The sequence below is a fragment of the Athene cunicularia genome (assembly GCF_003259725.1).
Source record: "Athene cunicularia isolate RWA chromosome Z unlocalized genomic scaffold, athCun1 chrZ_part1, whole genome shotgun sequence".
In the NCBI taxonomy this organism is placed as follows: domain Eukaryota; kingdom Metazoa; phylum Chordata; class Aves; order Strigiformes; family Strigidae; genus Athene; species Athene cunicularia.
In genome coordinates this window covers 28,479,070-28,551,158 of record NW_020799142.1, presented here as the reverse complement: position 1 = coordinate 28,551,158, position 72,089 = coordinate 28,479,070, and positions in this window count along the sequence as shown.

Genomic DNA, 72,089 nt, shown 5'->3' with positions numbered 1-72,089 from the left:
TCCAACGACAGTCAACCACTCCCATTCCTTGCATACATGCTCACCAGCATATAACCAAGGAGTATGGCTGAGTGGGTACCCTTCGAGATCTGAGAGACCCTGTGGCTGGGAAGATGATACAACAGCTGATGTCAGAGACCTGTATCTGCTTCCTCCCTGTGTGACAACCCAAAAAGGAATAAATCCACTCTGCTGAGCCACAACCTAACACTGATTGCAAATGAGCAGGCCCTGAAAAGTAAAGCTTAGGTATTTGGACTCTTTCACACGAAGTTTAAGTTACACAGCTTCCGAATACCAACTAATGGAAGTTTATTCTCTGAAGACAGGCTCTAAGTGCTGTATACAAAAGCAATGTTGCACTGGGAGTCGGTCAAGTGAGTTCTTCTTCCTGAGGCTGCTCTGTGTGTAACATTATGTCCTTATTTACTTTCTGTCTCCACTGTCTAAGGGGTCTCTAAACTCTTGAGGACACGTGCTGTCTGTGCCTCACAGCTGAGCTCGGTTGTCTTTAGATATTGATTTTCCTGTAGGCATTCCTTGATAACATCTCACAGAGAAATGGAGATACAGAAGCCCAAAACTGGTATATAAATCCCAGAAAAATGACAGTTCAGTGACACTAAAGTCATGCTTTCTTCAGCAGCTGCTAGGTGGCATAGGAAAGGCAGTGGCATCTCTCAGCAAAGAGGATTTTGGTTATGGATATTGTTACTTTGGAAAAGCTGGGACTTAGATTGATGTACTGTGATCACCACACCTGAGTGAAAAAGCCTTGCTAATAAAAGCACCAGGTTAACCAGGACGAATAGCGAGACAGTGGAATACAGGGATTTTTTTCATTTGTCTGTTTGGGTTTTGGTTGTTTGTTTATGTAATTTTTAATTATAGTGGAGGTTTCTGACAGCACTTGGAGGGATATCATATTTTATCATACTGGTAGGCAGCATAGCTGGTGTAGACCAAGTTGTCTCCTTCTCCAGAGCGAAAAGAAATCACAAAACAGGTTGAAGAAAGAGCAAGAAGCTGGTATTTCAGATGCTACCAGCCTATGAAAATATCAATCCCACAACATGGAAAGATGAAGGGGAAGTCTCTTGCATCCTCCCTCTAAGAGATGGCAGAAGGTTGTCTGCTTCTGAAAGGGCTTTTGATGAATGCAAAAAAAAAAAAAAAAAAAAAAAAAGATCATCTTGGCGATACATTAGAATAAGAGTGTCAGGCCCATGTGTTGAATATATTCTGGCACAACTATTATCCTCACTAATGATGTTTCCATGAAAACATAAAGATCAAGGAAAGGAAAAGGAATAACAACAACATCTTTCATTGTGTTGCTGTGTGTCTGATAAAGTCATTAGGGAAAACAAGAAAATGGCTTTTTGATGCTGATGCTGCATAAACATGTTTTCTGAAGGAAAATGTTTTCACATTATCCTAAGAGGTGAAAAAGAGGAGAGATTAAAGTCCCAGGCCTCCCACACTGAGGAGTGATTTTCCTTAGCCCTATTGACAGAGGGGAGAATGGCTTGGATAAATGACAATAGAGGTGGGTAAAGGGGTAAAATAACCCTCTCTGTGTACAGGATGTACGGTACAGGAAGGGAATGACTCATGAAGACCAGAGAAAAGCAGAGTTTGTGAGAGGATGTATAGAGAATCTAGACAGATTAACATTTCATCTGGAGTGATTACTTCAACAGGAAATATTGTCTTATGATCATGAGCCTGGTACCTCAGAAAATTCGCTTCAGTTCCTGAGACTCACACAAAAATACCTATAGTCCTGTGCTAGGACAGGCTGGGTTCTAACCCAGACTTTCCATTTTACATATGGACTCCATGCAGGCATAGACTGAGTTCAAGGTCTGCAGTTCCCAGGTTAGGAAACATCCAAGAGTATTTTGTTCTCTCGAACCAAGCTCTCAGAAGACACACTGGTGGAACAGAAAAGATGCAGTTAGGACCAAATGCCCCGTAACCCATCCTTTCCATGTATTTCCCGAGTTCAGACCTTTCTTGTCAGTTTATATGCTTCGAGTTCAAGTTGCAGACAAACTAGTAGCGGGAAGACCAATTGTCCCGGTGATTAGTGTGCTAAAGGACACTATTGAGATAGCAGTTCTACATGAGACCAATATTTGAGGTTATGTAGGCTCCTTCTAGCTTTATATATCTGATCTTTTGTTGTTCTGTGACAGACCGATACTGTGGCCTCTGGAATGTGCAATAAATTTGCTGAACATTTACTTCTACAGTTTTTCTGTGCAGACTACTGCCTGATACATGTACTGCAAAAAGGGTCTCTTCGCACAGCTCCATGCATTGCAGTCACCACTCCCCTACACGCATACCCTGCCTGTTTAATGCATTGTGGATGTAATAGTTGAGTCCTATAACACTGAAGCCGTGTCTCTTACATACGTAAATTAGATCACACCACATTATGATACACATGTACCACTTGTCATTCTGTGTATACTTTGCTTAGAGCTGCCTTGGAGAATCTTTGGACCTCACTAAGAATGATGGGACTTCACACAGAAAGCTGACAGGTTTAGAAGGTTTGCTATTTATGGAACTCTATCACCAAACCTGTATTTTCAATGGCACTTAAAATGCACATACCTCCCCCAAAGCAAAACAAACAAACAAAAAAGGATGAAAAATGACCTTCATGTTTCAACAAGATGGCCTAATTCTGCTACACTCAGTAACCCCAAGGGCAAGGAAAAAACCCCAGCTATCAAAGCATTGGTTGGCCAATTAAACTCAACCAGACACTTATTGTTTGGCTGCAAAAATGAGATGTGGATGGGGTGAGGTTGAAGGAACACTTTTAGGGGCTCCTAAAAGAGTTGATCTCATTAACTTTTCCATGGGGGACAGAAGTTTTCTGTGTTATGTTATCTGATGCCCACCGTCCATGCCAGAAGTAACCTCTTTGCCACCTGCAGCTAGCAGGCTCTTTAGATCTTTGAAGGAACAAATTAGCTCTGTCACATTATAGGGGGCTCTAGGAACAACTTTTCTTTAAAAGCATTTTACCTTTTACTTTTTTTTTTTTTTTGCCTTTTTTTTCCCCAAATCAAGCCTTACTTTCCTTTCTTTTCTTCCTTTTCTTCTTCATCTTTTTTTTTTTTTTTTTTTTTTTTTTTCTTCAACCTCATTTCGGAGGTCTGACAGCTCAGATCTGTAATGGGTTTTCCTGCTGGACAGCTTTATAATTGGGACTGCAGAGTTCTGAAAGCACGCCAGATGTGTCGTCATCAAACAGCAAAGCCCTCATTAGAGCCCGAGTTGTAAGTGCATGTGTATGTTTTCAGAGGAACTTTCCCATTAATGGCTAGTAGGTGTCCAAGAGCAAAGATCATTGTCTCTTTTGTACCTGGCCTTTAAATAAAGGATTTTACCTAGTGAAGTGAAATATTTTTCTTTGTCCCACTGTGTTTTCCATTATAATAGAGACTTGTCTATATCATTTAGCTTCTGAAGTGGCACTTGATATGACAAGAAACCACTCTCCAAATGCTAATTGTCCTTGGGTTGCATTATTTATGCAGAAGAAGCAAAAGTGGGTTGTTCCACTATTTTTTCCTCATAAGTGATTCTTTGATTCTTCATCATGATAGAGCAACCTCTCTCCCTTCATACTGCACATGACTGATCTGTAACATCAACACAAAATATGATTTTACTTTATTTTATTTTTAAAAAACAGATGTACCAGGCACCATTAGGTGCCTGCCTAATGGTGTCTAATGTGGCAATACCTCAGTCTGGATTTCTGCATCAAACTCAAGGTTCATTTTTGCAAATAGTTTAAAATATATCTTGACACTTGAATGGGAAAATAAGAACAACTGTATTAGACTACCCTTTGCAGATGTTTTGAGTATAAAAGTTTGTATGTAAGTTAAAGATCCTTGAATGAAAAAAATATTCTTTAAGTACGAAGTAATTAAATCTTTTTGTGGAAGAACCATCGTAGATAATTCTCGAAATAAAACCCAAGTGAACTGCTTAGCTATTTTTTTGGTGAGGTTGCTTTTTAATTTTTTCTTTTAATATAACACAGAGATTTTTTTAAAAAAAAAAGCTAGCAGGATGTCCTCTACCAACCTTTTTTTCTTTCTTTCAGAAAATGCTTGTCAAAACTGCATGCTTGTGTGAAAATCTATCAATTCTAATAAAATTTCATTATGAAGAAATCTGAGAAGATTGTTCTGATGAGCTTGTAATGGAACAGAATGTTCAGATATTTCCATTTCAGTACAACCTTTTTTGTATCATTTTAAAGCTGCTTATAGTGTATAAAATCAAACATGAGCATCGCAATGAATCATTTCACTTTCTTTGAAAAAGTAAGTTTCAAATAAAAATCATTATTACTTTATTTCAGTCTCACTTTCGTGAGAAATTTTCATATTTGTTCTACTATTATTATTGTCATCTGCTTTCCACACAGAAGATCATGTGTTCAAACCCCACTGGAACCACCAGTGGAGAATGTGCTGGATTTTGTGCTGGTTTTGTCTGGGATAGAGTTAGTTTTCTTCACAGTAGGTAGTATGGGGCTGTGTTTTGGCTTTGTACCTTAAATAGTGTTGATAATTCAAGGATGTTTTCCTTGTTGCTGAGCATCACTTACACAGTGTCAGGGCCTTTTTTGCTTGTCACCCCATCCCACCAGAGGGTAAGCTGAGGATGCACAAGATGATGGGAGGGAACACAGCCAGGACCGCTGACCCCAGTTGACTGAAGGGATATTCCGTACCATACGAAGTTGGGCTCAGTGTAGAAAGCTGGGGGAAGAAGAAGGAAGGGGGGGACATCCGGAGTGATGGCGTTTGTCTGCTGAAGTAACCATTACACGTGATGGATCCCTGCTTTCCTGGAGATGGCTGAATCCCTGCCTGCCAATGGGAAGTGGTGAATTAATTATTTGTTTTGCTCTGCTTGCATGCATGGCTTTTCCTTTCCCGATTAAACTGGTTTTATCTCAACCCACACATTTTCTCAATTTTACCCTTCCAATTCTCTCTCTCATCCCACTGGTGGGGAGTGAGTGAACGGCTGTGTGGGGTTTAGTTACCAGCTGCAGTTAAACCACAATTATCAAGAGTGAAAACTATGGAAATAATGTAATTCCCTGTGAAACAGAAAATACATCTGTAGCCAGGCTCTGCCTTTAAAAATAGATTGGTCAAAATGTGAGTGGACAATTTTGTAGATACATGGTGGCATTCATGTCAACTACAGTTAGACATGGATAGTTCTATGAAAGTGTCTGGACTATCTCTGAGAGAAATAGGGGCTACCAAAGGATTCATTTTATGAGACTCAGAATAGGATGAAGTTCTGGTGAGAGGAAGCTCCGTGTCCTTCTACCAGGTATATATTCTGTTTCTTCAGCATAGAAATGCAAAGAAAGGATAAAAGTGAGAAAGATTTTATTTTAATGAGAATATAGGACAGGAATGGTTCTGGATACATTATCTTGGTTCCTTTCTGTTTTAATTATTCTCAAAACTCCACAAGATTTTCATTACTTGTGTTCCTGAATACCCAGTGCTGTTGTTCTAGACCAGACCCCACACTTTGCTTGGTGCTGCATGACAGAAATCAGACTGCTGTTACCCTGTCACTAAATGCACACAATGCCAGATGACAACTGCATGAATTGCCAGGTAGCAGTGTCACTTTCAGAAACCTCAGCTAGATTTACTTTTACCATTTAGTACATATTAAATACAAATGAAAATGTCACTCCTATCCTCAGCCAACAAAGCAGGCTGAACAAGAGTCTCAGTGTACAAGAGGACATGTGTCATTCACTCCTCCTACATGATCCTGATTCCAACCTCAGTTGTAATCATACAAAAATGCTCTGTAATAAATTTGGATTCACGCAATAACAAATAGGACCAGAAATTAGTCTATTTTTTTAAATAAAATCATATGTGTGACTTGCAGCAGTGAAAGATACAGTCCAGTGCTTTTGGTGTTATTGTCCTTTCTTTCTTTTCTTCTTTTTTTCTGTCCTTTTTCTCTTTTTCTTCCTCAATCCAGTTGTGATTTACATTATTATAATTACATGTTGTCTCCTGGCTACTTAATAATTCCAATAACCTGTCCAGCAAAACAACAATTTTTTTTTTTTTTTTTTTTTTGAAGGCTTTCTTGTTAATGACACCTTTGCCTCATCCCCTGAGGAAACTTACAAAAAAAAAATGCCCACACAAAGGACAAATGAAAATACGAAGAGGAAATCCAATACTGTGTATTAACTCACAAAGAGAAACAGTGAGTAAAGTGCTGGGCTTATCATTGACTGGAATGAAAAAAAGATTACCCAACAAATCTATCCCTTCTCTTGATGCAGAGCTTTTCATAGACTTCCACCAGAAATTAATCTGGACCTACAAAATTACTTGTATAAAGGAAACACTAACAGGAAAAGCAGCAAGCCACTTCATGATGGGATTATTTCTTTATTTTATGTCTACATAAATGCCAAGATTAAACTTCTTGCATTATATTTACTCTTGTCACTTGTCGCAAAGAGTAGCACTTTTTACCTTTCCATCTTGTTGAGAAGTTCAATTTTTAATGATGTCAGATATGTCCAAAAAGCACACAGATTTCATTATTTTTAGAAAAGCAGGTCCTCTTAACAAGTATGAAGCACTTTGTTAATTTGATTCACAGTGACGTAATAGATTGATCCACAGGTCTTTGGTTTATAACATCAAAGTATGAGAGATTTCCTAAAATGACTTGTTGAGAGCTGAAGCCCAACTCCACTTAAAACAATGACAGATCTCCCAGTCATTTCAGGCATTTTTCCCCTGACAATTTAAGTGTTTACATCAGGACTCTGCATGATAATATTTTGGCATATGCTAATCGACTAAATTAAGTATCCTCTCTCTAATAGTGACAATTGTGGATGCCCAGGTAAGGTAAACATATAGTGGTATTTTGTCAGAATACTCCTTCAGTCTTCAATGCAAACTGCAATTTTCAATGCAGAGATTTCTAAGAAAAGGGGCGGCCTTTTTATGTGTTAGTCTTGATATTTTTTTTTTTTTTTCATGAAAGGCTTTTTATGAACCTATACAGATATTTAATCTCCAAATGTTCCTGCACCATTCAACAACTCATCAAGCTTTTAGTCTTTACAATCAGAATACCCTTCATTTGTTAGATTTGCATTTGTCTTTTACTGATTAAATTTTATATTCTCTATTTTTTGTACTGCAAAATTGTCATCAACTGTAATCCGTAGAGCATAAAGTATGAAAATTTTCTTGTTGACCTCCATGTCCTTTGGATCAGGCTCATATTAATTTCTGCTATAGTATTTCAGAGGAGGTCCATCGTTAATATACAAGAGAAAGCTCAGTACTTGTCATGCATTGTTTCTAAGACTGACTCTTCAGAGGGAGGTAGACACGCTGAGGAATATGTTCTATGCTTAAAAAAAGGAAGGCTGGGGCCAGACCAACTGCAGTGTCTATGAGATGGTGGAGTTCAGGACCATGAGAGGGCCTAACAAATCAAACAGCAGGATCACAAGACTTGACTTTATGTCAACAGAATTTCACCTGTTAAGGGATCTGCTTGGAAGAATCCCATGGGATACATCCCTGGAGAGAAGATGGGCCCAGAAGAGTTGGTTGATTTTCAAAGACTGTCTCCTCCAAGCACTAGGATAGTCCATCACAACTAGCAGGAAATCAAGCAAAGGCAGCAGGAGGCCTGCATGGATGGACAGGAAGTTTTTGACAAAACACAATTATGCAAACCAAGTATACAAGAGGTTGACACAAGGTCAGGTGACCTGGGAGGATTATAGAGAATGAGTGTGAAGGGATAGTGTTAAGAAAGGCCTCTTGGAGTTGACTGTGGTAAGAGACGTGAAGGGTAACAAGAAAGATTTTTTCATCAACAAAAGGAAAACTTACAGAAAATATAGTCCTGCTTATGAATTGGGGGAGGGGACTTGCAAAATGCTAAAGGCTGAGATGCTCAGTGCTTTATTTGCCTTGGTCTTTACCGATAAGATTTAACATCAGGAATTCCAAGACCTTTGAGAAATCCCCAGGAGCGGTGAGAAAGTCTGGTCAAGGAAGATTTACTTCTAGTAATGACATCATCTAATGACATCATCTGCCATTGACAAACTGATGAAATATGGGCTGGTTAAATAGACAGTGAAGTGGTCTGAAAAATTTCTAGTAGCTATTCTTAAAGGGTCTGTGATAAGCAAAGTCCATGGAGGCCAGTTACTAGTGCTTTATCCCAAGGATTTGTAATAGGGGACAATACTTTCAAAATCTGTATTTTAAACTGTATATTGATTGATGAGACAATTCACCCTCAGCAAGTTTGCACATGACAGACAATGGGCACAAAGAGAAATACAGGATCTTCCATTTAAACATAAGAATAAATTTTTTAGCTGTGAGGGTAATCAAACACTACAATAAGTTGCCCAGAGAATTTGCAGTCTCCATCCGTGGACATAATCAAAATCCCTCTTACCATGGTTCTAAGAAACTTGCTGTAGGTGACCCTTATTTGATCAGGGGGTTTAGACTGGGCAATCTCTTGAGATCCCTTCCAACCTCAGCTATTTTGTGATTCAATTAGGTTTCCAAGTGAATAGGGGCTTGTGCTACCAATTTTTTTTTCTACGTGAGACATAGGTTAAGGGGCTGGGCAGGGGATAAACAGACTACATAATATGCTCTGGAGTGTTATTAATCCCCAGTTCATAAATGTTAATGACTTTCCTGCTCATGGCTAATCCAGACAGAGAAAAGTGGTTCTGAGATTAGAAGATAAATCCTTACCTTCATGGCAAGCCCAAAGGACTCTGAAACATTTGGGAAAATGACATGTTAGCATCAACACCAATTCTGCATCAGGATGCACCAGCACAGATTTATGTTCCTGAGAGGCATCCCATTTATCACATGATCTATGCTGCAAGATCCCACTTTGCATAGGTTTTTCCACAAAAGTTCAAGCCACGTTAAGGTTGAGAATGTAAAGACGAAAAATATCAAGAGACACTCTGTAAGAGAAAATGACAGATACCTCCTGTACCTGTTTTCTCACTGCACATTTCATATCCTTTCACTTGTTACTTTGCCAATGTGGACCATGTACTTGCAGACCCTCAGACAGGCCTTCATATGGACCAGGACAGACAGTTTGGAAGACGCCTGGGTTTTACAGTCTTCCCTGAAAAATCTGAGAAGCACAAATGATAAAAGTTCATTCAGGAAAACATGTGTGTCTATGCCTATCAGAATATACATTTAAGCAATAAATAGCGGTAATTTTAACCAAGAAAAGTTAAAATTTCCCAATACTTTATGCAGAAAGTGGAAGCGAAGGAGAGGGTATCAGACTGATGCACATTCAGTATTTTTTATATGCATGTACATATTTCTGTATGTATATATACAAATACATGCAGATACATACAAATATTCACATGTATGCACAGAGGGAAAGAAGAAATATGCAAAGCAAACATTTAAAAGTTATAATTAATGCCTATTCAGATTACTACTTATGTATTTTTGTACATGTTTAAGCATTAAGGATAGAGATTTTTGCTACTTTCATATTTTACCTTCTTCCATCTCTAGCAAAAAAGACGAATGTTTTGTTGGGACAAATAAAGAAGTACAAAAAAATTACCACAGCAAAATAAAGGCATCCCAAACACGGGACAGGCTTTGGTTTACCACACTGAAATTTTAGAGATATTGTGTTAATAATAAGAAGAGGGGTTAAATACTTTTGTAAATGGTGACATCTTCAATATATTTATCAATAGAATGTTCATACAATGTTTAGAGCTGTTTCTGATTTTGGGGTGCCAGGTAGTCCAATATTTACTTTTTTATTATTTATATATGAGCCTCAAGAGAGGCAGGGATGATGAGGAGTAAGGATCATCTATGGATCTGGAGATGTTCCCTATTTAACCAAACTTACTGTCTGGGACAGAAACTGAGACTGCTTTCTGCAAAATGTCATGAGTAGGTCAACTATAGGTTTCCAGACAGCCTTACAAATGGCTGTTTCCAGCAACCCAGGATTACTGCACCTCAGGAGTAAATGGTAATCCACTAAATCCTTTGTTTTTGTTGTTTTAAGTAGGAAAAAAAATCCAGGTGTGTAAGACGAAAGTTTGGTCAAAAATACAAAGAGGATTGTTAATCATAAAACACGCATGCAATTTTAAAATTTTAGAACGTGTTTTGCACTATAGAAGCATCACAGTCAAAACTCCTACTCTTTTGCATGTTATAGTATTTATTCAAAGTGATATATCAGCAATTCAAAAGCTTGAAATCCCTGTATCTGGAATGGCTCAATCCTGGAGAGGTTCCCGGTGCTTATATGAAACTGAAGTTCACCTGAACTGGGTACAACACTAACAGTATGTTAACTGAATATCTCAATTATGAGTATTCTGGTTTGTCTGAAATAGAAGCTAAAATATAAAGAAAATTCAGAAAGGTCTCAAGGAAAAATTATGTTTCTTGCAGCACTCAGAACAATAAAAAAGATAATTTTTTAAGTGTAGTAGAAGTAAAAGAGATCCTATGAGTGGAATATTTCCATTACTAAATGGTAGTAGTCAAAATGATAATAAGGATGCACAAAAAAAAAGACATTTTCTATAAAAATTTAGCTTTCAGATTTGAAAGAGGCAGTATGAAGCGCTTGTATCAGATGAGGTCAATGAAGTACTTTTCAGTCCAGTACTAACTAATAAAAATAGATAAATACCTGTTCTAGGCATAGACATTTACAAATCAGGGGGGCTGAAATTCTCATCTTAAGAACCTGAGCATGGGCCTTCAGTGCCCATCTTCTTATTAATATGACCTTGTAATAGTTTTTTTTGGAAAAAAATAAAACACTCTAGCATTCTAAAAAGATAACATTAGTGTTCCATTAAAAAAAAAAAAAAAAAAAAAAAAAAAAAAGAAAGTCAGACATCAATTCTGGGTAAGACAATGAAAAATTTTACAAGACACTCAGCAAATAGAAAATCAAAGTGGGAGAATATAATCAAAACCATTAATAATAATAACAACAACAATAAGAATAATAATATGTTTATGGTTTATGTAAAACAGGTCTCATAAAGAAAACCTGGTTTTATGTTTGGAGGTGCTTACAAGTTGCTTGGTAATTCTACTACTATGATATATGCTAGAATATCCCTTATTTCAGCACACTGTTTTGATTAAAAATATGTACTTCAGAGTATCAATAAAACACACACAATTCTCTCTACTAGCCTGCGAGCTGGTTAACTGACAGCTCTGAAAAACATTGTTATCAACAGAGAATCACCAGTGAATACTAGAAGTTTAGAGAAAGGCTTAATGCTCATCAACATTTTAAACAGGGAGCTGGGAGGACATATAAAATCATTATTGATAAAATTTGCCGATGACACATTATTTATCCCTCCATTAGCTGGTAGAGGGATAAATATTAATGATTTCCAAGCAGCCTTACAAAGGGATCTGGGTTACTTGGTAAACTTGTCTCTGCGATGCATGATATTTAATTTTGCTGTGTTCCGTTCTCTAAATCCAGTCATATATATGGGAACAACATATGCACCGCATACACAGGATGAAGCTCAGGTTGCTGTAACCTGAAGACTTTGAAAAGGATAAGTGTAATGATAGTTTTAAGAGTGGCACTGATAGAAGAGAAGCTTGTGTGATCCTGGGCTGCATAAATAGGGAAGAAGGGGGAAGGAGTGCAGAAAATATTTTATTTCGGCATTCTGCATTCACAGGACTGATAGTAGAATATAATTGTGACATCTGCATGAATAAAAATAAGGTGTTTATTAAAAAAATTGAGCTGGGTGCAGAAAAGAGCCATGGAAATGATTTCAGGTCCAGAGAAAATGCTTTACAGAGAGAGACTTAAAGAGCTCAATCTGTTTAGCCTATTAAAATGAAGACTGAGAGGTGACTGCAGTACAGCGTATCAGTACCTTCACAGGGGAAGAACACTGGGTATTAATGGGCTCTTAATCTAGCGGGGAAAGGCACATCAGGAACTAATGGCTGGAGCGGAAGCCAGACAAATTCAAATTAGAAATTAGGCACAACAGAGGAGATGATTAACCAGCGGCACAAAGTACTGAGGGAAACAGTGTTTTCTCTATCACTTGATATCTTCAAAATCTGTAAAGGCTTTTTTTCAGATGTATTTTATCTGAAGTTTCATTTGTTAAGGAAAAGACATTGTTCAGCACAGGTTTGTGCATGATTGAGTCGGTTCAGGTGGGTGGGAGATGTCTCTTGGCAGGTATTGAGATGACCAAAACCACGTGAACATAGTTAGCACAGTGACAACTCTGAACTAATGAATCTGGTCATTTTATTAGTGCTTCAGTCTCTATAGCATAATTTTTGTGCTTTCCAGTTGGCTAAATGAAAGGCAGCTTGTCTTTTTTTTTTTTTTTTTTTTTTTTTTTTTTTTTTTTTCTGTGAAGAACCCTAGAAAAATACCCTTCCTTGTAAATGGGAATGTGTTTTATACACCCGGAGAGGAAAAATGTTAACATAACTTTGTCATGCTACAGCATCAGAAATTTTGTTTCAGGGTTTACAGTTCACAGAGCTCAGCCTGCCAATTATAAAAGCAAATATTCTACTTTATTTTTATATCTATATATCTATCTATCTATCTATCTATCTATCTATCTATGGCATTATATAATTGAATTCTAGAGCTCTTTTTTGAGGTTTTTTTTGTTTGTTTTGTTTTTAAATGAAATTCAGGGGGAAAATGGAGATAAAACACAAAGGAACTAGAAAATGAAAGTACTACAGGTGAGTGTTTCTTAAAATTCGTCAAATACTGTAAAAGACAGAGCTGCCTGCTTTGGGAAAAGCTTGACTAGATGAATAAAAAGTTAGCTGTGTTGCTAGAGTTTTGGATTTGTGAATGCCAGCATCCTGAATAAAAGGGCTATGGTCATTTTCTTGACCAATTATTCTATAGGAATCCTATATAGTCCCATGCATGAGTATGACATGAGTTTAATATGCTACTAGACATCTGCTACATTTCTCTTTACAAGCAGACACTTCACAGAAGCTAAAATATACTCGGCGTACCAGCCTGGAAGCTATCAGAGATAATGATTACCTATAGACTATGCCAGATGCAAGGTTAACCAGGAGTTGAGGAGAACTTCAATTCAACATAAATGACATAGTGGACTCATCAGTCACAGCTGTTCATTGTCAATAAATGAACCGCAGCTGCAGTCCCTTCATTTAAAGCTGCTGGTCTATGTGGACTGCATCTTGTGAGGTTTTCTAGTTGCTGTAGTTATTCTATGCAATGTCTCCTCCTTCTGTTATTCCTAGGTGGGTTTTTTGGTTTTGTTTTTTTTCATAAAACAGTGATGGCGATGAGAGTATTTACCATGACAAGTAAGAATCCTCATCCACATATATCAAGCACACATACCTATCCTTTGGAAAAAGTCACTTATTTCAGAAAACCTGCAACTGGTAGTGGGAAAACAACAGGTTATTACAACAAAGAAGTGGATGTGCAGAAGGAGCCAATGGCGTTATTCTGATGAATGTAATCAAAAGTGGGAAAGCATTGTCTGGCTTCTGTTTAGTCTGTTTTAAAATTTATTTAGTAGTAGTATATGTCGCGTGGTGGTTTTTGTTTTTTGTTTGTTTGTTTGTTTGTTTTCTTTAAGCACAGCCCTCTTCTTAGGGTCTGGATTTGATATTTTCAGAGTTGATCACTATACGGCATCTTCCAGAAGATTTTATTAATAAATAAATAAATAAATAAATAAAGGAGTAGAAATAAATATGTACTTCAAGCTTACATTAATTTCTTTGCACAAATTTAAAGAAGAAATGCACTCCCATTCAAAAATTGCTTAAAAATTAATTCATTGTATTTATGATTTAGTCTAGCTGTTTAATTAGTCTTTTAGAAGTATTCACTGATTTTAGTTACAATTTCAGTGAATTGTAGTATTTATTAATTTCACATTTGTGGACAAGCAAAGTGTAAATGAATCTGAACTCTTTTTTCTCCTTTCACTACATAAGAAGGGATTCTGCTGGTAGAATGGCCACTTCAGGTAAATAATGTGTTTTCCACATTTTTTTCCAGTATTCATGGTAAGCCATTTGAAACAAATGATGTCAAGATTATAAAGAAATGTTAAACACCATATCATGATGGGAATTTGATTACATCTGGAGTCCCAAGTTTGGTCTCGGTTTCCTCTGAACTATACCCAGACCAAACACATAATGAAATGGACACACCAAAGCGTTTACAGCTGAAGTAGAATTTACTATTGTTAGACCTTATCCAAAGGCCAGCAATTTCTACAGGAACAAATCCTTGATATAAAAGGTTTTGGATTAAGATTTTAATAAGAATTTACAATTACAAGCTTTACTTTTGTGAAAAGTCTTTGTGCCATGTGAAGCCCCAAAGGACTAAAGCTTGGACTGAAGAGGTGAACAAAATTTGAAGGGTGATAAATGTTATCAAGATTTTTTTTATTCAGTTTTGTTTAAATGTCTCAGTATTTTCAATAGCACTGAAAACCACTTGAATCAGTTTCTCCTTGCTTCTAGACCATTTCACTTTCTAAGCCCTCAGGGGGTAAATTTTCCAAGGACTAAGGTGCACTCGTGTTCCTGAAAAATGAACAACTGTCTTAAATCTGAGAATTTCTGCCTGAGATTACCTATGCTGTACAAACTTGATCTAAAACCCTTGGAATTGGCCCGAAGAGAACATGATTAAACCATATACACTTCAGTAAAACTTTGTCTAGAATGCTCAGCTTTACATGCTTCCCATCAAATAAGAGGTTTAGATACTATTTTCTTCATTAATTTTTTTAACATATGTAGACACTGTATAGAATGCAAAAACATCAAAGCACAGTCTTTATACGGGATTGTAGAACTAACTCTATTAAAGTTCATTTAAAAATATATTAGAAAATATTAACACAATAAATTAATTACGATAATTCGACAGAAATTCTTTTATAAAGATCAACTTTTATTGTCAATAGCAGACAATATAATAAGCAGAACAGCTGCAAGGTGCAGCTTGGGTAGCTCAGGCTGGAGAGTGAGAAAATATCCTCTACTGGGATTGTGCATCCCTGGAGCAAATCACCCAGGGGATTAAAGGAGTCTCCATCCATGGGTACTTTCAAGACCAGATAGATAAAGCTGTGCCTGGCATAATGTAATGATGGCAACTGTCCTACTTCAAATAAGCAACCTGACTAGAGACCTCAAAAGATGTCTCTCATCCAATATTTTTATGATTCTGTAAGTAACTTAATAACTGTAACATGTAATGTTACATGTAATGGATTACTTCTTTTTTCAAACCAAATCTGTTAATCAGCCCATCAAGTCATCAGATATTGCATAAGAACACCATAATTTGTATGTTAAAGTCTCTAGGACCATTAAGTTCAGTACTCCCTTATACTGCTTCATAGAAAACATTTTTTTTTCTTTTTTCTGAACAATTACTAAATATACATTCACAAGGAATTTTTAACACCAGTAAAAAAACTTTTAAAGAATATATAATCACTTAGGTTGGAAAAGACCTTTAAGTTCATCAGGTCCAACCACAAACCTAACAACGCCAAGTCCACCACTAAACCACCTTTTAAATACCTCCAGGTACTCAACAACTTCCCTGGGCAGCCTGCTTCAATGTTTGATAACCCTTTCAGTAGAGAAATTTTTCCTAATATCCAAACTAAACTTCCTCTGGTGCAACTTGAGGTCATTTCCTCTCATCCTGTCATTTGTTACTTTTATCTGTGTTTGTTTTATTTTATTTTGGGTTTATGAAAAAAAAAAAAAAATTGTCATCTGAATAAAAATAAAGTTTTAGTGTCAATTTTATTATGATACCATATTTTGACATATTTGAGAATGAAACATTATGGCTTTCCATTTCCAAAATATCATTTTCTGTAATTCCCTCCGAAGATTAATCCTCTCCTTCCTGCTGTGTCTTCAAATGAAAGAAAAAGTTTAACTTTTTTATTTGAATATTTTCTTCAATCTTCAGTTTGTGGTTCTTTTCATTTTGTGTATGTATATGTGAATGAAAATAAATGAAAATAATGAAAACAGTTTCACACTGATACTTTTTCTTCCTTTCCAACTCTGTAGTTTTCTATTTCAACCTTCAAATAAAAACCAAATAAAGAATAATGGGTATTCTTACTCTTTTACCAATCAGTTACTGACTGCATTAATCCAAAATATTACTTATAAACCTGAATTTCACAAAGACTGGTTTCCTTACCAGACTGATTTGAAAAAAAAAAAAAAAAAAAAAGATTATACTTTCCCAGCATGATCTTTCAAAATTTATACATATAGAATGCTTAATATTATATAGAGTTATTTCTAATATACAGCAGTAAGACTCTCCTAAATACAGTGCTTTTACTGTGATTTACACCACTGTTGCTGAGCTCTGAATCACAACCGTGTCTATATTTATGGTTTACACAGTCCCTGTGGTTGTATGTAATTTTTACAGTTGAATAAAAATAGCAGATCCCTACTTAAAGGACCTTATCATCATAGATCCTTAATTACAGCTATGTTAAAGTAACCTCCATGGTGGCCCATGAGCCAAAGTAACAATAAATAAGAGGGACTGTAAAGTGAGTAGCTTCTTCCAAAGGGAAATGTCAACCAGCACATGGAAATGTCACCAGTGCAATAACATTTCCTGCTGCAGCACAGGGCACTGAGTGGGAACCGAGCAGAAAGAAGAGCTGGTGTCTTTGTGAAGGGTGAGCATAGTGAGAGGCTGTGGGCAGAGCTGTCTGTCCTTTGGGCAACGGAGGAGAAGCTGCCAGGTATGTGATCAGGGATACCCATGGAGGACGTGGACTTTAAGAGCGGTCCGAACTGCAGCCCCTGGGCTTGATCACAGGAATAAGGCTGTTGTGCTGCTTTGACACTGATGGCCCTTTTAAGAAATACTTATTTTAATTTAGACCCTGCACACTCTTCTCCGGAAGCAGCTGAGCTTTTCTTTCCCCAGATAAGTTCCTGTTTCTTCAACAGTTGCCTCAATGCTGTTAATCAAACGAGAGTGGATTTACAACAGTTTCACATCCCCCTGTCTTCTGGTTTAGGTGGTCTCGAAGTTTTTGTCTGGTAGGATGAGAACACAGTAGCAGAAACCAGATATCCTGCAGCCCCGTACCATAAAAAGGAGCAGGAAGCCTCATTTCCCTTCAGATAGTGAGTGTATTATCTGCAATATTTTGTTTATTTCTAAAATCCTGCTTGAATCTCCTATAAATTCTAAACTGTGGTTTTGATTTTGCTTTGGATCCATCTAGATTCTGCGCAGCTTCCAGCCACATGGGCTGCACACATAACCCTTTGGTCCTAGGTTTCCAGAAGAGCACCCTGGGCCAGTCAGCTTCCCTGTTTTGCCTCTTGCACATCTGCCTCTTGGGACTTTAGATCTCTAATCCCTTGCTGTTTTTATTGCAGAAAGAGGTCTTCTTGCCTCATTTGTTGAATCTGAAAGACCATGCCTAACTCAGTGTCTGCCTTTAATGAACTCAGTGATTATCTCTGTTCTGAGAGCAGCTGTAAGAGCTGTTGTGTAGTAGTACCAGTGTACCGACCACTCAGACCTCAAAGGCAAAGGGAATCTGTTGATTCTAAGCCTTCATTAAACTTAGTAACTGTAAAAAGCACTAACTAACAAGGCAGGTGAAATCTAGGTAACCGTCTATGTGTCGACTGAAACATGCTCAGCTACTATCAGTTCAGCTAGTACTGGGGAGTGGGATTTACACAGTGATTTCCAGGCAGAAGATATGAATCTGCATAGTAAAACCTAAACTGCACTGCATTATACACTACATGTAAATGACAAATAGCACACCCCAACCCCTGATCAACTGCAGAAGACATATGATTCCCTCTGCAGATGGCTTCAGCAGCAAAGTGTGAAAAGGTTCACACTTTGGGCCTTTCTTTCCCTTCCCTCCACTAGCTGAACTGATTCAAAGCTGCAGTGAGAATCAGACCTTAGGCTTAGGGGGCAATCAAGGGGGAAATCAAACTCAGCAAATGTTTCTAGCCCTACCCCTCCAGTCTGTACCACATTATATTTCTAAAAGATCTCACATTATATCTGAGAAGAACTAACCTTTTCACGTTACTCACAGATGATATCTGCTACCAGTGTCCTTTACCAATTGTAACTGTCAGACTCCTAAACCAGAAAAAAAAAAAAAAAAAGGATTAATTTTCCCAGAAGAAGCAAAACTTTTTTTTTCTCTTTCTCCTCCTCCCTTCCACCCCCACCTCCTTTACATCTTTTCAATTTACAAAATGCTTTGGGATCATTCTGGGACAAAAGCTTCATACAGTATAACCACATTAGCTTCTAAACCAAACACAGAAAAAAAATGGCCTGTTGGTCATAAACAAGCTGTCTGCAAATTTGTCATATGCAATCTATGCACTGGATCTTATTCAGGACTGCAAGATTTGGTGGTTTGTTTTATACTGATGGGCCCTGTTGCCAGGGATTCCATCCCAATATAGATGTTTGTAATACACATTGTGTGTCAGTCTCTTCAGTCAGTTGTTGGTAATAGAGTTTGAAAGGCATATAGTGACAGTATAAATGCATATGGTATATTTGAGCATTTTGTTAGAAGGTTGATGGGTCCTGGCTGCTAAGGATGCTACATGGACTCCCATGCAACCTGCATTTTTACCAGTTCTGTCTTCCGAACTGGAAACAGACACGAGCCATACTGGGCTCCTTTTATTGTCAGCTGAGAAAAAACCTGGAGGGCAATTTATCTGTTCTGGCTTTGACATTTATCTTTGAATGAGATGAACTTATTTCTGTATTTCTCTCCACTGACTATGCAAACAAGCTTCAGGTGATTAGCTTAACACTTAGAGCTCAATTCCGTTGCTTAAACATAGACCCTGGGGTATTCTGGCCAAAATTTAACTTCTGGGTGCAACATCCTTTTGATTCTATGTGGTATTTGTCAGCCCTTTTAACTGTCTCAGATAGTCTAGAACATCTCAAATGGCACTAGATATTTGTGCTTGGGCATCTGAAAGTCCTGGGACTGATCTAGACTAAACTCAGTATCTGGGGGACTTTTTTAGTAGATCACAAACAGGCAGTTAGTGTCACCTGAGTTGTGGTAGGGCATGACATCTGGCCTCCAGCGGCTGATATGGAAAAGCAGGCATCTCCCTAAAGTCCTGTGTCACACAGTTCAGCTCTATGTGGATGTCTCCAGAATGCAAGGACACTTCAAGTGTTGTCAGACTTCTATTTTCAGGCGACTCACTCAAGCCACTACATGTCTAAATTTAGGTGTTTACATATGAGCTATGTGTCTAAGCTTGGAGAGCTATTGGTTGACCAGATATAGACATTTGTTTCATCTCTTTCTAAACCACTAATTGTATTGACTAGACCTTTACTCTCTATAATGGGAACTTGGGCATTTATCTTACATGCGGACATCTAAAATTAGATGCCAATCCCTGAGCCAGATCACACCACTAATTTTTAGATTCCTAATTGGGATAAATTAATTGAAAACTACAGGACCTTTCTACCACTTTGGAGGCTTCTTCTTCTTTCATTTGCCCTTAATTGGCAGGGGTAGATGACCGTACTGTTTTCTTCTGCCCAGAACATTGATGAATTGCAGGAATTTAAAAAAAAAAAATCAAGAACTGTTCCTAGGGCTCTTTGAAAAAACAGCAGTTTCATGTACATGGAGATTTGCTTTGTCATTTTGAATGGTTTTGAAATACCAAGCAAAATTTCAAAAGGTGGATTGTCCTGTTTCCTCCTGAATGCTGTCTAAGTAACAGAAGTATTAAGAGATAGCTATAGAATAAGTAGTAATGGTGGCTAATTTACTCTACCTGGCTAACAGTACTGGTGATTTGAATAACCTTACTACCAGACGTTCATGCCAACATTTAGAAATCTTACTAAGCTTAAGCAATAGAATCTGAATCAGATCTGCTTTGACTGACCTGTCAAAGAGGGTGAACAAATGTAATTCTTAGCTTTTTGCTGTTGCTTATTTAGCCTTTGTCTTGTTGAAAATGTTTGCTAATGCTTTTGTTTGGTTTTTATTCTTTTAAGAAATACCAGGAGATCATTTGTTTTCTTATTAATTCAAGGAGGTAGATGATAGATACAAAGGATTGATTACCAGCTACAGATAAGCTGGGTGAAGTTGAAGGACTCTAACCACAACATGAATACTAAAAATGTGCAGGAAGCAGAACATGTATGAAACAAAATAAGCTGCAAGTGGCAAAAAGTTTTCAAAAGTTTGTATGAGAAGTGAAAATGCTCATTCTTGCCTAATTTGAGGTAAATTGTATCTCCACCAGAAAAAGTCCTCTGAAAACTAGTGGTGTCAAAACCAAACAGTTTAACGATGCAAACTGCTTATGTTCTAAGAAATACAGGATTTGATTTCTTAAAAGTGTCACATATTTTCCCTTTCAACAGCTACGGAATGTAGTGAAAGTATGTATGTTTCCATTTTACCTTAAAGAAACTGAGACAGAGAGGGCCAAACCAAAAAGGTATTTACGCTCCTACTTCCCTTTGAAATCATCACATAGCAATATCTTTAGAGATGTACCTATAAAGTTTAAAAGCAAGACTCTAAGTACTTACTTTCACATCATAATGGCCAAAAATCAATTTCATTGATTCTATGCTGGTCGTTGAGCAGGGAGAGCTCCCGATTCTCATGTCAGTGTGTCTGTGGGAACTGTTCAAGAGTCACCTACCGCCTGTAGACATTTTTGAGGATACGCCTGCATTGTAAAAACGTCTCACTCCTTGCATTGGAACCTAGCCCCCCATTCATCACACTGAGTATATGACAGTCTGGTCCTATCCGAAGGGAGGTGAAAGGTCTCTCTCCAGGGTATTAAAAATGCTGTTGTGAGGACACTCCATTCACAGGCCCATTTCATAAAAGCAGAAAGATGATGAACCCTCTAGGTTTCGTTCCAAGTGATAAACTTAATGGCCACAGCCATTTTCTTCAGAAAATTCAAGCACTAACCAGTCTGTACCAATTAGCTGAGGATCTGGTTTTGTTGTTTGTTTGTTTGCTTCTTTTTCCCTTGATATGCATAACAGCTACATTTTGGTTTGTAACTTGAATAATGGACTGGTGAGAGGCATTTCATGTTCAGAAACTGTTTGATGGGGTCTATCTATGTGATGGGCCTGAGGTCACTCTAATACCTCAGGCCAGGCAACTCATGACTGTCCTCTACTTTCTGAGTTCAGACATCATGAAAATTTGCTGTGAGATTTGTGTGGCTCTAAGCTTAGACAATCCCTTGAAAACAGCTTCCTGGAATTTAAGGTTTTAAGTTCATTCAAAGCCCCATTTGGACACTGAAATAAACACTCTGGACCACATCTCAAGTGCTTTACTCAAGGTCATCTGCGAAGAGTTCAGTGGAGTTTGGAAATGAGCCCAGATCTCTGCTTCTTTAGCCATAGAACCATCCATTTTCATTCCGTAGCAGCATAATAGGGATTTGGAAAACTATTCTAAAACCTTGAGAACTGAATAGATATCAAAATCCTTCTGTATGTATTTGGAACCATCCCACAAATTTCAGTGAAGGAATATATTCTTTCTTATAACAAATTGAATTGTTAAAAAACTATGGAAATCTCTCATTACTTGTTAAAGTAAGTACAGCTTTCTCATAAATATTGTAGAGATACATGCAGACTGTTAAAAGCGACAGTTCAGTGGTCTGGAATTAAATCTGTTGCAGGTATATAATTTAGTGTGACGTTAATTGGGTAGTGGGGAAGCATAAATGAGGAACACAATGTGTATACATTGGATTTTTTTGTTAAAGAAGAAATACTGAAAATGCTAACCTCAGCAACCTAAAATCAAAGAGGGTGGGAGGAGGGACAGGAAGGGGGGGTGGGATGTAAAATCCCACAACAACACACAAACCAGAGGATAACCAATTGTGGCCCATTTCTTCAGGAGCAAGTTTAAATTAGTTACCAGAGATTAAGAGTTTCAGATTAAATATATCAGTTTAGGTCTAAAATTGTAGGTTTACATGATTCTAAGTTGGTACAGATCAGCTCATATTTATAAATTTATACTCTCCTGATCTGGGGCAAGTAGAAGGCAACAGAACTTTATGTCCATCACTTGTGGTCTTCTGCTACTCACCAGTCAGGGAGGATGATTGTGGGGAAACATGTGCAGAGTGGTTGGTACCTACATGAAATAAGTGAGGGAGGTTTTCTGCTAATATTCAGATAAATACTGCAGCCTACCATGACACTTCAAGGAACAAACAGTGACACGCTATGTCAACAGTCACCCAGTGTGTGACTTCATTTTCAGTGTGACTTTATTGTCAAAAGCTACACGATGTGGCGAAATATCTCAGCATCTGTTACAGAAAAGCAATTGTATAGATTGTGAATATGCAAGGTATGATTCTCATGCCATCTCAGGGGAGCCCAGGCTCTTCTGTCCTTTCTTGATGTTATGCTGTATGTTGTTCTTTGGTGATATTAGGTCAAGACATTTTTTTTTTCCTCTTTCCATGCCCCTTCTTCTATCGGGCATCCCTTATAGGCTATGGATGCTAAACCGAGCTGCTTCATTCAATCCGGTCACAGGCTTTATCAGGGTCACCACAGACAGAAAGCCTTCATTTCACATTTCTTCCTATTTGTTGCAGTCTTCAGGTTTGCTCAATTTTGTTTTAATTACCAACGTATTAGTTAAAATATAAGAAACCTTTTATTTCTTACAAGATCAGTTTCTTTTTCTCAGTTTGTTGTCCATGATCTCTCTGTTCAGGCTGTTTTGGGGCCTAGAAATGCCTCCAATTTGGTTATGTAAAGACCATCGCAACAACAGTTGTGTTGTAAAATATCTTTAGAAAACTCCACCTCCACAGTGGAGCCTAGGTTTCTGTACAAGATCGTATCACTGATTGATACCTGCTTTCATTTGTCACTGAGTAAGCTCATGTGGTAACAATAAGTTACTGAAGTTTAGGCATCATGTGGTTAAGTCTAATAAGTTACTGAAGTTTAGGCATCATGTGGTTAAGTCTTAGCATTTTGACCACGAGACTGAATCCACTAGTGATCAACATCAGTAACAGAGCTGGCTATGCCAATTCACAGTCACGGAGAGTCCAGATACACCTGACATGACTCAGTTGATGGTTGCTGGTGCACCAGGAACACCTCTCACGATATCCAGCATGCACCCAACTCTTTAATTTTCCCATTCCCTTCTTCTCATTCCTTGCTAGCCAGTATTGACTTGCAGTAAATATGTGATGCACGGATAAGACTTAGCAGAGTGGGTGAGATCTTATGGGAATTGAAGTGTCAACAGGAATATAGTAACTGGGGAGCACAGGCTACATGAGGACCATGAGGGACATATACTCCAGTCTCCTCTTGCCTCAGAAAACCTTGTTCTAGCCAGTTACATCACAAAAATTAACAAAACATCTACTTCAAATGGAAACAAACAAACAAACAAACAAGTACAAAAGCCTTCCCAGCATTGTACTACAACCTTATCTAGCTAACTGGATTCCTGAACCACAGGAAACCAAAAAACTACAAACTGTGGAATTTGCAGCTGGGAAAAAAAAAAAAAAAAACAAAACAAAAAACAACACACAACAAAACAACCAAAAAAACCCCAAAAAACCCACACAAAAAACCACCAAACAACAAACCCGAAACAAAAAAACCAAAACCCAACCCAACCCAAACCAAACCAAACCAAACCAAACCAAACCAAACCAGAAGATATTAAGAATATTGCCAGTGCCATAAGTTTCTTTTCCCCAAATTGTATATTATTCTTATCTTAGGATAATGTTTGTTCTGTTTGTGCCTCTCTCACTCTGTTTTTTAAGATGTTAGAGGTAGAATGTTCTGTTTTGAGTATTCAGTTGTGTATTCATCCACTGATCTTGATTATTTAGTCATTTCACCTATCTGCTATGACTCTGGGTTCTTTCTTGACTGTTATGTTTGTGGTAGGTTCTGTGTAATAGCTGCTGCTGTGGGAACTTGGTCTCTGCTAGGGATAATAAATGTTGCTACAACACAGGCATTACGTGTGCCTGCAGTTATGCACAGGTAATCTTACACCAAAAAGTAAGGAAAATAATAATTTGAATGCCCTACTGTATTAATTTGCACAGTAGCACTTTTGGAGGTTAGTCTTAAATTATTTTGAATTACAAATCCAACTGTACTTTAATTATGATTACGACCTCTACTTCATGGCACACACTTCAACGTATAACACCACGGTCTATGGTGAATTACTATAATGGTGCTGTAGAGGATGCACCATAACACGGAGCCTTGCTCTGTATCTGTAGACAAAGACATGCATGCACATGCACGTTTTGACTTGCAACAACCTCCTAATAATACAGATTTATTCTCCTTTGGTTTCCTTTTTTTGGCTTCCCTTCTCTCCCCAGATAGGGTAGCAAGGACTCAATGACTCGCTGGAAGAAATCTGTAGAGTATGTTAATTTCTGTGGAACTTAGGCAGCCTCATAAGTCTTAGAGATTAATAAGAATCTGGGAAGTATCTATCTTCTGGTGATGCTTTCATTTGCGCAGTAATAAAGCTCGCCTTTCTTGTTTAATAAAAACAATGAGGAAACAAATGGGTGTGCAGGCATTGGAACTTTTGAGGAATTAATTCAAAAGCACGGAGGAAAGTTTTTTATCATGCTGTAAGCACCAGAAAGGTGAAAATTACTCTTCCCTGGAGCTCTTACCTTCTGTGTGCCTTATCTCTAAGTTACAACAAACTTAAGGCAAAATCCTCAGGAGGTGCTAAGTGTCTCTTGGAAAGTGCTGAACATTACCCTGAAAGGTGATGGGCACATTTCACTGAGACCATCAGGAGCTTGGGAGAGTTCTGAGTGATTAGTTTTCTTCCCTTGTCCATTGGAATGACTTCCTGGTTGAACAAGCACTCTTCATCCAAATGAAATTTCTGTGGAAATTTTCAATGTTAGTGACAATTTTGAAGCTTTTATTTTTTTTTTTTTTTAATCTTTTTAAAATTCTTTTTGATTTTGGAGAGATGGCAGTGATTTTACTTGGCTGTTCCCTTTATTCCCCCCTCAGAACGTTCTTGTCAATTCAACTTTTGGTGCACAGACAGGCAATTGACAAAAACAGGAGCCTTGCAGCAGGCAGGAGGCCAGGGGCTGAGCACCCAGCTCCCGCCCAGTTCCCAGCCTCCTTACAGCTCCAGCTGCCAGGAAGGCACAAGCCCAAGTTGCTTAGCATCTCCACATCTCCTGCAACTCTTGCTGCCAGAGAGCTGGAGCATAGTGAGAACTTGTAAAAGCAATTTTCTTACCCCTCAAAAAGAGAACTTTGGAAGCTAGCACAGTTTAATTTCAATTGGGCATCAGGATTGAGAAAAAAAAACTGTTTCAAAAATTTGTTTTCTCTAGATATATGTTAATGTATTTATTATATTAAAAATTAGATTACTCAGTCTACAGAGAAGAGGAATATGTCACAGGTCTTCATTCAATACTAGACTGTCTCTATGCATAGTCATCTATAAGCTCTGTTCTCGATTTTCTTCTCTTCCAATAGACGTGTTCCTATGGCTGTTATAAGGAGTGTACACCTCTGACAACAAGGGATACTCACTGAGACAGTTCTCTGCCTATGGTCAAGAACTGCCCACATCTCTCTGCTTCCACGAGTTCCCAAGCTCAGCTTTGGGATAAACACAGCTGCCTACAGTGTCCATATGCAGTGCCAGAAATGAAAGGTGCAGTGGTTACTTACTGAGGGTCCTGAGCCTCCTTATATTGCTGTAATGGCACTTGGTGGTCTCAGAAAAATCACCTACTCTTGAGTTTCTGCAAGAGGATTTACTCTTGGAAAATACTGACTAATCTGATATTTACCCTACTTCAAGTAATCCATTATTTTCACCACTTATAACCAACATAGATGGGACTATGATATAGAGAAGGTTGCTGTTTGATTTGTGCTGCATGCAGACATTGGTGTCTCCCTGGTTCAGAGATGGACTGGATGTCTGGGTTCTACTTCTCTCAGTTGACAGGTCATCTAAACTGCCTGTCTCTGAACAGAAATTTGTCTAAGTGGCAGTAAAAATTCCTGTTTATGTAATTGTGGGTAAAACTGACAAACTGAGAAATAAATTAATTGGTATATTATTCTTCCCTGCAGCAGCTTCATCCAGCCTCACTCTGCATACCTACCAAAGTTTGTTTAGTAGCCAGGCCTGTCCTGTGAGTTTGTGAGTTCCTGAGATTTTTTTTTTTTTTTTTTTTTTTTTTTTTTTTTTTTTTCCAGCTGCATCTTCGGTTACCTGCAGTGTTTACCCTCCAAGTTATTCCTGTTGTGGCACCTTTAAGGATGCTCCAGCTTTGTCTGGGTGGAGAACATGCAGAAGTATTTACACTGGTAGGAACACAGTTACAATCAGGAAGTGTTGTCTTTGCTTCTGGTTTGGAGTTGATACTATGGCACAGGTCTAGGTCAGGATATTATGTTTGTAAGCATATTACAGTGGATCTGTTTTGGCCCTGACTGTAACCTTCACTTAATAAAAATGTGTTCTCGCCACAGGCTATGAGTTCTCATGACTAGTAAAGGTAGGGACCTTTGCAATGCAATAAAACAGAGAGGAAATATCGTGGTATTTATAGCACAGCTTCTTCTCTCCCCCTCCCATCTTCTTGCACCCTGAAGTGAAACCTTTATTTTAGAAATAAACACTTCGGAACTTAAATCAGTTTTCCTTTAATCAAGGCCACTTTTAAAATCTTCTTAAATAAAATACTACTTAAAATGGGTAATTTTACATGAAGTGGGAGAGAGATAGTGCAAGAACCTACAGTATATCACACTGAATTAGTTTTTCATGCTACGAGATGTAAACAAATCTATTTAATTAGAACACCTTGTTCTTATTGCATCCAGAGTAATTTTTTTATACAGGCAGAAAGAAAACAACAACAACAAAAAAAGAAGTTTTGACAGCAAGTTTCTACAACACTACAAAAATATATCTAAACTGTGTGTTTCCCTCACTAAAACAGACTTTTTTCTGGTTTTATTGTTGTTTGAATTAAGATCTCAAAGTCAAGGCCCCCATCACAGAGATGATCCCTGGGACAAGTGCACACATTCCTAGAGATCAGCTTTCATTTGATACCCTTCCTCTCTACTTCATCAGTGGAGACAATAGATGTGTACACACGCAAGGAGAAGCTGGTCCTTGAAGTAATTCCATGCATACCCGAACTCTACCCCTGGGATCTCTAGCCTACACCAAGGACATGAGATCCTTGTGCTTTCTCACCTCTGGTTCAGTCTGTCAAAGTTTCCCCATTATCCTATCCGTGTAACCCAGAGACAATAATGAATTTCACCTCTTTGCTGTTGTTTTCTCTCCTTTATAAGGCAAAATGAAATCTGGAGAAGCAACAAGAGGAAAAAGTGAGGCTGTGTGCTCAAGGGCTTTATTCAACTCCATAAACTCTAAGATCACCTTTCTCTTTCCTCTCTAGTAGCTGTGCAAGGAGCCCACTTGGCTATACAGGCTCATTAGTCACAACAGAAAGGCAGCACAAGGTCCCACAGTGACAAGCTGCCACCTAAATCTAGGTAATGTGCCGTGTTAAAATGCTGTATGCTGGCTTGCAGCAAGATCTCAGTTACTTGCTAACGTGATGTTTCCATTTCTTTCTGAATTCTAGACTTGGATTTACCACCTTTGTGGCTCATCCCTTCCTGGATCCACGTTTTAAAATGTGTAGTTTCCTGGCCACACACATCCAAGGCCTCAGATGGTCAGTAGAGACTCACAAACAGTACCTAGGGATATTATCCATAATGCCAGACCTTTAGGTACAGCCACCACATGGAGACTTTCAGGCCAACATTCAGGTAGGTTTTGCTATTAAATGCCAGTGTGGGAGTCTTTCCTCTGTATATAGTAACCTGTTCTGTCCCATCAGACTATTGCTATGAGAAAGATTCCTTGGCTGTGTTGTGGTGGGAAGGTCTCATGATGTGATCTGGGCAAAGAACGTGGAGAGCTTCACTTTCTGAAGAACAGGAGTTCCAAAACAGTGTCCCTGGGAGTGTCTGGGAGTTAATCTGGGAGTGTCCCTGAGCTGCATTTATGCAGATATACGCATGAATTTGGGCTACAAGATGATGTTATGTTTTCTATGACAATCCAGTTGCCCAGTAAAGACCCCAGATGGTGCACACCACAGCGCTGGTTAGTGGTGGGCAACATTATCATTCTTCAAAAGGGAAGATGATAATTTCAAATTCTGACAAGAACCAGCATCTCACCTTGGTAAAGTGCAACCAGACCAGAACAGTGAAATAACCTTTTCACTGGAACTGTCCAGGGCTAGAGGATCTGTCTTCTCATTTTAACCAGATCCCTCAGGTCCTTCCTGTGCCCTGTATTTTCATATAAAGCATGCAATTTTTTCCCAGTGCTTCCCACTTACATGATGGCCATCCAAACTTACCCTCTGCCAGAAGAGCCCAGAGAAAAGAAGTGATCTGACTAAGCGTCTGCCTGGGTCTGCACCATGCAGTATGTCTTCATGCCTTAATGCAGTCCTGATTTTTTTCCTAGTACACTAGACAGTCATCCTACAGCTCAATGCCAGAAGTCTGTGGAAGTAGATTAAATAGTAGTTCAGTAATCAGGAGATTTGAATATTGTTCCTTTCTTGATCAGAGACCTGTTGTGCCTCCTGGAACAAATCTCTTCTCTGTACTTCTTTTTTCTCCTCCCACCTTTCCTTTGCCCTGCCCATTTATATGACCAGCTCTTCAAGGCCGTCTGTTTTGTTCCATACAATCACCAGTGGACCCCACTCTCCTCTGAGCTGTCTAGACACAACTGTTGCCGAAATAATAATAATCACGCTGAAAGCAAAATGCCAATTTTTGTACCGATGTGTTGCCTGTTTTGTATTCCTCTGGCTTTGTCCCCTACATTAGTGATGCTTAGAGGCAAAACAAAAAGCTGATCATCTCACCGCTGTTAAATGTTATTAATGACTTTTAAACAATTGTCAGCGAACTTAAGTACTTGTGTAAGTGAGGGATTAATAGTGCTGACCTAATAAATATCTCAGACGCTGGCACACCACTTATGGGCATACTCTCAGTGACGCCTGGCCTCAGAAGTCTCCATCTGGAGAAGCAGCCAAGCAGCACAAAATGACACTCTTGTCTGAGCCATCCTCCCTGCTCCCGCCCAGGACCCACAGCTCACTTTGTCAGTCCTCCAGTCCACTCTCTGTAATGCAGTCTTCTCTCCTCCCCCATTCCTATCCCACTAATGTTTTTCCCCTGGTTGCCTCATATGCCTCGCAAAATATGCTGTCCATATTTTGCCTAACACCTGCCCTCATTTTCCTCTCTCCTCCATCAGATACATTTTCCAGGGAACACAACCACAGTACTGCTCTGTGCATCAAGGACAGAAGAGACTTACAGGATCAGTGCGATATGGTCAAGCACCACATTATGCCCAACTGCAGTCCTGGTAGAAATAGAAACCAGTGTGAGCTTATGGTGAAATCTGGGGCCTGAACAGCACATTCTGAACCAGCATAATAAGACAATGATGTCAGTAGAAAAGTGTTTCCTCTATATTATATTCTTCCCCTTTGTGTGCTCTTTCCAAGCTCTGGAAAGGTAAATAAGTGTTGTTACATCCATTTCACAGGTCTCTCTACCTGTGAAACTTTGAGGGCTTTTTGTCCGGATTTATAAAAGATGCCTAAGGCAGAACAGAGGCATTAGTTCAGGTCTTTTTGCATCTTGATCACTGGTCTTTTTCTCCCATCTCTCTGTAATTGCTGGTCTCTAAATTTTCATTAATTCCCAGGAGGTAAGATTTTGTTGTGAGAAAAAAGCTCACTGTATTTATGTAAGGAACTATGTGAGGAACATGGTTTAATCAAATAACTTTCGAAACAAATCCCAAATGCCTTCTAGAGACTTATTAACTTCTCTATGGCCTTACCTCAGGAAAAAACGCATATTTGCTCTTCTCATTGGTATCTCCAATCCTTTTCCCATGCTGCCCTTTCTGCTTGGACCACATTCCTGAAACCTTTTTATTGTCCCTTAACTCTCTAACCACACACAATGAACTCAATTCTGCATTACCTCCAAGGAAGAAAATTTCCTTTCTTATAAGCACAGCAAGAAATAAAACCCAAATCTGAACAAAAACAATAGCACTTTCCTACTGTGATGTGCCAAATACTTTCCTGAGGCCGGTATCAACTCCCTCCATTTACGTGAAGCTCATTTGCAGGCACTGGATGGGCAGTGAGCAGAGACAGAGCTGCCTGTCACCAAGATGAATAGACAGATGGCAGGGACAGAAATGGTCACATTTGGTCCGAGCCAGGGGTGCCATTTTTAAGGTCAGGCCTTCATCTTACAGAGGCCAGGAGGAAGCCGGGGATGATGATGATGATGACAATGCATTTGGAATTATATTGCTATTTGTTTATCATGGCTTTTGCACAGGAGGTACCAATTTTAGCAAACACAGGAGGAAAGCAATTGAGTTAGCCCTGCAGCAGCATCTGAGGATCTTCTTATCTGCATGGATGACTCTCTTTTTACCCACTGCACATCAGAGTTCAGATACTGAAACAAAAGCTGTTTTCTTTCCTGGGGAAACAATGAGTGTTTCTTAGACATCGCCAAATTTCTTTTCATCTCTTACTGGAAAGATCTACCCGTAACTCCACCAGAGATTTACCTGCAAATATGAGCCAATCAGAATGGCTGAATTCTTCCCTGGTGCTTATCCCAGTGTCATAGATCCTTCATGGAACTCAATTTATTTGCAAGCATCACTGTCTTCAGGTGACTGAACTTTTCCCTGGTTAGAGTGAACACATCACAGAAATGTCCTCCTCCCTGTTTTCACACCTGGGCAGACAGATGCTAGACCACTAACATATTCTTCAGGTGGTGAAAGTTGATGTAGCTTCTCAAAACATAAACATGTGTTGGTTTACCTTAAATTGAGATTTGGAGTATAAACAAGTTCTAAATATCTCCAGCAAATGTGAAGACCAGAATATAATTAGATTTCACTTTATCAACAATCCTAGGACAGGGCATTGGTGTTCAATGCATTTTCCTCATTAGTTGGAGACTAAAACTTGACTTGAACCAGAAAAAAAATATATTTATTTACAAGTTAGAGATATGCTTTAAATAGGAAATTAAAAGGAGATAGATGTATAATCTTATATGAATAAATGGAGAGGAAAGCTGATAAAAAGCAGAGAACAAAAAATTTTTCTCGCAGCTGTGTTTCACATGTGACCCCTAGAGAATGTGGTTAAGAAACAAAAACAAACAGAAAAGCCCTTCATTCTGCTATATGCAATGCACTTCTACTCAATAAAGAGTAATTTGGACTAGTGCTATGTTAGCCCGTTGCAAAAGGCAGTTCTGTGTGCATGTAAAGAAGTAAATCAACTTTTTTGTGATTCTGATGTGATCCTGGTGCTATGGCAGCATGGAAATTGAGGCTGTGAAGAGCTAAAAGGTTGTGTGACCTCTTATACTTTAAAACACAAGGTGAAGAAGGGAAAATAAAACATACTGCTTCTAGTTCTTTGTGTGTTTGTTCATTCCAATGACTTGTTTTATTGGACAGGTGCCTAGAGTCTCCCTGTCTGTCTGTCATGACCAAAAGAGGAAAGAGGAACACCAGCCTGCCCAGGTAATAGTTAATCTCATACTATTTCAGGGCATTTCTAGAGTTCATAGAAGTTGAATAAAAGCAAGAACACACTTGTGCTTTACAGAATGATCTGGGATTCACTTTCTCGCTCTTCTGTAGACACAAAGGGTAAGCAAGAGAGTTGACTGAGTCCATCTCTACCTCCATGTAAAGCAAGAAAATCCATTTCCTTTCTTTTAGGACAAGTCTATTCCCTTTGATTGTGAGTTCCTTCTCATAAGACCTCTCCCTTTACCTGTGCCATACTGTGTTTAGCCCAATGGGCAAATACTGATGGAAACCCAGAGTGACAGGGAGAAGGGGGACCCTCTTCCTCTTTAACCATTTGCGTCCCAAGTCGCTAGGTGTTGCATTTCCTTCCCTTCATCCTCTCTCTGTAGGGAATGGCTTCTCTCAGTGATTTTTACTACCGTTCTTCCTATGGTTTTAGGCTGCATAGGGCATCACAACATTTTCTCCAAGGCAGGATGAGACCCTCTGGCTGCATGTTGTCATGACAACAGAGGCCATTGCCGCAGCTCTGGTTGCTAAGGAAAGGATGGTGTCACCAGCGAGGTCAGCCTCACCTGACTCCTGGTGGCACCCGTCCCCATGTGCATCTTGGCTACCACCTCCTGGTGGGAAAATGTTTTTATACAGAGCATAAACCGCTTCCTGGGGAGAGCATTATTGTCTCATTGGACAGAGTCCAGTACCGGAGGAGGCTGCAGTTTATCAGCTCTGTCCTCACCACTCCACTCAAAGTGTCTGTGCCGTCAGGGGGATTGATGGAGTTGGGAAAGCCCCCAAAACCATATAACTTGACATTAAAGAGAGGCTGTGAAGCTCTTGCAACCAAGAGTACCTTTCAGGGAGACATGAAGAGAAAACAGCTCTGTCTCTTTGGTGGATGACTTTTATCGTGAAGCTGCACAAAGCCATTACTGAAGAAAGACACAAATTTGCTGGAGCTTGGAGGGGGGAGGAAAGGGGAAAGAACCAACAACAATAAAAATAAGACACACGGTGATCTCTTTTCAGAGGCTTTTGGGGAATCTCCTGAGGACTGAAGATAGTTGCAGAGGTGTTGTGAGGAGGGGACAGTGCACAGGCCCCACCTGTAAATTGACCCAGTGAGCACCGCAATGGACCGTACTGCTGGGGTAGGACTGTACATCCCACCCTGATGAATTCACCTGAACATATCTTCCAAGAGTCCCTACATTATAAAGCAGTTTTTCTGTGAGGCTTAGGGCAGTCAAAAAGGAGTGGGGACAGCAGGGATGTAATAGCTAGTGAGCTGCAGCATGGACTCTTTTCTGGCCTCTGAAATTATAAGCAGAGCAGAGCAGAAACCAGCTCTTGCTGCAGAGATGACTGGAATAGTGTGGACAGGGCTGTACTGGCAGTGTAGGTTGTTGCTCGGTGAGCTCAGTACTGCTGTGTCTGGCTTGTTAACCATGTAAGAGCTTGCAGCCTGCTCAGGTGTGTCTACGTGCGACTGCTGCAACCGCAGCAGGTGGATCTTGTGGCTTTGTAAGGCACCCTGCACCATGGGCAGCCTCACATGGAAGCACTGCCAATAACTTTGTGGTGCAGTGGTGTAAGTGAGTAAGGGGAACTGAAGTGTTTCTTTTTTTTTTTTTTTTTTTTTTTTTTTTTTTTTTTTTTACCCACTGCATAAATAGAATCAAGGAAAAGATAATATAAATAAAAACAAATGGCTCAGTCAACTCATCTTTAATGCTTTGCAGCGTGACATCTATTTTGTCTAATGGAATACGACTTTCATACACCAACTGGATATTTAACCTTGGCCAAAAGTTATGATGTACATTACTATACACTTTTATTATGTTACACTGTATTGTTGTTGTTTTTTTAATCTATTGCTAAGCCCCTAACAGTATGTCTGTGTCGATGAAACCCATCTGTCAAAAGCACGGTAGGGACATTATTATGTAAATGTAGCTGGGTCTTCCTTTTGTGGAATTGGGGGCGGGAATTTAATATACTGGCCTAATATTCCAGCCAGAGGGAAAACATGCTTATGAAAAATCTTTTTTTTTTTAGGTAAGACAAAAAAATGTCTAGCTGAATCTGGCTTTTAAAAAGTCAGATCTTTCTCCTCGCCCTTCCCAGTAAGATCTTTTAGAGCTAATGATACAGTTTCTAATAAAAAATAAAATAAAATACATAAGAGACTTTTTTAAGTGCACCAGGAGACAGATAGGTCATTAACATCAGTACTGCTATCTTTTCTATATTATACTCATATTTCAATAACTTACATTTTGGGTTTATTCTTTTTTTTTTAACAGGTGCCATTTTGGATTATTTCTTTATTAAGGTTTGTTATAAAATATGCACAAAGGTATGCAGATTTCTGGGAGAGGCGTGGGTGAGGAGGAGATTATTTATTATAGTTCTTAAACATCAGCCAAAATCTATCCATCTAAATTGTCTTGCCTTAGACGCGTTGTGCCATTATTTGTAAAATTAAGCCATTTGTCCCTGTGCAGGAGAGGGACTAAAATTGAAATAGCCACTGTGTGAAGTGAGGCATCTACACAGCCCTCCCCTGGGCAAGCTCCCAACCTGAGGAACAAGCACCAGGAGGTTTTTGCCCAATGTGATGCATGAAATGAAGTGTGTGTAGCACTCTAAATCCAGATTACCAGCTGATTTCCTCCCCTAAATTCCAAGACACCATCTGTTGAAATCACAAAGACCTCCACTATCAAGCTCTCTGAGATGGGAAAGTGTTGTCATCTCCATCTCTGCAGATGGGGTGCTGAGGAGCAGAACAGCCGAGGGTGTGTTTGAACAAAAAAATTAAGGTATATTCACAGCATAAGGAAAGGCACACTCATGCTGTCTGCATTTCCTTAGCACAGGTAATGGCCACAAGGAGCATATGACAGCAGAAGGTTTAGCATAGACAAGTATTTATGGTTTCCTCACAGCCTGGATCATCCTTTGGATCCTGTCTTTTCTCCTGTATCAGTAAGTTTTGGTGAAAGCTCCACCTGTTCTTTCTGATTTCTTTGTGAGGTAAACCATGCAAATGGCATGGTTTGGTCGAGAGACCTTACCAAAGCACATAGGTATCATTGTGGGACATTAACTTTCTAAGGAAGTAAAACCCAGCACCACTAACATGAGCATGTCCCATAGGACTTACAGGGAATTTGGGTATCTAATTCCAAAATTGAAACCAAAAAAGCACGATTCCACAACATCTTTCTCATGCAAACTGTTTCCTTGTTTCATGAGAAGGTTTTTAAAGCATGTGATGAAAAACCTTTTGTTTGGTGCATTCACATGGGCAGTGGGAAACATCGTATCTTCTTCATCCAGAGTAGATTCAAGCCCTCAGCTACCATCCAAGGAAAAAAGCATCCTTATCCCCAGGCAAGTTCAGTGGAGAAAACATCTATCATTGCTCCCAGAGGCGTCACTGCACAAAAAGAAGTGTAACAAACACAGGTGCTGTTAGTACTTATTGACATTTGTGATAGAAAAGAGAAAACGTTTAACCTTGGAAACCCTTGTCTCAGTTGTGGAGATCTTAGAGGTCTTGGAAGGATCCAATCTGCTAGTAGAAGAGGTTACTAGATGCCTATATGTGTTCCCAGACTTGGCCCAAAATGTCTAGGTCCTGGTGATACTAAACAGCTGTGTCTGTTTCACATCCAAGTCACACTCAGTAGTCATCCTCAAAACATTTGACAGATTTTCACGCTAGAGAAAAATGACTTTTATCCAGTTCAGAACTTCAGAAAATAAAGTGTTCACACAGGAATATGATGACTAACTTTTCAATCCTCAGTCTTTCTGAAGTGATTTGAAGCAATTTCTTTTCCTTCCCTAAAACATACACTAGCATTGGGTAATTAGAGATAGTTGGAATGCCTGGTGTGCATGATGGAAATATTCTCTACCCAATGAGAAGATCATTGAGAAAAACAGAAACCATACTTTGTAGACCCTGTCCCCATTTATTAAGTTATTGTGTGGGCATGAATTTTATCTCAGTATTTGCATATTATGGTACACAGAATTGGCAAAAACATTATGTCTAGCTGCCTATGCCCAAATCTTAGGTCTTGAGTTTAAGTTCAGGCTTTCTCTTATTTAAAAAGTGTTGTGGTGAAACAGCCTTCAGGTGAGTAACAACTTACACCTTGTTTTCCCCATGTTGACAGCATTTGTTAGCCTGACTCTGTCTGATAGTGAATATTAAGGTTCTGGTTTAGACTGTTGAGATCATAGAATCAAAGAATAGTTTGGTCTGGAAGGGACCTTTAAAAGTCATATATTCCAATGAGGCACCAGCAAGGTGTTTCCCATGAAATAGGCTTTCAAGCAATATCAGCCAGCCCTCTCTGCTAGGCACTTCTACTGCATGTCATACTCCCTGCAAAGGGAAGGCAAAGCGTAGTGCTGAATTGGGATAAACATAATGATTGGGCTTAAATGGACAGCATAAAGTAGAGACAAACATAGTGACTTTTCCTCAACCATAGCTAAGTCTTGCTGCACTCAGCCAGAGACGTACTCGGTTTGTACACCAGCAGAGCTAATTATAATTAGCTGATTGAGCAGGCTTATAGCATCCTCCAGCTTCTATTGCTCCCAGCTTCCTGCTGAAGGCGGTGCACTGTGCACATGTCCCATCTCAGAAAGTTCAGCTCAGAGGGGAGCTAACCGGTGTTAGAAGATATCACTCTGTTCCTTGTGCGTGCCTTTCCAGCATCCCACAGACACCTGCTTCAGCAGGTATTTCTTAATTTAAAGTTTAATCAAAATTTCTTTTAACATCTAAGCCCTAATGTGACATTAATATCTCTAAAGACTAACATGCAGATCTATAGATATCACCAAGTCTAAAAATACTTACCCGTCGTTAGTCAAAAAAGTTAAATAACTATTAATTCTTCTGCAGGGCCAGGTATTAAACCAGGCTGTAGAGATGCATTGCGTGCAGAAGGATGTGAAACACTGTCACATGCCACCCATGGGCATGGCACAAGGCAGAGAAGGTAAAGTGTACTATTTAGTTGTGGGAAGACTGAATACTTCTAAATCTTTTAAAAATCACCATTGAATGACTGGGACCCATTTAGCAGGTGACAGTGAAAGAAATGGCAGAGATGGAATAATCCCTTTGCTAGTACCAAAGCTGATAAGAAAAATAGACTGTATGTTAGGGTTTGCAGTTTTGCTTTGTTAGGTTCTTTTTTCTGCAAAAGCTTTACAACTTTTTAAAAATAAAGATTTTTAAATATTTTTGTTCAGAATATCCTCTGGGTGTTTCATGCAAGTCACAGGTTTCACGGGTTTTGTGGGATGTTTCGTGTGTTCATTTTCCTTCATTGACTGAATTGTCTGGTTGAACTACTTTTCTTATTGCACCTTAGAGCTTCTACATTCTAATAGAAGAGATACTGAAGTAAAAGACTTTCTGAACACATTAACTGTAGCAGACACAGCCCAAGACAAAGATTTGTGAATTAAGATATTTAACTTTGTCATATATTAGTTGGGGGTGGGGGTGTGTGTATGTGTGGAAGCAGAGGGAGTTATTCTTGGTGAATGAAAATGCAGTATCTTCTTTGGAAAGAAGACTGCTTTTATAAAGTGTTGGGTGTTGGTTTTTTTTGTGTGTGTGTGTTTTTTGTTTTTTGGGGTTTTTTTGGGGGGTGGGTTTTTTTTGTAGTAGTATATTAATTTTTTAACCAGTGCCTGTTAGTAACTTTAATATTACTACTGCACTTCACATGGGAAATAAAATCTAAAACCTTGCTTGCAGAAGCCATTAGAGATCCATGGGTGAAAAAACCTACCCTGGTGCCCGGCTAAACTTTTCAGTGGTTTGCTTCTCGTCTCTCCCATCCACAGGTCACAAGGTGCTGTCGTCCTGCAGTGATGCTTCCTCAGTGGTGATCAGTAGGGAGGGATGGTGGAGGGGGTTCATCCTGCAATTTTCTGGGCTGCAAAGAGTGCCTCAAGCACTTTCGTGTTTACACGTGGGAGAGAAAGGATCATGCTGTCTCAGTCTGGGGAGAGGGGACAGCTGCGCTGGCTTGGCAGCTGAGAGGTGGCAGATTGAGAGGCGGGTCGGTCTGTGGGGGAAGGAGTGCCTCTCCAGTGGCCCTGGCTTTTGGGCCTTTGAAGATTTTTCCATACCCAAACGAGTTGCAGCAGCCAGCCACCACTGAGTGCCCCAGCAGCCCCCCTTCCAGAGCAGATCCTGACGACAGCATCCAGACGTCTTTTTAAGCACTTCTAAGGCATGTAGACTGTGAGGAGGTGGTACAGGGACAGTGCTAGAAGCAGAGATCAGTTTTCATAAGGTGAGCTGTGCTCTGTGATTGGCAGGGCAGCAGTTTCTGATCAATAACAGCAAAGGTGTTATTGATTCAGCCACCAATCTGAACTCTTAATTACTGATATTAAATGTCAGAAACTTTCAGAGTTTGTCATATGACTGTAATCTCTTATTCCAGAATCTCTGCTGTGGCAAGATCTCATCAGACTTCATATGGCAAAGGTCTGCTCTCAGCTCAGCTGCTGTACAGCAGGACTGATGTGGCTGGCTTTGGTCTGTCTGCTCTGGATTTGCCTGGGGTGGAGGGAAATCGCATTCTGGATCATTGTATCTCTCTCCTGTGTGTCACTCAAAACTAAAGAATAATAAAAAAGAAAGACCCTTTTCTCCCTCTAGCAGAAGCTGGAGTTCTCTACCCAATGAAATCCCCGCTGTAAGCACCTCAGAGGATTGCTGAAGTTAGGAACTGTATCTTTCCTTGGTGCCCCCAAATTAAATATATGCATGTATAAACAGAGACATCCAGCAGGTATATATTTCAATAGATATTATTCTTATGCATATATTATGAATATTTGTGCAGAAAATGAAAATATATCACAATCATGTTTTATATGGAAAGGTATATGTGTGTTTGCATGAGTTAGATGCACAGAAGTGCCCTGCAAACACTTCTATAGTTATCTGGCAACTCCTTGACTAAATTGTATTTCTGATGTTTAGTAGATGTTTGAATCTCTTTCCTGAGTATATAATTTCTTTCCCTCTAGGTCCAATGCTCTAAGAAACTCTGAGAATTCATGCCCATTTTCCATTATTTATGTCATTCACAGTTTTCATTGAATCATAGAATTATAGAATTGTTCAGGTTGGAAAAGACCTTTAAGATCATTGAGCCCAACCATCAACTTAACACTGAAAGAAAAAGTTTTGCTTTCCTAGATAATGAAATAAGACAATTACTGGGTGGAAAAAAGAATGTCTTCAGGTAAGCCTGAAAGACAAAATTAAACAAGTAATTGCAGATAAATTAGGGAAAGAAAGGCTAAGGCAGAAGGGGAGAGAAAAGGAGAGTGGGAAATGAGAGACCCAAAGGTAAAAGACCAAGCAAGGCAGTGTAGAGTGGCAAGAACTTATACAGCATTATGAGAGTTATTTTATGAGGAATGCATTTAACTACAGGATGATTTTCAGTGTTCAGGGTCATTTCACATGCAGAACATCTCATCCTCCTGTTCTCCAGGCTAAACAATCCCAGCTGCTCCTGGTAAGACTTGTGCTCCAGACACTTCACCAGCATCATTACACTTCTTTGGACACGCTCCAACACCTCAATGTCTTTCTTGTAGTGAGGGGCCCAAAACTGAACACAGTAATCGAGGTGCAGCCTCACCAGTGCCAAGTATAGGACTTCCCTAGTCCTGCTGGCCACACTGTTTCTGATAGGAGTCAAGATGGTATTGGCCACCTTGGCCACTTGGGCACATTGTTGGCTCATATTCAGCTGGTTGTTGACCAGTGCCAACAGGTCTTTCTCCACTGGGCAGCTCTCCAGCCAATCTTCCCCAAGCCTGTAGCACTGCTGGGGGTTGTTGTGACCCAAGTGCAGAACCCGGCACTAAGCCTTATTGAACTTCATGCAGTTAGTCTTGGCCCATCAGTCCAGCCTGTCCAGATCCTTCTGTAGAGTTTTCCTACCCTCAAGCATATCAACACCCCTGCCCAACTTGGTGTCGTCTGCAAATAGTCTGAGGGTGCGCTTGATCCCCTCATCAAGATCGCTGATAAAGAACTGTTCCCAATACTGAGCCCTAGGGAACACCACTTGTGACCAGCCACCAACTAGATTTAACTCCATTCACCACCACTCTTTGGGACCTGGCCATCCAGCCAGACTTTCCCCAGTAAAGATTACACCCAACCAAGTCATTAAACATAAGCAGCCAGTCTCTTCAGGAGAATGCTGTGGGAAATGGTATCAAAGGGTTTACTAATATCTAGGTAGACATCATCCACAGCCTTTCCCTAACCCTCTAAGCATGTCACCTTGACAAAGTAGGTGAGGTTAGTCAAACAGGACCTACCTTTCACAAACCCATGCTGATGTTGCCTGATCACCTGGTTGTTCTGTACGTGCCATGTGATGGTACTCAAGATGATCTGCTACATAACCTTCCCCAGCACTGAGGTCAGATTGATGGGCCTGTAGCTCCCTGGATCCTTCTTCTAGCCCTTCCTATAGATGGGTGACGCGTTTGCTAACTTCCAGTCAACTGAGATCTCCCATCTGTAAATGATACAGAAGGCAAAAAAATAACAGTTCTTTCACAGCTCTTAACATTTCTAATTACCCTTGTCTTTCCCTTTCCTATTTACTACACCCTTTCTTAGTCTGGAGTGGGGAGGAGATAGAAATGTACATGCGACTCACAACACAGCTGCACTTTATATTAATAATAGCATAATGATGCTTTCTCTTTTTTTTACATTTTTTTACCTCCACCGAGCAATATTCTGATGTTCTGTTGGTATTTTCTTCTGTGCTTCCCAGATCACTTTCCTGAGAGATGATAGCACGGTGTCTATATAGTTAGGTTTTTCTCCCCCTTTTTCATTACTTTGCATTTATGGACATTGAATTTCACATGCTATTTTGTTGCCCAGTCATTCAGCATCATGAGCTCTCTGCTCCTGGCTGTCATATTTATTTTTCTTACCCTGACTACCATCAAATGGCATCAACAGATTTTGTCTCCACTGCAAGGAAAGCATCCCTGTGGAACTCCCTTGATCACCTCCCACCAATAGGAAAACTGACCTTTTATTCCTACACTTCACATCTACTTATATAAGCACTTATTAACTCAAAAAAAGTCTTTCCTATTTCTTTCTGCAATACCCTATTTTCTTCACAAGCCTTTGGTAAGGGACTTTTTGAAAATCCAAGTGCACTTTTATCCGTATGCTTGCTGACTCTTTAAAAGCATGCTAATAAATTTTGTAAGGGATAACTACATCCTATAAAAGTTGTGTTTTCTCTTTCACATTACATTATATCCATCTACTTGTCTGCCAGTTCTGTTTTTGATTACAGTTCCTTCCAATTTGCTTGATATTGTCACATGCTGGTTTGCAGTTTCCCATTTCTCAAACTGAAAAGAAATTCATGTTTAGCAAGAACTAATAATTGAATTAAAGATTACCATGAAGTATTCTTGATTGCTAATAATACTGTGAGGCTAGAAGGAGTTATTTCAAGTTAACTGCCATTCAATTTTATTTAAAAACTTGCAGTGTATTTACAATCTGAAGAAATTATAAAAGGTAGAAACTAAATCTTAAAATCTGCCCCTTAGGATGGTGAATCAGGGTTGGTTCCCTTCATTTAGCCTCTTGAAGTTCTTTGTCATGAAATAATTAAAGGCAAAAAAGAAGAAATGGATGATTGTTTGCAATGATAATTTTATTCTCTGAAAAATTAACCTAAATTAAAAGCTAAACAGTACACAAATAGTGATTACTTCAGTATCTTGCATATTTTTCTATAAAGGATTTCTGAAAGATATTACACCTTGGAGAATCAGCTGACTCTTGAGGGAACCAAGTACTCTATTATCAGAATTAGTAGCAGACAAGTAATACTGTATCACAGGTAATTAAAATAATTTATAGATGGGAAAAATTCATTAAAGGGTTGGTGAATCCTATTTGGTATATCATGGAGAACGTAAGCAATTTATAAGTGGGCAAATGTGACTAATCTTAAATAAATCCTATGAAACCAAAGAAAGCCTTTAAGTCAGTTAATCAAAAGAAGTCAGTCAAGCAGTTGTCCTGAGAGAAGCAAATCAATGAATATCAAGAACCTTAAATCTGTATTAAATCCCATTACTGATCTTTGTTTACCAAATTTTAGCCTCAGCGTCCTCTCTAGAAATATATATCCTAAAAAAGCTGGTGTTCAAGAGTAGAAGCCCTCAACCATTTACACAACAATAGCATTTCAATATCCTGGTAAAATTATTCAAAGAGAATTTAAATAAAGTTCTCTGGCAAAGCTTACCAGCTGCACATCACCTCTCCTAATGTCATGTCTGTGATGTCATCACATGGTAGGAATAATGCTAAGGTATTGAATACTGCTGGTTTATGTCGAGTTGTAAAGTCTTTTGTTCTCAGTCCTTCTCCTTAGGCTTCTGGCTGCTGAAAACTCCCAGGAGTGAACTGGAAGAGCTGTTGGCCATACTATAGAGCTGAGCAGAAAGAGAGTTGCCTCTTTATTTCAGAGGATTTTATAACCTTCTCTCTTACTTTAGTCAAGGAAAAGTGTGCATCTTTCAGGCTTGACTGGATTCAAAATTAGCTCTTCTCATCCACTTGTTAACACTTCCATGGCCTTAGAAATGTAATTCAAGACTATACAATCTATTTAATGCATATGTAGTACACTTCTAACTGGCTTTTGTATGCATGTGTATCTGGTAAGAATGAGTCAGAATTCTTTTCATGGCAAAGTTTTAACTTTTTACATTTATTTGAGACATTTAGTTTCATAAGACTTAACACAAGCTGAAATTCTGCTTCAAGTAAATTGCAGTGAACTTCCTTTTCATAAAAGAGTAAGGGGACAGACTTCCACTTCTCAGAAGAGTTGGTCTTTAAGATAGCTTTCTAAATTGAATGACCAGGAAAAAAACAAAACAAAACAAAACAGCTGTTTTCCTTAGTAACCTGTGTGTACAAGCTTTAGCTCTTTTATTTTTTTTTTTTTTTTTTTAATTAGTAAGAAATGCTATAGCTATAACATAAGTTGCAAGCAAGAGGAATGGTTCAATTTTTCTGCTAAGTTGATCAGAACACATAAGAATTTGGTTTAAAAGAAAGCATAAATGAATAAGCAGTACTGAAAAGGAATGTTAAATTTTGTTCAGTAGTGCAACTTTGCAACACCCTTCTGCTATACCTCAACGATAGGTATGACAAGCTCTCATCAGCCTAATCGGCAGCACAGATATACCATAATTAATACATCCAGTGCTAAACAACTAATATGTGGTCTTACTGAAGTCTTAATTCAATAGTGTATATATTATATAATAACATACGGTCTTATATTTCAAAGGTTTCCTGTTGTTAATATCTAGTCAAACTATACTATTACAGTCCAGTTTTGTCCATGACATTAGATGTGGTTTCTGTAGGCTTTATAAGTGAAGATGTTGTAACTAAAATCTACATAGCTCTAAATTTGTTTGCCTCATGAAGAAACAGACTGAACAGTCTTTTATTTCTCAGTTTAAGAGAAAGAAGTAAGCCTTTGAATACTGTCAGAGAAAGATAATATCTATGTAAGTTGAGGTGCTTAAGTTGTTGGACAGAATCTCCCCTCAGAAAGAACTGTATGAAGATATCAACCCTTTCCTACTGATGTGCTGGAAGGTTCCTCTCACTTCTCCTCATCTGTGTAAATTTTGCATCTCCTTTGACTTAGTCACAGAAGATGTCCTCTTTGTCAGATAGATTTTTGGAGAAGATTGTGCTTTAGTTGGCTTCATTTTTTTATGCCACACATCTTAAATGACAATCATAAGGGATGAAAGCATCAGTATTCCTGTACTCACTACAGGGGTAGCCTATGAGGCTACTTTAGATTAGACTCCATTCTGCTAGATAGTAAAATGTGGCAAAATGAATCACATTTATATTTTACGATTACTGCCTCAGTTACTGCTACAGGTTAGGCTCATATCATGTACAAACTAAAATCTAATATTTACAGATAGATATCTCAGAAGAATTTTACTATTTCATGGTTATCAGGAGATCAAAACAAAAAGCATCTATAAGATTAAGAGAAAACACGAGTAGTACAGAAATAATCACCTGCTCCTCTAGAGCCTTTTCGAGCCATAAATATATGTTTCTTCAAGTTCAAAAGCTTAGAGCACTTTTAGAAGAAAACACATTCAATAAGAAATCATCCGGAAGTTTTGATTTGGTTTCAGCAAGAAGTTTTTTTAGACTGTGGAATGAGAGCAGTTTATGATATATTCTGTTAACATACCCCTACATTCCTCTTTGCTCTTTACATTTCTGAAAGTCAGGATTCTTTCTAAAGCATATTTTATAAAATCTGTTTTTGTGAGATTATGATAATGTCTATACCAGCTGGATGTCTAGAACAAGGAGTCTTGTTCTTTGAGGAGACATTCATGTTAGTTGCTTGATTCTTGACCAAATGGTTCCTAGCTTTACAACTGCATTGCATTTACAACTTTCCAATTACAGACTCTTATAAAATACTCTATACAAAGCATGAAATGTAATACTTCTACCATTACTAGTTTAAACTCTAGTTTAAATCTACTAAAAACATGTTAATGATTTTCTTATTGAAAGTGTTTTCTTCCATAAGTGCTATAAAATATTCAATGTTTATAAATATATTGCCAAGTATAGTTGAAGTGAAAGCTAAAAACATGCTATAATTATAAAAGCTGATTTTTAGATTTCATATAATACTGGCTGTTCTATAGCCTGTTGTATTACCTACTTTAACATGTAGAACAGATTATTGGATGAAATAAACAGGACCAGTGTCGACTATTTTTAATTAGCTTGAATATTTGAATAGCCTGAATATTTTAGTAAAATACACACCCAGATACTTTTAAACCTATTTTAAACAGAGGAGATTTAAAACAATTACAAAGCTATCTTAATTTTTTTCAGCAAACTACTATCCACCCTGAGTAAATTCTGTTACGAATATATTTCAGTGTTATCTATAGGTATTCAAGGGTCAGCAGTGGTTGCACTCCCCCTCTAGCATTCTTTTGTAGGCTAGTATATCTCAGTGCCCTTTAGTACTGGTTTCAAATTCATTAGGCACATCTGGGAAAATGAAAGCACAAGAAGAGAAATGACTTGCCAAATGGAAACCAGAGGCAAACCCAGAAATTTCCTCAAGACTACTCCCATGTCTTGATGACAAAGATAGATTGAACCTGTCTCCTTGGGGTCATGAAAGAAGCCCATGGTGGATATAGACTTTATAGTGTAAGTCTGTAGAAACACAGAAGTAGTGGTTCAACAACGCAGCTCTCAGTTTCCCCAGTGTGGGATAAGGAATTGGAAGAGTCCTTCAAGGTGATACAACAGCAATTAAAACAGTGTCTTCCAGAGTGTAAGATCTACACACTTTACTTATTCAAATACCTATTTAAAAGACAATAAAATGTTACATTATATGTTTCCTCAGAGTTGAAAATCTTCATGCATTTCTTCTCCTGGATGGAATTAAACATATACTGAAAGTAATAGAGTACCTTGGAGATCTAAAGGTGATGATATTGTTTCTGGGGAGAAAGAAGGAATCATGGTAGCTAGGGGGGAAGAAGAATACTAAAACTTTGTGGGTTTGTTTAAAAAAGACTGTCATTTCAAAAAATCAAATGTATTTTTTGATGTTTTTAGTGTCTGCCTCAAAGAGTGAGCCACCAGAGCATGTAGAAACTTAAACAGATATGCCACCAATAATGATATTCCTAGAAATACCTTTTCCTCTTGTATATATGTACCCGATATTATCTGAAGCATCCAAAAATGTGTTTGTGTACAGCAGCACTATAATAGGATTTTGTGAATTGTTCTTATCTAAGCGTTATATATGCATCCAGAGGGAAAACTTTACTTTAACCAGGTACATTATCAGAAAATAACAATCTGGGGCATAAACATCCCAAGTGTGCACCTTTTTTATTATGTCAAACAGAGCAAACAATACACATATTTTCCCATTATTTTATGTTTGATTTTTTTTTCATTATTATTGCTACGTTAAGCTGCCTGTGTTGGATTTGTAAATGGGCTATGACTGTTACATTATGGCATCTGCTTATCCAAATAAGTCTCTGCTGATAATGGTGCCCAGAACTGCAGGCCAGGGAGTGGTAATGTGAGATGAAACAAAGGGTATGCCTCTTTCAGTGGCCACAGGTTTCACCTCTGGCTGATTTTACATGAATGTATTAAGGAATTCAGCCCAGATGAGATTTTCCAAAAGATATTTCCAATGGGAGAGCATGAATACAATCCCCTAAACTGTCCAAAATTAAGATCAGAGAGAATACTGAAAGTTCTAAAGGCAGTGGTTTCTTCTGTTAAAATTCATAGTCCTGTGAGAGCAACACACAGGAAAGGAGGAGAAACAAGAAGCAGCAATGTGAGCAGGCAAAGGTAACATTTTTCATATTCTTGCTATGTTCGGGAAACTTTTTTTTTTTTTTTCCTCTGATTTCAGCACTTCTCCACTGCAGTGTTACGTGTATATTCCCAGCTGTGGAAGACAAGCAGTAGAGACGAGCTGAGCAAGTTTTCATCAAAAGTTTGCAGGACTACATTTACAAAGGATAGAAAAATGGATCTAACTACTAAAATGGGAGGAAGGCACTTTTTTTTTTTTTTTTTTTTTTTTTTTTTTTTTTTTTTTTTTTTAGAATTTATGGATAAGCAATTTTCATTTTTCTTGATTACAATGTCTGTATTTATTTGTTTTCCGTCTGATCTTGGATTAGGGGCAGACTGGTCAATAGTCTGCATAAAGAATCCTTTAAAAAAATTATTTCTATGAGTTCCATTAACCAGATGCTGGAATCTGCTTCATCCAGATGGTGACAGAAAAGAGAGATAGAGAGGTGTGGATGGTCATAATTGGAACGAAGACTCTCAAGATCACAATAAACATAGCTTTTCATTTAACACTCTTGCTACAAAACCTTATGTTTGGCTTGAACCACAGCTGGTAGAACCCCCACTGCTCCATTTCTTTTAATTAGTTGGAGGGGCAAGTTCCTCACTTTTCAAACTGAGGGTAGGTTGAACCCTTCTGCAACTCCAAGTGGTAAATATGGTGTAAGAAATAAAATAACGGTAAGATTCTCCTTGGTTGAGAAAAAAATCCTTTTTTTTTCAGCTAGTTGAAGCAAGCAGTACAGAAGAATAAGTAGAGACACCATCTCACAGCTTCAAAACATACCTATTTCACTGCATGAGTGTTTATAGTAATTCAGTCTCTGCACTCATAAAAATTAACAAGTATCACTGGAAAATTCTGCAGTGCGGCTTTTTCTGAATTTGCAGAAATCCACACAGCATAAAGTTTGCTACATGGATCGATTTTTTTTTTTTTTTTTTTTTTTTTTTTTTTGACAAACAGTACTTCTGCATATAACTGCCATTAGGTTAAGTGCATGGACATTTGCAGTGCAATGTTACCTGAGAAATGACTTAGGCAGTGCCATCAGCTATGCCATTAATAACTTTATAATAACCCGATGTTCAAAGGTATTGAGCTACCTTCACTTTCACTGAAGTTGATTTTCATTATGGCAATCAAATGGTTTTAAAAATCAGTCCTCAGCTACAGTAAAAGGAGTGAAGATATCAGCAATAGACCATTTGCAGAGTCTAAGTGTTGGTAAAGTGATCATGATAATTTTAGTCTAGCTAATGAAGATATCATTTTTTTCTCTATCTTTTAATTTTGGGATTGTTTTTGTTTCTTTATTTCTTTTTATTTCTGAAATATTCTAAAATTGAAGGATCAATTAATTAAAGCAACCTTTAATTTCTTGTCTAACTCACTGTACAACCTCAGCTACAGCTGTTATTTCCTCAGAGTTCACTTGGCAGGCCAATTTCTTGGTAAATTCCTCAACTTATCACAGAAGTTCCCATGCCGGGAAGCATCACTTGGGAGAAGACATTTAACATTTCTCCTCTGCCTTTGCAGTGAAACTTTTGGGAAGCACCATGAAGCAGCTGCACTTGGACTGTTGAGCAGTAAATTTGCCACCTTTGCATAACACAGAGCACTACACAAATGCAAGGGTAGCTGGAGCTTGGTTCTTCAAGCCCCCATGATTGTTTGGTCCTCAGTCTGAAGAATAACATGAACATAATTTATTAATTCTCATAGCTTGCTTTTTCCTGAAGGGGAACTACTACTCATACAGTGGCTTTAGGTACCTACCACTCCTGTCTGTCCAAAAGAGGAGGTAAAGCTTGTCCTGTGGTGCTGTCCAGAAATTAAATCCTTTGCATCTGACAAGATAGACTGACGCTGAATAGCACTCAAAGCGTGATGATAATACCTGGCATGAATCATTAGCTCTGGAGAGTAGAACCACCTTGAGAGCTTCCACTGCATGTTAATAAGTCCTTTGGAGTCAGTAAAGTAGTTTGGCTACCACAGGTTTTGATTCCACAACCCACATTCATGGCATGGTATCATCAATGCCTCTGTCCATTGACTTCAGTAATGCCACTTTCCCAAGTAATTTTTATCCGTGCTGGATAAAATCTGCAGAATGTGATCAGTGGTTTGTGAAGCTACTAAGTGCATTGCAGTGGAATTTTAATATAGCAAAGACAAATGATGTAACAAAGATATCTATTTATATTTAAAAGTGAAACTGTAAATAGTTAAGATTCCATTTAATGCATTGCAAAGTTAGGTAACATGAAAAACAACCTGATAACAGGCAGGCTTTTAAATCCATTAAGTGTGTTTGAATATTGCATCCTAAATGTCCATCTCTATTACAGGATTTTATGTGAGAGTACAAATATATAGGAGTTAAAAAAACCCTACACTGAATAAAAAGACAGTAATAAAAGAGAAGCTTACTGAGTTTCTTCTTTGACTACTCTTTCTCTTCCTTTTAATCTTTATTTGACACTTTATTAAAAGTCCAGAGCTCAGAATTTCAACCCCTGGTTAATCACCACTTAATCACTTGGCATATGTTAAATACACATCTCTGCTGCATTGGTTTTCCCCCTATAATACTCTTCTGATTAACCATCAGGCATTACTGTTCATTAACACTGGCTAAATTGGTTCTTTGAGAGCTGTCCCAATAAGGCATCTATCTTGATTTTAACATATCTCAGTTAAGGGAAAAACCTGCTTTAAAAAGAAGCCATAGTAAACTTGTTTGGGGGACAGTGATCACTCCACAGTCCAGATACTGAAAATGGCACAGTTTTATTTCTGTCATGAATGAGAACACTTTTCATTTCTACATGTCCAGGTCCTTTAAGGTAAATCATCATCCTTTTTACTTGGTGTCCCTTCTGCTGTTCTGCCTTTTCCCAATCACATCTCCAACTTAAATGTGGTCAGTCTACCTTCTAAAATAATGTCAAGCATGCAGGCTAAAAAAAAAAGACATGGAAACATGGGTCACCCTTGAAACAGAAGTCACTCTAAACTGTTTTGTTGAGCTCCAGAGCAAGCATGCAGGAATGGACTGTGGATAACTCAGTGTGAAATCTTGCTCACAGCATCACTACCTGTCTAAAAGGCTAAACCTTAAAGAGCTGTGTGTACCATGATCTGTCTGATGACTCAGCTGGAGAAATTGGGAAGCTGTGTGAGACTGTGTGGTGATTCAAAATCACACAATTACATGTTGGAGTAATTGTTCAGCGATACATACTTGGTGCTGACCACAATTAGTAGATGGATGTAAAGAATCATGTATCCCCACATCACTGCATAAGTAGTGCTGGAACTCGTTTTCCTTCCACCTCACTTTTATTGTCTTGTCTGCATGGCACTTCCTCCTCCAGTGAATTGCAGAATTAACCACAGCAGCAATATGCAGTTGGGGATGTACAAAATCTTTGAGCCAAGATGGATGCTTGATATAACGAGTCGTACAGCGACACCATGGAACCCGTCAACTGTGATCATCGCCTGGGCACTGAAAGCAGCCTGAGAGTTTGGGATATTTTCTGTAAACACACACATCTTTATTTTTCCATGTGTTTTGCAAACCCGTATGGTGGAAGGCTTTTCACACTTTTAGCCTGCAGACTTATACTGAGTGTGGAAACAGAGTTTATAAATAGGCCTTCTTCTCTTTTTTTCTTTTAATGCCATTTAGATCTCATTTTAGCAGAGTTTATAAACAGGCTACATTTGTTCTTTTTATTGGCTCAAGAGGACAGCTGTCTATCAAGTCTTCCTGTTTACATGATCTTCTATGGTAAGCCATGCTTAGAGACCTTCTGTGGGTTATCAGTAGCTGTTATATAAACAACAGCGTATTGAATGAAATCTGTGATATAATTTTTTGTGCATTTTCCTCCCTTGCACTGAAGTTCTCTTGTAGGCAGTGGTTCAGAACAAGATCCATTCACCTCTATGATGTTTCTCAAGTCCTGTTTGAAGGTCCTCTGTTAGATCCTGGCAGACAGAGCCCTAGGGTTACATAGATCATATGCTGGCAATCTGTAGAGGACTTCATTTCAGCCATAATGAATTAAGTGATTTCTTTCTTCAAAAAGCAGGAGACGTTTGACAGAAAAGCTAAGAAATACAGTGCCAAAGAGGGAGGTCTGTGCTGTCAAGAGGTGTCAAACTGACAGAGCTGGAGACCTAAACCTTCTGTTCCCCAACAGGGAAAAACAGATTTCAAACCACGTCACACACTAGAAGCACTGGCAGTGGAAGCATTCATATATGTTAGCCACGATATAGAGGCACCAGATGTAGAGACGTGAGGAGATTTTAGCTGCCATCCCAATTTCAGCCTCAAATTTAGAGGTCTGGAATTTAGTTTCCCAGAACTTTGTCCAAGACTGCACCATTTATTTCCGTAACACTCTCCAGCACTCATCCCCAGTTCTCATTCAACTACGAGATCTCGGTTCCAAAGGAGTTGAAGATTCATCTTTCCATTGCCCAAACATCCCCCAATTATACAAATAAAGGAAAGCTTTCAGCACATGATTAGCTCCATCTTTTAGAAGTAGTAAATGATCAGATTCTTATGGGCAACAGTCCAAGTTAAGCATATGTTTAACCTATGCCCTGACTCAGTTGTTGCCCTACATGTGGAGGCTCAATGAAAAAATAAAAAAAGAAATCCTGATTGCAATCCTGACTTTGGGCCAGGATTTTATTGCAATATTTTTAAATAAAGATCTGATAGCACTTAATTATTTAAGAAACAAACTGATTGTGGAAATTTCACAGAAATGTAAGGTTGTTGGACTTGTACAGGAGATAAACTTGGCCCATTTTCCTGTGACTAATATATATAGCACAGCAAGAGGGAAGGGTGAAGGAAAAACCATTTTCTTTCATAACAGGAACATACAATATTAAGAAAACTGAAAACTACATTTCTAAAATTGTTTCCATTTCAGAGTCCTTCTGCCTATGGAGAATCAATACACCAGAAGAGCATAGCCTTAAACGTTAATATTACAGAATAAAATTCGTTTTTGATGGATTGATGGGCACATTTTCTTAAGGCCAAGAAATAATGAATACAAACTTTTTTTCCTGATAGTCCATCTTCCCCCTCTCCCTGCACAGAGGATGCAGAGAATAATAGGATACCACTTGCCTGTATATAGAAACATCCATTATTAGGCACCAAGAGGTTTCACTAGAACGCATGTCCTCGTCCCCATATATCCATTTGTAACAGCAAGGGGAAATCAGAATACACGAAAATGCTGTTGTTTGCTCTGCTGCAGCCTCAGAAACCCAGTCAATCAAGAAAAGGTTGACTGATGTGATGTTGGCTAATAATTCCCAGAGGATTTTACTCTGCCCTAACTACACAGTCCCTTAGCATGCTGAGCTTGAAAGCAAATCCATGTACACCCTAATTTCAACATGCAGTTTTACATCATGTCACACTTGCTTTTCTGTCTGAATCAGCAATAACTATCAAGTGCTTCCCTAGTAATTCTGATCTTACATATGGACTGAGTTAGATAAATAATCATTTAATTATCGTCCTGACATTCAATGATTCTTTGCAGGGAGGCAGCATGGGCCCATTTTTCTGGGGCATCTTTAAATTCCTATGGCTTTATAACATGCTTCCAAGATCACTGCGTAAGTATTTAAGTTGAATTCCAAAGTAAGCTTGTTTCACTGTCAGATATATTTTTATTCACTTTTATACTTACAGAGGGGTAATTCTGATTCCACAAATTCCCCTTTTCCCTTCCTTTCTCTTTCCCACTTATCAATGATATATTTCCTAAATGAGGTCAAATTCCAGTATTCTTAAGAGGGAGGGAACACCACTGGATTCAAGTAGAAAGAGTTTGTTTTAGGATTGTTTTCCTATTTAAATATACTTGTATAGAGGGGCCTGGTTTTGTGGTAAAATACTTCTGCTCTGTTTTGGATAAGCCAAATAGGTGAAAGACAAGATGTTCATACACTTGATCATATGCAGTTTACTCTGTCATGACATAGTTTATGCAGAATTTAGAGTAAAGATTGACCTTTCATTGGATGTCATGTTATCACAACCCACAGTTCAGCCTAATCAGATTTTTAAATGAGGAGCAGGGAATTGTCAGTCTGACTCAGTGGAAAAAATATGGAGGCTCTGTCTCAACTCCCTTCAGCATCCTTAGTTTCATACAACCACTCTGACAGAGCCAAAATCAGTGGAAGAAAAAACCTTCCAGAAGCAAAGGTTAAAGTCAGTGTAAGAGTTCAGTTAGAAATCAGAACTGTACAAAGTCCAGAGCAACTTTGACATCCACTGGGATTCTTGGCAGCTTATCTAGCATCCCCCAGGATTCATGTTCACAAGTACAGCGCAGAATATTTTAGTCATTGATTGTATTTTATTATTATATTCTGAATGCTGGCTGAGGTACTGCATTAGTGCAGCAGACAATGAAACCTGACTTTTTTTTAATTGTCTTGGATGGGGTTAAAGATAACACCACAAATCTGTTTGTGTTATGCTACTGCTGAAATGCCCCAGGCCTCTGGCAAATTCTTGTGTATACAGCAGAGAAGGAACCTACCCCTAAGTCCCAAAGAGCTTAAACCTAAATCTTTCTTAAGGAGCCTACAAGCTAAAACTTATTGCTACAGTACTACATGTTGATTTGCAATAATATCAGCATTTGCACATTGTAATGTGACTTAGGGATATGTTACTGATTTTCTTTCCTAACCATCCAGTGATCAACATTTCCACTAAGGCTGCTCCACCTTCCATATGTTGAATGACAAGTCACTGTGCCTCTACAGAACTGATCCTTCCTTATTTATTTTTCAGGTCATTGCAGACACCATACTGTGTCAAGTGCTTCCCAAAGAGCAAAGCTTAGGAAATACATTTGAGGTCTATATAAAAGCTCATTATCATTATTATTTTTCATTCTTCCTTATATCAAACTGCATCTTTCAACGACCATATATCAACAGTTACAACCTACACCAAAGACTGGTCCTTTGTTGAACTTTTTCAAGCTTTCTTTTCTCTCTGAGTGGAGGGGGATAGAGGTTCATTAGTTCATTGGTTAATTTTTTTTTTTTCTTTGAGAAGAAACAGATGTCTTTGTAGCTAAAAATATAGTGTAACATATCTCTGATCATAATCTTCTGAAACATATTTTTTTCTTATATATTTCTCTGTATAACCATAAAGATCCCAAATACTTTACAGGAATTATAACTGACTTACACCTAGAAAAAGGGAATAAGATTTAGCTGGATGTATTTGTAGGTCTTTCTATTTCTATCTATTCTGACTTTGAAGTTCAGAGACTCAAAACTAAAATGTCTCCCTAGTCCTTATGAGCTCCTTTCTTTCGCCACTTTGTTGCCAGATCTTTTAGATAAATGATTATTTATGTTCACGAAAGAATAATTTTTGCTTTCAATCTGTCTTAAACTAAACATTTCATCTATTGTTAGCAGTTGCTCTTTTTCCATCCAGCTCATAATCCATTTCCTGCACCCCATAGGCCCATCACACTAAAATGTAAGTAACCATCAAAATGGAGTTTCTTATGGCCTTGAAAATTAATTGAAAAGAAAATTATCACCTTTTTCTTTCTCACCTACAAACACATAGGCGCAGAGTACATCTTAAGCAAAAAGTCTTTTCAGCCAAGTACATTCCAGCTGTTAGCCACCTAGCATGGATGGAGTTAAAGCAGTAAAGAATTCTCTACCTTGGAAAACCCAAGATGTCATATATCCATATATACAGTTATTTATTTATTTATTACTATATTTCTAGGAATCTTTGCATGCACATAAATTTCTTACAATGGGAAATGTTAATCTTATGTTTAAAGAAAAGGGCTGGAAATCATTTCATCTAGCTTCTGCAACCAAGATTTATTCTATGACCTTTAATAAATCAATTCTTGATGGCTCAGTTTCCCATAACACTTCTGTAGTTCAGAGCAGGGTGGTGAAAGTGAAGACCTAGTGCTGACAACTTTTACTTTAGCAAGTAACACTTACTTCCAAGAGTAATTTTATCAACCTCAGTAGAATTACTCAGCTGATAAATTTACACATTAAGGTTGACTTGTTTAATGTCTGTAAAGCTTTTCAGTTCTTGAGGTTTAGGGTGGAGTATAAGTAAAAATATTTTTTTCTTTATGAAGGTCCCATTTTAGCCCAGACTACTTCCAGACATCACAAATAATTAAACTATCTTTACGAGGATGGAAGTGCTGAGAAAGTTTGGTGCCACTTGGCTATGGTTTAGGTGTTTTTTTCATTTGGAGATGGGCTGGGGAAGGACTTATTGTATATGTGTCATTTTTGCCAGCATGAGTTTATACCTTCAGGTAGTGATTCAGGCTGACTGACGACATTCTCAGCTAAGGTGGACAGGAAAAGTCTCTCCAAAATCTCGCTCCTATACAGTCCGACACTTGCAATATGACTCATTCTTTATTGTAGTTTCATGCAATAATATTAAAAAGGCTATGGCAGTGTTGCAAATAAAAGGATGCACTCCAAACTAATTTCTTGGTGAGCGTCAAACAGCGTTATGGAGAATATTAAACATCTGAGAAACATTCTTATCATCTCCTGATAGCTTGCAGTACTTCAGAAGATCTGAAGAAGATATTCAGAAGTACTTCAGAAGATCTCCTGATAGCTTGCAGTACTTCAGAAGATCCTGATAGCTTGCAGTACTTCAGAAGATCACCAGGAACCCAAGATATCTTTCTTTAGCATCTGAACAATGGCACCAATGACCTCAGAAATTGTGACACACTTTTTTTTTTTTTTTTTTTTTTTTAAAAAAGCGCATATTTAATCACTTTATCAAAATGCATAGCAGACACGTTTAGATGTAGTCTCCTCCCACAGCTTCAGAAGAAACTCCTGTGGATGGCTCTATAGGTAACTCAGAAAACTCTTGACTTAGTACTGGAACTAATCTGGTTTTCTCTATCTTTGTGTAGATACTGAAAACTCTATTAAGTTTAATGCAGTGACGATTCAAGCTACGAGTCTTTCCAGTATTTTCCTTTAATAAGCCCATGGTGCTTACTGTGGTCATAAAATTATCTAGAAGTTCCCTAATTATTATTTTGTAGTACTTGTTTCATTATTTCAGTGCAGATTTTCAACTGGGCCTTGGAATAGATAACTACCATGATCATTCTTTTTCTTTTTTCTTTTCAAAAATCAATATTATACTCATTTTCCTCCCTTTCTGTTACCTTTCCAGATTTTCAATTACTTTTCCAAAGTATTTTTCCTGGATAAAATTAAACCGGTTACTGCTGATCTTGACAAGTAATGACACATGCCCTATGAACTAGTGGTTCTCTTTGTGGTCTGAAAGCAGTCCTTCATGAAGCAGCCGTGTTTATTTGGTTTTTAAATAATTCTTTCTCCAGGAAATTGTAAACTTAACTACCATGATGCTTGATACATTGGAAACCTCTTCTGCTGAGCTTTCAGTATGATTGTCTATCAGGCTGTGCTCATTACTATTAGATTATACTACTAGGTTTTTTTAATAATTCCACAGAAATTATTTTCTTAAAATTCTTTACCCAGTAAAGGTCTGAAGCACTTCCTTACCTTAAAGTGTATAAATACTAGTACTGGTAATACTATCTTACAGACTTTGTATTGTACGCATATGTGGATGCTTTCTGAAGCTGAACTTGGTATCTTTGCCATGTTGCAATTAGTTAACTCAATATATACCATCAATAAAAACAATATAAGAGATCTTTTTCACCACAATCTGTCTGGTCCATGGTGACAGGGCTAGGTTAAGTTTATGGCTGGGGATAAGGATCAGGCTCAGAGAGAGTAGCCAGTGTCAGACACAGCCCCAGGATGACCAGGAAGGACCCTGGGGACAGTATGGGACATCAGCTGAGATGCTGCGGTTCAGAAACTATTTACACACTGAATCACAATGAACAAAAAGGATTTCATGCCTCCAGAATGAGAAAAGTCACATTATTTCCTTTCTGTATTTTCAAACAAAAATGAAACTTTTATTTTTTAAAAAACTCCTTCAGTAATTTCAAACAAGGTAAGAGATATGAAAACAAAACAAATTGGTCTTTTGTTTTTCTCCAAGGCTTTTGTTGTTGGTTGGTTGGGGTTTTTTTTCGATGAGGAAAAGAAAAATCTTTTTGGGTCTACCAGCCAAGTGAAAAATCAATTAGTTACACAGGTCTGTCTATTTGTTAGGATTAGCTATCAAACAATGCATGCATTTTGGTAGTTATTTTTTCCCCATAATAGGACATACCATGGATTACAATATCATTGGATTTTTGTTTACACCTCTCCACTCAAGGTAGAATTTTTACCATATACTTCAAGATAGAGACAAAAAAAAATAATAAAAAAGAAGGAAGAGGAGAGGCAAATCCACCTCTATTTATAGAATATACACATGGCTTTGGAAAAAAAAAAATAATTGAAGATAATCCTACAAAACCCGACTCAGAGTTCTTTTTACATAAAATCGCAAAGTGAAACTCCATTTGACCCCCTCATTTAGTGGAATTCTGTTTGGTCACTATCAAATTCAAGTGTTCATACCTAAATTAGAGAGGATTTTTTTTTTCCTTGTAAAGAAGCTAATTAGAGCGTAAAGAATATAATATTGTCTCCAGACATGGCTTGGCTAAGCATTATGTATGATCTTTCTCTGTCCCTCTTTTTCTAATAGCTACAAATACCTTCTCAAAACTCAGTTTTTCTAGGATATTTCTAAGCTGCATCTTGTTAAGCATTTAATTGTGAATACATTGAGGTAATCACTAAACAAGGAATTAGTCCCAGTTACATATATGAGTTTGAAAAGAGACCTGAGAAAAAAAATGCATATTCAAGAGTAGCCTAAGGATGGTGACTTACAGGTAAAGGATCAGATTAAAAAAAAAAAAAAAATCAAAAAAAAAAAATCTCGCTGCTGCCACCTGAGCTGTTCATTACGGGAAAACAACTGATGCACAGGGAAGCTGCCAAGGAAGACAGGGAAGCACAGCTTCTTATGAACACCGCCTTGGACTAGTTAATATTCATAAGCAAAGGTCAAGGCCTTAAACAGAAAGCATATTTCAGGAAATTGTATGGAATATCAAGAATCATAATATCCCAGAAGTGTTGAACTTGGAATTCAGGAGTGGAGGTTTCTAACACCTGAAATTTCACATGTGACTGCATGTTCAGCTGTTAGATTGTTTCTTAATTGCTCTAAATTTTCTGGGTTTGTATCTGTGCACATAATCTTAAGAAGCTGCATGCCTGAAAAGCATAATTATTAATTACCAGAGTCCGATGTGTTATTAATTTATTTAAAGCTGATGGAGTGAATTGTGTGATGGGTAAAGACGATCGAGTAGTGGTGATTGGCAGGAATAAACCAGTTTCACTGAATGGGGATAGGAAGGATTTTACTCAAGGAATTGGCAGTGAAACCCATCCTAATAAATAACTGAGCTGAGTTGACTTAAGCACTTATAATGCCAGTGTCTGTGATAAGCAATGGAAACATTAATATAAAATGCTTCACCATAAACGAATACGGTAGAGTTCAGAATGATATATTGTAGCACAGCCGTCCCTCGCATGGCATGCTTTTAAAGTGATGTTTATAATCATTACTATTTTGGTAACAATAGGGGGAAAAAAGAACAGAACAGCAAAAATTGTTATCTGGTAAAGAGGAACTGCAATAGCAAAATTTCCTGATAAGAACCTACGTAACGATTTAGCCACAGTGAGAGAGTAAATGTGCTCAGATACAAATGCAGTAACTAAGAACGTGGTTGTAGCTTGTTCATTTCTAATTCCAGCTGTATGTTACAGTCAGATGGTGAAAGCAGTCATTTCATGAAATAACTGAAATTTTCAGACATTTCATGAAATGACCAGCATTATGGCTGTTCTATTACACTCTTTGACTGTTTCACTCCATCATTAAGTTAAATGACTGGTGTTACCGTGAAAGTCACATTGATATGATTTTTAGCACTTACATTTAGGCATCTGAACTTGGATGTACAGGTCAGCTTAGGCTCTCACAGTCATTGAAGGAAAGGTGGCATATCCAGATGGTAGTCCAGCTGATCTACCTTAGCTACCTGCTCTTGGATGAGATGAACCATCCTTTGGGTATACTGATCTCTCTTTCCCTTAATTATAAGAGGACTCTTAGGTATAGGCTTGGATAAAGATGCTTACTCGTGACTGATTTACTGTGTTGCTTAGCACCATGGATGTTCACAACTGCTGTGAAAAGTACTTCTATTATGGCATAGTCTTGGAGATATTCACCTCCTACACCTTGAGCTCTTTGCCACAGGACACTTAAATACATTGGAGCCATTTACTCCCCCCTTTTAGTTTATATTTCCCTTTCCCAGTGTGCCATGTGGCCTATAGGGTAGAAGTAGTATTATAATATTTTTTTTGTTTTCATCAGAACTAATAACTGGACACATCTTTCTTTACTCAGTCTGGAATATTTATTAAACCTCTCCAGAGTCAGGGCTTTTCTAAAATCCCTGGACTTAAAAATTTGCCCCTGTCGTGACAGTCAGATTCTAGTGACAGATGAGTATGTTAAATGTCTTTACTGCCTTGAAGAAATTCTGTCTTATATTCCTAGTAAATGCAGCATTTGTTGGTCCTTTCCCTTCCAGGCCAGACAAGACTAAGAGCCTGTCTTTATAACTGCCTCCCTGGGAAGTAAAAAGTTCTATCTTCAGACAGCCATGATAAAGTGGTATCATTCACAGGGAAGACAATATTAGTTGAAGTATGGATGTGGTGAATGTCCATGAAGCTGTATGACAGGTTCATTCTTTCCTAACGAGAATCTGAGAGGTGCCGAGGGATTCTGCACATCAGATTAGGAAAGTCCAATATGGTTCTGATAGAACTGAGAGGCTAGAAACTCAAATAAGCTCCCTGGCTGTGAGTACATATGATAGCAGGGGAGGTGCAGTTGTGGGTTTTTCTGGGTCCTAGGAGGAAGGCAAAGCAGGCACCTGCAACACAAAGGAGACACTGTATCTACAAGATACTTCCCATATCCCCTAAAATGGTATAAAAAGCTGTTCCTCCTGACAGGGAAAATCATCATTTAAATGGGCAGGGTTGAAATTCTGCCCAGGGTCAAAGATCACCTGCCAGTCTTAGTCTTTCAGCCGTTCTAGGCTACAATATATGTTGTCAAGTCCCGCTCAGATGAAGGCGACAAGGGACTCAGATTCATAAATCCCCAATGGAGCAGACAACGGTGAGATAAGTCTCAAAGCCCAAACATTTATTAACTTCCCACAAGGTGCTAATTGGACACACGATAATTGGCTAAGTATATAAGGAGTTGTGGCAAGCAACACAGTAGTGAGGGAGAAGGGGAAAAAGGAGAAGAGGGAGATGAAGGGAATAGAGGAATAAAGACTACCAGTCTGGGTCCCTGTGTCAATCCTTCCAGTGAGGGTTCAGGAGGAACCCATCATCTTCACTTCATTCTCCAGGCCCCTCCCACACTTTCCCCCCCCTTTGAGTTATACACATTTTCCTTGGATCTGTTCCCCAGGTTGATCCACATACCTGCGTATCCCATGTATGGGGAGGGGTAAGGTGCTTCATGGGATGATGTAATTAGCATGATCTTGTTAGTCTTTGTTAGCATTTTCAGGGATGTTAATTTTAATATGGATTCCATGGATACTGAAGCAAAGGTCCTTCACTGGACAGGTAGTCCTTGAAACTTGACCAGAAGGACCAGAGCAGAACCCTCCTGTCTCCTCAGGGCCCCCCCTCCAGCTGCATCCTGTGTTATTGGGGCAGCCTGGTCAGCTTCAACCTCCACACTACCCACCCCATGACTACAGTTTCATTATTTACAAGTGTTTGAGACATTCTGTAGCTTGGAGGTCCTCCACTCTCCCTGCTAACTTTTATCTCTTTCCCAGGCTGTTTTTCTCAGTCCTTGTTTCTCACAGCCCTGTTTTTACATCATCTCTCACATATGGATAAGAGCACATCAGAAGGTACTGACCTTCACATGTGTTCACAAAACTGGATGCTCTGAATTTCTTAGGAACAGGCTTTTCAGTTTGTACTCCTGACTGTTCTTTTGGCTCTGGGCTATTACACAGAAGAACAGTTGAGAAGATAAGCAGGACTCAATTGTTGAGATCTATTGCCCTTCTTGTATGAAACCTTCCACGAAGTCATACTCCAGAGGGGAGTGCAGAAGAATTGTAATGACATAATGGTGGAATAAACCCAGCTCTCTCAGTTTGCCCTTGTACATCTTATGTTCTGGACACCCATATATCTTGGTAGCTCTCTGCTGGACAAGCCTGAGTTTTTCAATATATTTCTCATACAGGAGATACAGTACTCCAGATTTGGTTTCACGAATGTTGAGTGGAATATAATAATCACCTCCTTCAACCTGCTGCCAAAGCACTTGCTAATGCAGCCCATTATGTGGTTAGCCATCATCTCTGCGAGGGTTCATTGCTGGCTCATGTTCAACTCGGTGTCTACCAGGGCCCCCCCAAGTCCTTTTCTGCAAAGCTTTTCCCCAGGCAGTCAGTGTCCATCTGGTGGGACAATTCAGAGGTGTATCCACTTTCATTGTTAACAGTCACTAAGATCAGAAAGATCTCAACCTGCACAAAACCACTCCAGTCTTGACAGCATTCAGTGTCCCTATACACCAAAGTCTGTAAATCAAAATGGCTACACCTTTTTCAGCCTAATGAACAATGCACACCCACCAGGTCAAGGGCCAAAACAAGGTAGTGGAAATTGTATTCCTTCAAGATACAGCTGCCTTGGGATGAGATGAATCAAGAATGACAATTTTCTTCACAAGAATTTAAAGCTTTAATATTGAGCTTCACTCACAATGGGAAAGAGATATTCAGTGAACTGGGATCAGGAGAATGATTTACCCCAAAATAAACCAAAAGTGTGACAAAACATTTATGTATTTCCAGATAGTAATGAAATGCAATTATATATTTGAACCAAACAGATGTATTATATAAGAATTATTTTTAAACTATTAGAAATTATTCAAGATAGTAAGAGTACTATAAGCCCCAGCTTGTTTCACCCAAATGCTCAATAACAACATTGTCAAAAAGTTTAGCTATGCTTGGGTAACTTCAATGGATAGAAAAATAAACCTTCATTACCAGGTAGTTAAATTACCTTGGAAAATAATTCCAAAATCATGATGTATCTCTTTTATGAATGTTGGTATAGTCTTGCTAGCTTCCAAATAACCCAGGAGTTACATGATAACACTCTCTGCAGTTAAACTGGTGACCTTCACTACTGATACCAAAAGAAAATAAATCACTAGAAAACTTTAAAATGTGAGATAAGGATCTTATATTATTCTTAACAAAACTTAATACCTAAACAAGGTTTTAAATTAGGAGACTAGATGGTCTTAAATCCCGTGCAGAGAGATGTGACCCTCTCCAGAGGGTGATCTAACCTTGTATCATGAATTGCTGAATGATAGTCTCAGTCTAGTGAAAGAAGAGGCATGGGTGATAGAGCCTCACGGAAATGTTGTTTACATGTAGTAATGTCAGATGAAGTAAAAACAGCTTCTGTACCTGGCACACAGCTAATCATTACACATACTCAATACATAGATACTGAGTATGTGTAACGACAGTGTCTCTGGTCAGAAATATGTTGAGAAATTGTATGAAGAGAGAGTACAGGGTTCCACTGAAACTGAAAAGCTTTTAGAAGTAAGACTGTTTTAATCTACATTTCAATTTAAAGTAATATGGGAACAATTCTAACGGCATAGTAATGGATCTTCAGTATCTGTGGAACAGAAACTTGATATTTGTGTTGTAATATGAATTTTATGGTGCTATAATATTTTGTCTTAGACTCTAGTATATGGACAAGTTTTTAATTACTTGAGTCAAGATGGAAGTTCATTATTTTGTTAAAGGAAACTATTCTTAGATTTTTTTTTTTTCCCCTGATAAACATTTTTCGGTATATTTTATCCAGTTCAGAAAAAAACACAAACTTCACAATCTCAAAAATTGTTGATGAAATTAAATTTGCTTCTTTTTTTGCAACTTTATGTTAATATTATCCATTTATTGCACTAATTTTCATTCAGCATCTGGTACTCATATTCAGTTGAAACTTTCATTGTTGTGATGGTTTATTACTCATACCAATTATTGCTGTTCTTCTGGTTGTACTCCATGTGAAAGAATAGGTATGGCAAGCAAATAAATTATTACCTATTACAACATTTATTATTATGCTTATTTATGCATAGGGAATATATGCAGATCACTATTCATATGGTATTTAAGTGGTTCCAGAATCTTGAAATTTGATATCTTGATATGCCATTTTCCCCATTTTATGTATTAGAGCCGGAAGGAAATAATGATTAAAACTCTTGCCCAAGGTTAGGGAAAGAAACTTATTTGTGGCAGGGACACAAAGTTTTCTGACTTCATTTGTTTCTAGAGCAATGTATTTCATTGGTTTAATGGGACTAAACAGAACTAAGTATGATAGAGGAAAAAAGACCCAATGGTAGAAATTTGGCTTACTCTTGCAGCCATTTCACCAAAATAGATTGCTATCCAGATCACCAAGTTAGTTTAGGTAATATTTGTCTGAAATCCAGAAAGCCTGAATACAACTTTAAATACAGCCAATTCTCAGGGAAATCAACAGGAGCTTTCCAGACAACGTCTTTATTTTGGAAGGTTGGTGGTTTTGATTTCTTTTCAGATAAATTAAAATAGTTGAACCTGAGGGAAATGAAAGAGACTTGCCAATATTGAAGATGAGAGGGAAAGATTATGTCAACTGTAACAATGGTTTTCCATAAAACTCATATTTTCTTTATAGTCTGGTGTCCATATTACCACAACACAGGGGACTGATGGAAAGTCATGACATTATGTGTTAAACATTGCACTGAAGTACAGAGTATAAGCTGGTGCCAAAAGAAGGAATTATAACTCTCAGAAACTAAGAAAGACAAGAGACTCAGTATGTAATTAAATCCATGTAATTTAGGCTCCTTTTTGGTCCTTTGGAAATGTTTCTATATCTGTCTCTCACTGTCCTCAATTAAAGATTGGGTTTACCTTTTAATAAGTTATGGAAAAGGATCTTGATCTACAGTCTCGTTGTGGACCTCAAGGTTATAAACAGGTCACCAGTGGTGAAAGAAATGAAGACTTGAAGCTGAGTGAAATCAGGTTTAGGGGTAGCAAAACCAACAAAGACCAGATATCTAACATGTAGAACATAATACGTATAGTAAACTTGGGTGTAACGTGAAGCTGCAAACAAGGAAGAAAGAGTAAGATGTATAAAGATGTTAGAAAATACAAAAAAAAAAAAAACAAAAAAAAAAAAAAGCCCATACCAGTTGCCGCAAAAAAAGGAGGCAAAAGAAAGAAACCACATTAACATCACCCTTTTCCTATTGGAGAATTTGGTACACTGATGACCTGGTCCAAATGTTCTTTGCTTGAATAGAACTGGTGTCATACAGAGGAACAGTGGAAGGGTGACCATAACACTTTAAAAGGGATAGGTATGTTATACTCTGTGGATAACAGCTACAACGGTTTTGCTATATTACTGAAAGTTTTTTCTTGGAAAAAGTATTATTTTTCTGTAATAAATAAATCTGAAGTAATAATATTTGTCTAGTTATACTATTAAGATATCAATTTTATTCATAATTTACTCTTGACTTCACATATTTGCTACATTTCCCTTTAGCCCCTAACATGATTTTAAGCATAATAAAAGGCTTAAAATTTTAATAGAAGAACAAGTTCCCATATGACTAGCTTTCATACAACAGCTTCAAGGAGCATCTAAGACAACCAGTAATGTTTGTTTTGTCTCATTTTTATTTCTTAGTGGAATTTACTGCGAGCTAGCAAGAAGAGTTTCTGATCATATACTCAGTTACTCCAGAAAATATATTTTATTACTTTCAAAAAAACCCCACTTAAATGAAGGGAATTATAAAATCATTTTTACAGTGGTCTTTGGATAATAAATTGTCGTCTTAAATATCAGCAGGTTCTTTTATCCGAGTTTATCTTGTTGAGATGGATCAGAATATTGTAATCAATCACTCAGCCATAAAATGGCTTCATCATACATGTGTATTCTCTTCAAAATCAAGTGATAACATTTGCACATAATAACTTATTGGGTTGCAAGGTTAGTCCAAGACTACATTCAATATTATCTGACAATTTATTGGCTACTGCACAAACTTTTGCCTAATACTACCATTTTATTTAGAAAAGTTAATTGAAAGGTTGCCTGTAATAAAACATTTTTTCTTAATGTAGGAAAAGTAAGGTAGAAAAGTATTTGATGCCTAGGAGGAAGACAGGAGACAGTAAAATGTGGGAGAGGATGAAGGAGAAAGAGGAAACACTAATTCTAATGAGAAATGTAGTTGGAAGAGGGAGTTTCATAAGGGTGAATTCATTCCCTAAGGGAGCTTAGTCTGCATTTGGTGCCTGGATCTGCACACCTTCCCAGATGAAAAGTATAAATCACACAGTTATGTGATGGATGATGTTTATTTAGAACAAGGCTTGTTAAAGAGGCGTTTAGCAGGAAACAGGCATCTTCTTTCAGGGAGTGAGGTCTTGACAGAGGCATTTAGGGAGTATAGAAGGAAGGCAGGAAGTCTGGGTTAGTAGGGGAAAACCTCAGCAGAGTAGAAAAAAGGGTCATCCTCAATTTGTGAGTATCTGGGCTCTGTCAGAGGTATATGACAGCTACAGAGAGGCTTCCACAGGAGATTTCTGGCAGGGGATGAATCTAGTTTACATGTGGAGCTTATATTAACCTGTTTTGTTTCAAAGGAATAAGGCTTTCTAAAAAGTTAACTAGAAGCCTTAGTCTGCTTGGAGCTGCTTAAAAATCTCACTGATCTGTTGGCTGATGAACATGTAAGAGGCAACAATCTAATCAGAAATTTAATACAACTAAACCCCATGCTTTCTCACGTAGGTGTACTATTTTTTTTCTTCCCGTGTCTTAAAGGCCTATCATTCTGTTGAATAAATCTTTCTAAAGCCTTATTTTCAGAAAGCTTTTTCTATCTATTCCCAGTTACACATCTAGTATAGAGGGAAGCCACACTCAGTTCCCAGTTCTGAAAAAAATACCCACCCATTGTCTAAATCTACCTCATATTTGACATTAAATGTATATACAAATACATGTATATGCTAGTAAAATATTGTGAAAAACAAAATAAAGAATTAATAAGCATGGAAAGTATTGTTAAAGCTGGCTCCCTGTGCCTCACGCGGCCCCTAAATTTATGTTTAGGCAGCTAACAAAGAATAGCAATAAATTTTAAAACAAAAAAAACCACCCAAACAAGCAAACAACAAAAAAAAACCCAAAACAAAACAAAACAAACCAGCTTAGCCAATAGAAGTGCTGCATCCTCATTATTGCTCATTGGAAACTCCCCGAGGAATGTTATTCCCTCAGGAGGTGATGATTCATAGAAATATAAATGTTTTGTGACGGATGCTGAATGTTGACAGAGTTGTGCTGGAATTTATGACTGGTTCCATTTTAAATGTTGTTTTCGCTTTGGCCAGTGCCTTTCTATTTTCTCCATTAGTTGGGTATGGGGATTGCTGGGATCCCACTGTGCCTCTTAACATAGAAGGGGAGATCAAAGCTTGGAAGATATTGGAGCTTCAGTTCCTAAACACCTTGGCCTCTCTTCATCTTGCTACTCATCAAAGTGGTTTCCCATTTTAATGTGTAGGATAAGAGAAACAGAAAACTTGTGGAACCTCTGTACAGCCACCCTCCCAAGAGCTTCCAGTATTCATACCTTCAGGTTGGCTCTTCTGGTGGGTTTCCTGAGGACCATGACATTTTTTCTTTTATACAAAGAATTTGAAATGTGAGGTTCTCCTTCAGTTCATAACAAAGTCAGCTATTCTGAAATATCAAAGCCCTTTGTGAATTGGAATGACCTTTCCCTGGTTAGCTCCTGCCCTTTAGCAATGGGTGTTGCTGGTTGCTCAAAATTCACATATATGGCCACTTTTTGCAGAAAGGCTACGAGAGGGCAAACTTCCTCCAAAAGGTCTTTAACTTAAAAAAGTCAACCCCAGGCATGAAAAAAAGAGAACAAGTTCTGCAGGCTATTCACCTCTTGGCCTCTTTACTGAAATTGCCAACAAGGAGAGGAGCTGCGATGAAGACTATTCATTTATCTCTGAAAATAATGTTGAATATCTGTCACTGCTTTGGGAAATGATTGACCTGATAATGATAGGTTTTATATCAGCAGGTCCTCGAGTGCCATTCTCAAAGTCACTATATGGGGTTTGAAAATTGACTTCTTAATGGTGACAATCCTGTGGAACAGAAAGGAATTGCATTGCAGATGGATTTTCTGATGCAAATGCATTGTCTTTTCTCTACCCAGCCTGATGCCCATGCGCTAAGTATGTTGCCAGGAGCAAAATTTAAGGGATTTATAGTGATACGACATTACATTGAGCCATATACCTTTCATGTCATGCAATAATTTACTCTTAAACTTTTTCTTATGAGGGTGAATATGGTTCTCACTGAAAAAAAAAAAAAAACAAAACAAAACAAACATACTTACAGGAGAGTTATATTTAAACTTATGAGTATATAGCTTGACTTTAAGAAAAAAACATCTTAATTTGCCTCTTGTTTTCAAGTTTCATTACAGTTAAAGTTTCCTTCTAGAGAAGCTTCTCACAAAGGTCAATAGAAATTATTGGAGATTAAGGATGGAATTTTCAAAAGTGATTGCTGCTGGCCTAAGTCTGATCTCACTGGCTTCAATGAACTACCTTAGTGTGAATAGAGCTAGTCAAACGTCAAGAGATTTTTGGAAATCCAGTATGAGTGATGTGGTTATTCAGCTGACAGTGAGGAACGAATAGATTACAGGACCCTCAAAGTGGGTTATTTCCCTCGCCTGTCCTCTTCCTTTCTATAAGGTGATCTATAAGATATACCTTTCTTGGAAACATATAAATGCAACCATACCCAACAAATAAGCAAATATAGGAAGAGGTTAAAACCAAAAGGAATTAAATTGAATGGCCAGGGGAAAAAAAGGGTTAACAAGGATAAATATAGATAAAAATAAACAAATACAAATCCAATGAGATAGTGCCTTGGAAAATTGCAATCTAATTTATTTCCTCATTAGCATTTTTGAAACTTAACTAGGCCCAATTTCATAGTAAACAAGAAAAATGAATTGTAGATCCCAACTCTGTTTATGTTCAATTTCTATGCTGTGTTTTGTTCCCCCTGAATTAAAGAAAAAAAAATCTATCTTGTTTGTTCTTGAATTAATGTTATAATCAATGCAACTTTCCATGGTGTTTGCAGTTTGTCACTATTATTTATTAGATACACTATGATAACACCTAAAGAACAATGAAGGAAGGTATTCCATTATGATAGGCAAGACTGAGACACTACCCATTCCCAGTTTTGTCTGTTTAAATAGTTCACTTCTAATGAGCAAAGCAGGCAATAGATTTAGGGGGAAGGTGAGAAGAATACTTATAACACTTAAGAAATCAATGTCATGATTTGTAGACTTCAAACTATTCTTACATTTTTGGGCAACTTTGTGGGATAGCTGCAGGTTTTCAGCAATTTTCTAAGGAAATGCAGTGTTTATGATCACGAAGCAGAAGTGTCAGATTTTCAGTCTCCATTTCAGTAGTTTTTAAATCCATTAGCCAATTTCAACCGATTTTACCAGAGGGATAGGAGTAGCAAAAATTACTAAATTTGTACACATTTAAAGAAATTGTTGGCACAAATATGAAAAGGAGGCACTGCAAGTGAAAACTTAGTAACACCACCTCTCATTAAACACCAGGGAATCCACACCAGACAAGATATAGAGCAGCAGCCTTTATCAGAACTACTCCTCTTGAAACAGGTTCAGATGACCAATGTATCTATGCAACTATTATAATTAAACAACTATAAACCTTTTCTGTCAATAACTTTATCACACATCACATATTTCATAGAGATCTAACAGAAATGAAGGTGGGATTTACCCATGGACAAGTAGATACCTGCATCTCTGTAGATTATAGGGTCTCGCTGCACTGTCAGTGTGCAGATGTAGGCACCTATAGGATGTTCCTAACATCTGAAATATGACAAAGCAGTCACATCCTCAGCATACTGTTTAGATGAGTAGTTCCGACGGAGAAGCCCATTTTGTAGACACAAGAAGTTCAGTGAAATAGATCCCACTTGCCTGGGGTTTTTTGCCTTGTAAAGCAGGGTTGGCATATGAATTTAGTGTGCATGGTTATACTAATACGTTGTGTTGTACAAAAAGAAAAGGTATTATTTAGTTTTAACAAGTATGCATTATGTTGGCAGTATGTGCACTTGACTTTGCACAGTGAGCCAAGTAGAGGAATGGCTGCATCTTTATGCAGCAGGAATGCCCTGTAAGAAAGAACCAGCCATCCAAACTGGAAAAGTCAGGTTGTGCTTGGTACATATCCCAAATCTATTTTGTTCCTGAATTAGCCATACATATTTTTCATTTAGCTAGATACAATACTTACGGACTTATGGAGGATTGGATAGTAAAGATGATCCCACAACAGTTGGACTTCATGTTCTAGTTAGAACAGCATGTAATTATGACCCTGTTCTTAAAAAGGTGCTTGAGCCTGTTATGTTACTTGTGTTGTGACTTTACGTCAGTCCTGCATAGGTGAGTATGTATGTATACATGTAAATTAGTAAATTACGTTATATTGTCCGATTAAATCGGCTACATCAGCTCCTGATGCACAAGCACCTATCTAGACTTCTCGGCATCGAATCTTTGAGCTGAGATTCACCCCAGCTATGCTGCAAATAATTCTCTGTAGGTGACTTGTTCTCTGATAGCTGTGGATGTTATCTAGGATAACTACACTGCTACCGTGGATGCCTTAGTATCTAACGCATGACAGCATGACACAGTTCTAGAGAGAAAGTTGTGTGTTAAATTGGTGTAAACTTTTGTGTAAGTTTTGCTTGTTTATTTTAGTCTAACATACATTCCCTTTCCTTCATAGCTTATCTGTTTCTCCTGTCAAGGTATATTTTTTTCTCCAATCAAATCCACTTGACAAAACTTGCTATAAGCACTGCAAAAAATGTGTTTCATTTAAAAAAAAAAATCAAAATAGGTTTATAATATTTTTGCCAAACTGTTGCACATTAAAGGTAAATTAATTAATTTACGTAACAATGACTTTTAATAAATAGAATTCTGTTCTAAAGATTTCAAAGCAAATGTGTTCGGTTTGGTTTTGGTTGGGTGGTTTGGTGTTGTTTTTTTTATTATTATTATTTTTTGCATAACACAAACTTTTATTCTCACAAATATAGCAAGTCTGCTTCCAAGAACTCATCCTCTACATGACTCACTTACACTGGCATTTACCTGTCTAGAGACTGCCATCCAAACATGCTAAAGCACTGAAAAATATCAGCTAGTAGTTTATAATTGCTACTGCTGACTGGCTATGTATTTTGTGCAATTAATTTTTTTCCTCCTTACCAACCACACCTCTTTATTAGGACATTATGTTACCTATTTCTATCAGGCTGCAAATTCTGCAGAATAGAAATTGTACCATTTGATTTATTTTACAGCATGTAACATAACGTGATTCTAAATATGTTTGAATATAATCAGCGCTATAACAGTGTTAATAATAAATAATAAAATCTCTGTGAGATTATTATCCACTGCTCAGGTAAAGAAACATCAAAATAAGTAAGCAGGCAACTGCCTCAGGATTCTCTGCAAATCAAGGCCAGAAGCAACCTTCCAAACCAAATTAGATTAAGATTCACTTTTTCGAGACATGACGGAAGGATGTGTTTATTTAAAAACACTACTAAAATGTTGACATCATCCCATATATGCAAACAAGGCTGAGTTTCACAGCAGACCACTTAGCTGTTTTAGAAGTTAGGCATGTAATTTTTCTTCACAGCAAAGACTGAGCAATGCCCACCTGTGAAAATCAGTTCCTCCCAGCTCTCTCTCCTTGCTGACTCCAGAGGGAACCAAGAAAGCTCAGAGTTTTCTGGACATTTAGGGCTCAGCTGTTATGTGCACTGACAACTGGCTATCCAAGGTATCCATGCCATTCTGACAGATAGGATACAAGACTTCCAAGTGCTTTCTGTCCTGCAATATGAGCTTAATCCTTAGGATCCTTTCCCAGGTACAGCCAATATATTCTGGGGAATAACAAAGCCCTGCCTGAAGCAGGCACAGCGTTTGATCAGAGGAACCCCTCTGTGAAGTCCCACAATCATAGCAACTAGAGCTCAGAAAACCAGGTCATATATACACACTAACCTTGCAGATAACTAAAATTAATTGAAATTGATCACAAATTCACAATTCTTAAATAGCTATAGTTATAATAAGTGCAAATGAGCCACTGGGCTGGGATCTGCAGTAATTTCTGATCAAAGATTCCAGAGTTGGGCTGGAAGAGGATGGCTGCTAAAGTTCAGGAACAGGCTATAAGAGGAGATTGGGGACCTCATGCAGGATTTAAAATGAAACAGGCAGACACTCCCAATAAATATGTTTAAAATCTATGTGAAGCAAGGTATGTGGGGAGTATAAAAACGTTATGATAGCATTAGGCTTATGCAAACAAGACTTGATATTTTGCATGTTTTCAGCTTTTTTGTGAACTGTGTATCAGACTTCCACTTTTGAAAATGTTTTTTACTAATTGTAGAAAGGAACTCTTTGTACTTAAAAATCAGATATGTTTCTTGCTCCAAAGAGCATAAGGCAGAGATCTGGATCAAGAAATACTTAGAGAGATTATTTTTAAAGAAGACTGAGAAAGACTGTCAGGCTGATGGGCCCTTGCATGTGTTCCATCTGTATGGAATAAAGTATTGAGCAGCAAAAAAATATAATACACATACAAGAGAAAAAAAACATATACATAATAAAAAGACATAATGAGGAGCATTAGAAAGAGCCGTGGTGCCATTCACAATGCTAGTCTGATGTACTCAAATAAAGAGGAGAGGAAGACAGCGTTTGGATGTGCCTCAAGGAAGAAAGATTTTACTTGAAGCCAGTTGCCTGTCAGCAAAAATATTTTTTTTTCAGTTAAAACTGGCTGGAAAATGAGTAAACTCTATTCACAAGCCATTTATAATGCTGGGGTGGGAGGTTTTTTGTTTATTTTCTATTTTTTCCCTTTAAGGATAATTAAGGTAAAAATGTTAAGCGTACATTTGCAGGTAATAGATTTCAGAAAATTTAAAAAAATCAACAGCAAACAAAA